The 71087-nt window shown below is 33.1% G+C and overlaps 8 protein-coding genes across 14 annotated transcripts in view; 3 read left to right on the top strand and 5 right to left on the bottom strand.

Moving 5' to 3' along the window:
• Positions 1-1058, top strand: part of LOC122403808 (probable ATP-dependent RNA helicase DDX5) — a 2718-nt gene extending 1660 nt beyond the window's left edge. For both annotated transcript variants that reach the window (XM_043407548.1, XM_043407547.1), the window contains exons 5-7: positions 1-187; positions 420-662; positions 727-1058. The exon at positions 1-187 is cut by the window's left edge and continues 307 nt beyond it. In XM_043407548.1, the coding sequence (XP_043263483.1) occupies positions 1-187; positions 420-662; positions 727-989 (693 nt within the window). In that variant the 3' untranslated portion in view covers positions 990-1058. The remainder of the gene's footprint in view (positions 188-419; positions 663-726) is intronic.
• A 553-nt stretch (positions 1059-1611) lies between these two features.
• Positions 1612-9968, top strand: LOC122403807 (ATP-dependent RNA helicase dbp2-like). Its single transcript, XM_043407546.1, has 7 exons — positions 1612-1735; positions 3224-3973; positions 4180-4613; positions 4814-4873; positions 8827-9057; positions 9139-9288; positions 9421-9968. Exons 1-7 carry the CDS (start codon positions 1728-1730, stop codon positions 9558-9560), a joined length of 1773 nt encoding a protein of 590 aa, XP_043263481.1. The 5' UTR covers positions 1612-1727; the 3' UTR covers positions 9561-9968.
• A 2611-nt stretch (positions 9969-12579) lies between these two features.
• LOC122403794 (ethanolamine-phosphate cytidylyltransferase) lies at positions 12580-17319 on the top strand. Of its 2 annotated transcripts, none has more exons than XM_043407528.1 (6): positions 12580-12784; positions 13802-13939; positions 14985-15164; positions 15300-15726; positions 15795-16015; positions 16162-17319. In XM_043407528.1, the coding sequence occupies exons 1-6, from the start codon at positions 12741-12743 to the stop codon at positions 16247-16249; spliced, it is 1098 nt and encodes a 365-aa protein (XP_043263463.1). In that variant the 5' UTR covers positions 12580-12740; the 3' UTR covers positions 16250-17319. The 2 variants fall into 2 exon arrangements, with proteins under 2 accessions (XP_043263463.1, XP_043263462.1); XM_043407527.1 differs by having other exon boundaries at positions 16144-17319.
• Positions 17320-18305: 986 nt separating this feature from the next.
• On the bottom strand, positions 18306-28738 carry LOC122403799. The gene is made up of 6 exons (XM_043407536.1): positions 28706-28738; positions 24175-24432; positions 22525-22661; positions 21811-22261; positions 18851-19025; positions 18306-18547 (listed from the first exon to the last, which is right to left on the bottom strand). The coding sequence occupies exons 1-6, from the start codon at positions 28736-28738 to the stop codon at positions 18306-18308; spliced, it is 1296 nt and encodes a 431-aa protein (XP_043263471.1).
• An 8973-nt stretch (positions 28739-37711) lies between these two features.
• Positions 37712-46622, bottom strand: LOC122403797 (maternal protein exuperantia). Of its 3 annotated transcripts, none has more exons than XM_043407532.1 (6): positions 46452-46622; positions 41218-41515; positions 40870-41151; positions 40184-40382; positions 39873-40015; positions 37712-38071 (listed from the first exon to the last, which is right to left on the bottom strand). In XM_043407532.1, exons 2-6 carry the CDS (start codon positions 41497-41499, stop codon positions 37793-37795), a joined length of 1185 nt encoding a protein of 394 aa, XP_043263467.1. In that variant the 5' UTR covers positions 41500-41515; positions 46452-46622; the 3' UTR covers positions 37712-37792. The 3 variants fall into 3 exon arrangements, with proteins under 3 accessions (XP_043263467.1, XP_043263468.1, XP_043263466.1); XM_043407533.1 differs by having other exon boundaries at positions 46344-46464; XM_043407531.1 differs by lacking the exon at positions 46452-46622 and adding an exon at positions 43981-44137 and having other exon boundaries at positions 37713-38071.
• Positions 46623-47559: 937 nt separating this feature from the next.
• Positions 47560-49470, bottom strand: LOC122403798 (tubulin polyglutamylase TTLL4-like). Its single transcript, XM_043407534.1, has one exon. It carries the CDS (start codon positions 49274-49276, stop codon positions 47612-47614), a length of 1665 nt encoding a protein of 554 aa, XP_043263469.1. The 5' UTR covers positions 49277-49470; the 3' UTR covers positions 47560-47611.
• Positions 49471-53819: 4349 nt separating this feature from the next.
• Positions 53820-66482, bottom strand: LOC122403791 (tubulin polyglutamylase TTLL4-like). 3 transcript variants are annotated; one of them, XM_043407522.1, is made up of 4 exons: positions 66418-66482; positions 66299-66352; positions 61320-61367; positions 53820-55607 (listed from the first exon to the last, which is right to left on the bottom strand). In XM_043407522.1, exon 4 carries the CDS (start codon positions 55586-55588, stop codon positions 53924-53926), a length of 1665 nt encoding a protein of 554 aa, XP_043263457.1. In that variant the 5' UTR covers positions 55589-55607; positions 61320-61367; positions 66299-66352; positions 66418-66482; the 3' UTR covers positions 53820-53923. The 3 variants fall into 3 exon arrangements, with proteins under 3 accessions (XP_043263457.1, XP_043263458.1, XP_043263456.1); XM_043407523.1 differs by having other exon boundaries at positions 66299-66436; XM_043407521.1 differs by lacking the exons at positions 61320-61367; positions 66299-66352; positions 66418-66482 and adding an exon at positions 58302-58432.
• Positions 63084-63981, bottom strand: LOC122403792 (enhancer of split mbeta protein-like). The gene has a single exon (XM_043407524.1). It carries the CDS (start codon positions 63627-63629, stop codon positions 63084-63086), a length of 546 nt encoding a protein of 181 aa, XP_043263459.1. The 5' UTR covers positions 63630-63981.
• Positions 66483-71087: the final 4605 nt, after the last annotated feature.

The raw sequence follows: 71087 nt of genomic DNA, 5'->3' as shown, positions 1-71087 counted from the left end.
ACCATCATATTTGTGGAGACAAAGAGGAAGGTGGATGATATCACTAGAAATATTAGAAGGGATGGTTGGCAGGCACTGAGTATCCATGGAGACAAAAACCAGCAAGAAAGAGATCACGTGCTGCAGGAGTTCAAGAGCGGAAGAGCTCCGATCTTGGTTGCGACTGACGTTGCTGCCAGGGGATTGGGTTCGTAGGTTTTTTGTTTGATTCAAAAGTTTTTCTTTCTTTTTATATAGGTTCGTAGATCATTTAGAATTAACAATGATAACAATCGAATTGAATTCTAAAATAGAAATTGACAATTATTGTTAGTAAATTAATTGAATTCTAAAATCAGCGAAATTAACAACATATGTTAGCGATTAAGTTGAATTCCAAATTCCAGCGTTTCTTTCATTGTTCTAATAACTATTTGCAGATGTGGATGATGTGAAGTATGTGATAAATTTCGACTATCCCTCATCATCAGAGGACTACATTCACAGGATCGGTCGTACAGGCCGCAGAAGACAGACCGGAACAGCATATGCTTTCTTTACTAGCCACAATATGAAACACGCAGGCGACTTAATTGAAGTTCTAAAAGAAGCTGGCCAAAATATCAATCCACGACTTACAGAAATGGCAGAATTGGCCAAAGCAGGGAACTTTGGTACCAGAAGTAAGATTTTCCATACCTCCGATTCGAATTTTATGGTATTTGTGTATTTTTTTTATGGTGTTAGGTGGGAAACGTTTTGTCGGAAGCGATAGAAACATTGGACGAAGAGGATCTTCAAGAGGAAGAGGTCGTGGGACTTACCAATCGACTGCAAATAACTATTCCGGATCAGATTATGGTAGTTACGGGAATACGAAGCAGATAAATCAGAATGCGGGCTACGGATACACCACACAGAGGTCCTATGCACAGAATAGCGTGACACAAAGCTACGCAGGGGGTGACAATTATGCCAATGCCTATCAATATCGAGGAATAACTTATTGAAATTGTGTTTGCTATCGTTGGAGCGATAAAGTTTGTATTGAATAGTGTCGATAGAGAATTTCTGTTCACCAAAACAACCAAAGAAGTATTATATAGTGTAATTATAGTCTTTTCCAGTGGAATTTGTTGAATTTATTATCGTACGGATATTATTTTTAGTTCTCTGTGTAAATGTTTAAGCAAAAGGAAATTATTGTAATTAAATTGTATTTTGTTAAGCATTAAATAAAAATTCTAATTATAATATTTTATAATTGTCTAAAAAAAAAAAAATTTGAATTCGAATTTTAGAAATTCGATAATTAAATTTTATTTATTAAAATACTAATTATAATATTTTGTACTTGTTTAAAAAGTAAAATTTAAATTATTTTAAGTCGATTTCGATAATCGAATGTGTTATTTTATCGATTCTTTCGATAGTTTGCTTCCGTTTCGAGCTAATACTATCGACTTCCGGTGCCTTATGTTTCTAATTTAATTTTTAATTATTAAGGGAGTTGAAAAGGGAGGAAATAATTTTTAAAAATTATTGTTTAGGTTTTTAAGGGAATATTGTTTTTTTTTTATGTGTTTGGGTTTTTTGAGGCGTCTATAGACGCCATGACAGTTGTTTGACGAAGCCATTTTGGATCGTGAGAGCTGTTCTGGTTTTCTCTCGATTTTTCCTTGGCGAAAAGTTGGTTTTTAAGGAAAATTGACCGAATTTTCACAACCTAAGAAACTTCAGACACTTTAATGAGAATGTAAGTTGATTAATTTTGTATTAATTTTGGGTAATTTTTCTAAATGTTTCGATTATTTCGTGTTGACGTTTAGTGTCTTTCTGTGACTGTCTCTCCTCCATATTGTTTCAAATTAATCGAAGAAGTGATAATAATTACAACGAGTAATGAAAATATTCAAACACTAGAGTATACATAGATTTATATATTTATGGCTTAATTGTTCATGTATAACATCAATTTATTCTTTTTTCATGTAATAAGTCATTTATTAGAGTTATAAAATGTATAAATTCTTTTTTAACAATTTTATAAACATTATATTTTAATCGACAATAACTGAAAAGGTACATCATTATTGGGTCACAAAAATATTCAGATACATTTAAAGAAAATGATGATTTGAATGTTCCGGGTAGCGATATAAATCAACTTAATATTTTGTAGTATGACCCTTTCGCTATTGTGATATGTCTTAAATGTTTTGGTATACTGGAAACTATTTTTGTCAAAAAATCTGGACTACTACATTTCCATTATTTTTGTAATTTTTTTAAGTTCATTTTTGGAGTTTATAAGTGTTATTCTTATTCTACGATGTGATTCATTCCGCAAATTCATGTTGCATCTACTACATCAATGCATTATAATTATAAAATAAAAATTCTTGTACTTATGGTCATTATCCTGATAAAATTTAGAACTGTTTTTAGAATGAATTATCTATAGAAATATACAAATGTCAGAATATTTTTGTAACACAATAATGATATACCTTTTCAGTTATTGTCAATTAAAGTATAATGTTAATAAAATTCTTTAAAAAAATGTATATATATCTAATAAATGACTTATCATATGGAAAAAGAATAAATTGATTTTATTCGCAAACAAATAAGGTATAAATGAATAAATCTATGTATACCCCAGTATCAGAATATTTTTGTTACTCACTGTATTTAAAACTTGTAGCTTATTTTTTATTAATATGAACAATTTTATTTTTTAATTAATACTAGATTTAAATTTGATATTTCGATTAATATTGATTAAATAATTGATGAATAGGTTACTATTGAAAAGAACAGTTTCGATATTTATTATATTAATATTCTGTATTGCAACCAATTTACTTCCAGTTTGTGAAATATTTATTTGCAAAATATGATCGATTATTTTGTTGAGTGTGTTTTTTAAGTAATTGTCTCAAATAAAATATTTTGTACATTGCAACAAGTAAGTTTTTCAATGTTTTGTATTGTAGAACAGGAATTGAGGAAAATTATGTGAGTTGGAAAAGAATACAACTAGAGAAATGTTTTTCAGTTAAATTTCACTAAGTTTGGAGTAATAAAAATATTCCCTTACAATTACATTCCCTTTTTATCCAAAACAAATGAAACTATCCTATTCCAATCAAACTCCTCATCAAGCCTCCCCCCCTCCCAAAAAAAAAGAAAAGAAACAAAAAAAAATAATACCCTTTATAATCTCTTAAAATTCTTTCAGGGCGTACAGAGACCGCGAGCGTGGTGACAGAAGAGGCGGCGGCGGTGGCTCCCGCGGAGGCGCACGATTTTCTCGCGATGGTCGCTTCCCCTCCCGCGACTCGAACCCCTCCTTCTCCAACTTCAAAAACCGTCAACCAGGAGAACGTCTCCGCAAACCGCGCTGGGACATGAGCACCCTCCAGCCCTTCAGAAAAGATTTCTACCAACCTCACCCAAATGTTACAACCAGAAGTCCTCACATAGTAGAAGCTTACCGCTCTGACAAGGAAATAACTGTCAAAGGTACCAACCTCCCGAGCCCAAATATCTTCTTTGAAGAGGGCGGTTTCCCAGACTATGTTTTAAATGAAATTAGAAGACAGGGGTTCGGGGAACCGACTGCTATTCAGGCCCAAGGTTGGCCAATTGCTCTTTCTGGTCGAGATATGGTGGGAATCGCGCAGACGGGGTCAGGAAAGACCCTGGCCTACATCCTGCCAGCTATTGTCCACATAAATAATCAGCCTAGATTAAATAGAAATGATGGGCCTATAGCTCTGATCCTGGCCCCAACGAGGGAACTGGCCCAACAGATTCAGCAGGTTGCTTCAGATTTTGGGGTGTCTTCACAAGTGAGGAATACTTGTATTTTTGGGGGGGCCCCCAAGGGTCCACAAGCTAGGGATTTGGAGCGTGGGGTGGAGATCTGCATTGCTACTCCTGGGAGGCTCATCGACTTCCTTGAAAGGGGAACCACCAACCTACGGAGGTAGTTTTCTTTGGGAATAACTAGATTAAGCAAGTTCAAGTGTGTTGGATTAGTATTGTAGGTAGTTCTCTTTACAAAGAAAAATTTTTGCAAGTTTTCCCTAGATTTCCCAAGCTTCTACAATTGCAATGAATATTCTAGGTAGCTTTCTTTGCGTTTAACTAAAAACTTTGCTTAGCTTCTATCATTGCGATTAATAATTCTAGGTGTACGTATCTGGTTCTGGATGAAGCGGATAGGATGCTGGACATGGGTTTTGAGCCGCAGATCAGAAAAATTGTTGAACAAATTCGACCCGATCGTCAGACTCTTATGTGGTCTGCAACCTGGCCCAAAGAAGTTCGAAACCTAGCTGAAGAATTCCTCACCGACTACATACAAATAAATATTGGATCACTGCAATTGGCTGCAAATCATAATATTCTCCAAATCGTAGATGTCTGCGAGGAGTATGAAAAAGAAGGAAAACTTATGAAACTATTGGAAGAGATTTCTAATGAACCAGAGAACAAGACTATTATTTTTGTGGAAACCAAAAGGAAGGTTGATGATATTACAAGAGCCATTAATAGGTACGGATGGCAAGCAATTGGAATCCATGGTGATAAAAGTCAGCAGGAGAGAGACTACGTATTGAATCGTAAGTTTTTTAAATGTTTACAAAGATTTCTAAGGGGTTCTAAGGGTTTCTAAGGATTAAAGAGACTGCATATTGAATCGTAACTTTCTAACAGTTTTTATGGATTTTGAAGGGTTTTTAGGATTTAAGAAACTACGTATTGAATCATAAGTTTTAGAAAGGTTTACGAAGATTTATGAGCGGGAAATTTGTATGTGCAGAGTTCCGGAACAGCAGGTCAGCAATCTTGGTGGCGACAGATGTAGCAGCGAGGGGCTTAGGTGAGAATCCGCTAGTGATAGAGTGTAAGGGTCAGGCTGCGATGGTTGTTTCATCGAGTTATGTGGCAACGACGGCATGTGCCAGACTGATCGACAGTACTTTGTGAAGGAAACGGAGACTTAATTTGTACACTGGGTGAACTACAGAAGATTATTCTTTTGTAAGTCGAAGGTTTCTTTCATTTCGGTTTGAATTAAAAACTTCAGTTGCCTACGAAGTCATTATTGTATTAATTATGGAGCTTCTGAGGCCAATTTTACAATTTTTTTTCACAATCCTGGTTGGAAAACCTCAGAACAAAATATTCAATTTTAAAAAGTATAACTGGGAATGTTTAGTTGCTTATGCAGTCTTTATTGTACAGTAGAATCTCAATTATCCGAGATAATGTGGACCGAGACTATCTCGGATAATGGAAAACTTGTATAATACGGAAGAATCGATGGAAAAATCATGGAATAAACTCATGAAAAACATTTTGATAGTATAGTATTGTACATCTATTTCGATTTAATTATATAATTATTTAATTCAATGGAAGTTTATTAATCTTTTGAAAAAAACAAAGTTGTAGATTTTTGTTTAATTGCATATCTTCTTTTCTTTGCTGTTACGTTTCATATATGTATGTCTTAAGAGAGGGTACTCTAGTATTACCAAGTGCATTTTTTAAACTTTCTTGAAGAATTTTCTGCAAAAAAACTATGACACCTTTTACAGTCGAATTTACAAGATTTATTTATACATATTTTAGTGACACTGCATACTGTCAAACATAGTCGCTTTAAAAAAAAGGTCGTCTCACGGTATTCATATTTCGGTCATTCTGTTTTTGTTTTAATTAGTATGAATTTGGCTATAGCTAATAGTAGAACAAAAGAAAAAAATCGATAAATAAAAATACGGCAACCCTTTGAAGTTAGACTCAAATGTGACATTGTGATCGATTTTTTCGTTTTTTTAAAAATTTTAAATTTCGGAGAGCTAAAGAAAGATAAAAAAATAAACATTTTGGGTTTATTCTGGTATGGGCTATAGTTACACATGTACTGAACGTGCACCTAACATTTTAAGCCAATTGGTCAATGGATACCGTTCTTCTGATAAACATAGTTTCAAGAAAGACGCTTTTAAAGTTTTGTATCTCTGTAACAATAGTGTTGATCATCACGTCCTTTAAACAGTCATAATTTCGTTAATTTTAGTAGTTCAAGCATAAAGATTTGCAAATATTATTTTCCAAATTATATTCTTTAAGAAAATGTAAAAAAAACGGAAATTGATTTTTTCAAAGGTTCACCACGTTAGAATACCCCCTTAAGAAGGAAATATTTTTACCGTAAAGTTCAAAGCACCACGGGTAATACGGAATCTCGAAGAATTTACTATACTTGACTCCATAGGCTTCTGAGCATAGTTTGAAAGGATAGTGGCAGCGAATTAAATAGTTTAATTCATCCAGTGCGCAATGAATGGCCAGCGAACATGTTCCCACGTGTTCAAGCTTAAATTCCCTGGGAAAGAACATGCCGTTCCAGGAGGAATTAATAATATTCTAATCTTTTCAGCCTGACAATACTAAGAGGACTCAAATGGTAGTTTAATCAGTAACTTAGGTGGATTTTCACTTGCTTTCTTCTCCTCTATCCTTTCCAAAAGCTTCAAAAAAGGTCTTGCAATTTAGCTAAAAATTATTGAATTTGCAGAGTTTATTATTAAAATTGTGAGGTTTCTGCGATTGTATCATTAATATTGTTGAATCAACAGACTTCGACAGTAAAATTATTGAATTAACATACTATATTATTAAAATTGTCAAATCAATAAAGTTTTGAAAAGCAAGTGAAAATATTTCAGGCTTATCCAACCCATGGTAAGTATGTATAGGAATCTAACAGTAGGTTGTTTTATATATACATATATATATATATATATAAAAAAAATAGAAGTTGTGTCAGTCTGGTATTAACGTGCTGTTCTATGTGTTTTCAGAGGCACATGCGACGGAGTTTTATCAATGATAAGAACTCTGGAGAGGTTGCTTATGGAATAATAAATTGAATATGGGGCGTGACTGCTGTTGTCATCAGTCCCCGTGCAACAAGCTAACCACACGCTGTGCCTCGATGTGCCACAAAAAATAGAAACCCTACACTCTCCGCACCTGCCACGGTCCCAAAGTATGGAAACCAGAATGAAAAAAAGCCTAATTCACACATCGGTCGCTGATAAAAAATAAGAAAATCAATTAAGTGTTAATTAAGTTTGTTAATCAACGTGGACGGGAAACGTCCATACTTTGGTAGCAGGGGGAGATTTCGGTGTAAATTCTAAACCGAGAATGAGAACCATCTGAGCTCTGATTCCCTCTACATTTCCAAAATCTATTTTTCCAGCCTTTGGCAACAAACAGGTAATTAACACACTGAAACGTTGCTATTTCTGGTCTACCGGTGGAATTACCAAACTTACAATCCACGCTAGATTTAAGGAACCCCGGTCGATTCGGTTCCATGGTTCCAAAATTCAGTCACAAACATTGTGTACTAGTAACTTACTTGAATTCCATCGATGGAACTAGAATATATATCCTGGATTGAAAGAATATTCCGTTAGAATGTAAACATCAGCCTGCGGAAGAGTTTCCGTAAAGATTAGAGCGTTCAGTGTCTTGGAAATCTAGTGTTGATAATGTGGGGGGGCAATAGAGTTGATGAATGATTGAAAAGTTATAGTATGAACAGACCAATGACACAAAAAGTTGGTCCCCATGGTTCGCTGGTGGAATTACCAAATTCATAATCCACGCCAGATTTAAGGAATCCCAAGTCGATTTGATTCCACAGTTCCAAAATTCAGTTGCAAACATAGATTGCTAACGATTTACTCGAATTCCATCGATGGAATTGGAATATATGTATATTCCACATCGACGGAAAATTGTGTTTTTATGTGTCAGTCTTGTGAAGGGTTTTGACAAAGATCTGAGTGATCGGTGTCTTGGAAATTTAGTGCCGATGATTTGGGAAGCGATAGAATTGATAAATAATTGAAAACTTAGTTGATACAAGGTGAATCGTTTAAATTAATCAAATATCTTGGAAATTATTATCGATAGGAAATAATGTTTGAAAAAACAGTATGGTTTCAAGGAATATATAACTTGATGCAATTAAAATTTTCTTAAATAGATCTGTAAGGACTATGTGGAGGTCCTGTTTGTTTTTTGGCAAAAAATGATTAACGCGGAAGATATTTTAATTTTTATATTACACTTGTAATATAAATAATGACACACAATATTAAAATTGAAATATCTTCTAAACTAGTGGTTTTTCATCACAAGTGGTTCAGTATTTTTGTGCGGGGAATGACAAGTTGCGCTGAATGATGCATTTAAAAATATATCGTTCCATTTTAGAAAACACAGTTAACCTTTGTGTGGCCTCTACACGTCCATTTAGGAAAAACTTAATTGTAATAGATTATGTGGTCCTTGAAATCATACAACTTTTACCTATTGTCGCTATTGTCAATAATTTCGGAAATATTCGCTTGTGAGAGACTATATATTTTAATAAAAAAAAAAACTAAAAATTTAATTTCAATTCAATTGTCACGAAATAAAACGCTAAAAAAAAAAAGAAGATTTTTAACTAAAATAAAGGAAATCGACGTCCTTGAATCTAGTGTTAACAATAGAAATCATATTGAAAAGTGGAAGTTTTAAAACCCCCTCCCCCAAAATTGATTTCTATGAGTAGAGTTGTGGTGGAATTGAAAAGTCCATAATTGTAAAAATTCTTATTAGCAAAATTACACTTTAAATTCAATAATTCGCTAATATAAGCTTAAAATTCCACCGTATCGACTTAAAACGCGATTAGATATTTTCAAATCAAATCTTTAGGGACTTAGGCTCGCGATTATCCTAATTTCTAACGCTGTACAGATGTCGAAGACGTTAAGTTTGTGATTAATTTGGACTACCCGTCGAATTCCGAGGACTACGTGCACCGTATAGGGCGCACAGGACGCTCGCAACGAACCGGAACTGCCTACGCATTTTTCACACCAGGAAATGCTCACAAGGCCAGTGACCTGATTCAGGTGCTCGAAGAAGCGAAACAAGTGGTCAACCCTAAGCTCTACGAACTCTCCAGGAACCCAGGAATCTACAAAAGTACAATTTTCTATTTTTAGATATCGAATTTTATTTCTTTAGAATTTTTTGGTGAATTAATTTTAATTTATTTGTTTTTAGGAGGGCGTTACGGTGGGCGCTCCGGCGGTGGAAGTGGTCGAGGCTCCAGAGGGTCACGCGGAGGGGGGCGGGACGGAGGGGATAGAGGCAGGTTTGAGAGGGGCAGCGGCGGCGGAGACCGGGGGAACAAATGGAATGGAAATAACAGTAGTAAATAATTCCTTTTTACTATTGTGGGATGAAGTTTGCTTATTTATGGGATGAAAAATTTGTTATAGAAGAATATTGAAGAAAAGGGGAAAATTTTCTATCAATCTAATTCTTAATTTTCCTTCGGTTTAGGTAACGTAGGCGGAAGTTATGGCAGTAAACCGTTCTCGCAGAGCAGCTACGGAACCTCGAGCGGCTACAGCCAAAACGGAAGCTGTTATGGGAGTGGAACAGCTGGCGGAAGCAATTATAGACAACAAAACGGCTATTAATTCTTTAATAACTTAATCAAGAATTCTGTAATATAGCGAAACGATGAAATAGAACACGAAAGGTATTAGTGACTACAAGGAAAACAGCAGTGATAGAATTCTTTTTGCGTGGAATGCAAATAGAATATTGCTTGAATTTATTATCGTTCATTCCAGTTTCTTTTGCGTGTTTTCGATTAGAATGCGATAACATTTCAGTTTCTAGAATAATTACATGAATAATTGATTTCATCGGCACGATTTGAATTAGAATTGCAATCATTGCAGATTTTAAAATTATTCCAATATTTTTGTATCGTATAATGTTGTCTAACAAATAATTAAGTATTCCATTCTTCGTTGCACTGACACTGCAAGTGTATTATTAATTATTATTGTGTAATATATGTGTCCTTAGAGTCAAGTAATAATCGTACATTTATGGAATTTAATAAATATATACATATATGCGTAATACTGAATTTCATTTTGAAATTGGAATTTTTTGTTTATAATAATTCGTAATGAAATTCATAATTTGCTAAATGGTTTGAATAAACAAAAATTGGTAAATTTTTGGAACAAATTTTTTTGTTATTTGAATATTAGTAGTAATTTTGTTATAGATAATAAATAATTATTATTGTGTGGATTAAATATTCAATTAAATAGAATTCGAGAACGTATCGAATACAATTGTATAATAGGTTATATAATCAAATAAATTGATAAATAAATACATAAACTAAATTGTTATTTATTCAAATAAATAGTATCACTAATTTGCTAACTAATAAATAATTATTTTACAAACAATTCAACAAAATGTAGTAAATAATTAAATCGTATAATCGATTATATAATCAATTTAGTAATCAAATCAATAAAAAAATAAATGTTATTAATGGTAATAATATATTAAATATAAAAATAATAACTATTCAAAGAAATTATTCGATTGAATAAGAATAATTCGAAAAATGTATATAAAAATCGATTAATAATCGGATGTTCCGATTAATCGAATAGAGGAGTGGGGGAACAGCTGATTAGAAATTGTAAGTAGTGAGACAGAATGATGTGACAGAATTGTTATCAGATAGCAGACCGATGTCATAAGGGAACTGTCCCTCCATTTACACACTCTGATGCTCAGCCGCGTGTACGTGAGCTCCGATGATTCAGCAGCTTCGAGAGCCTTTGAATGCAGTCTTTGCTTCTGACTTTTTAAACATATTAACGGTTTCTCTATCTTTTCTAGAAAAGTAAACATTAAACGAAATGTTATACATTGCATACGTACCTAAATCATATTGTTACGTATCGTCCCACGAGAAGAAAGCACAACATGTTTGCATCCCCACTCTTGCTGCAGTCCGGTGATTGGCTGTCACCGATCTTCGTGACCGTTTTCGACCAACACCTGTGAGTCAGCGAACTGCACAGAAGTGAGGATGTATACACGCTGTGCCTTCATCTCGTCGAAGAATGGTATGTCGCGTTGATCTGACGTGATTGCCAATTTAGATCGCAACGAAATATAAATTTTGTATTTCAGTTTCGGTATTATTTATTCTCGGTATTAGTCAAATCTCGATACGATTCTTATTTCGATATTAGTAGTATCTATCAGTTTCGGTATAATTTTATAGCTGTCGTTTTTGTACAAGTTGTCGTCTTAAATACTATTTAAGAAACGCTTCCCTCTCTATTCCTTTTTTCTGAACTCCTGTTATCTCGATTACCATTCTTCCATACAGCAAGCCGCAACAAGAAAATAAATATTTAGAATTTGTAAACAAATAAAATTTATTAAAATGAGAGTTCACTCTTGGCCAGTACCACCACGCACGCTGTAACACTTCAATAGCAAATATTTGTATAAAACATGATCTGAACAAAGAAACTAATTATATTTAGTAAAAGTAGATTAATAATGATTGTTTTCAATAAGTTTTTCGATAACCGTGTTAATTTTGAAAGAATGACATAATTGTTCACATTTCGAAAAAATAGGGTAGGTCAGTTTCTATTAGACTGCTGTTACAGTGCCACGCATTTTTGTGTTTATGCATTGCGCGACGCCGCAATATGTTCCGCATTGTCACTCCTATGATACTGCATCGTAGGTGCAACAAGGTACATCGTAGTATAACGTAATTGCAATCTCGCGTAATATTTAAAATATTAATTAATAAAATAAAAAAATATGTATTGCATGCAATAATAAATGAAAATAATATTTACAGAAATCAAAAACCATAAACAAGGAATTACGTGAGATAAATCGAACGGCCAGCTATATATTAACGCTATCTAGAAAGAATATACTGGATATAATTAATAAAAGTGCGATACAGTCCAAGTATTTTTGTACAAGGTCACAGTATATTGCACTTAAACGTTGTGTTATCATAGAAATGATACGGCGATTTACATCGCGGCGTCGTGCGATACATAATTTACGCGAAGATGCTTGTACTGTAATTGCAGCGTAACAGAAAACTGCCCTAACATATCCTTTGAAAAAGTAAACAATCATTCTGTTATTTCGATATCTTGTGTGTATATTAATCAAAATTGATGTATCTATGAGATTTTTTACTTTTATTACCTCGAATAACAATTTTTTACATTTCCTTCCTAATGTAAAACTCTATTTTTCCCGTGATTTGTGTTAATAAAAATACGTATGTACGCGCGTACACGGAACATAGAACAAAAATTTCTTCTTTTTTTTTTAATATTTGAAATATGATCAGAGGGTCTTAAAACGTGTATTTTCGTAACAAACATTTTAGACATTTTTGTTTCATTATGATACTTTTCTTGCACCTACATAGGTCAGAAAGTAAAAATCAATCGAGACTCAAAATCGTATGCCAGTTGACACAAGTCAGATTTCAACTATTGTAAGAGTGAGAAGGAAAGGCTCACATTCGTCTTCTTTCTCTATTCCCCGAAGCGCCGGAGCTCACGTACACGTAGCTCTGCATCAGAGTGTGTAAGTGGAGGGGCAGTTCCCTGATGACACCGGCTGACGTCTGGTTACATTGCTCATGACACCGGTCTATTGCCTGATAACACTACGCGCGAGTCTTCGACGAAGACCGATCGTTGAAAGAATTAGTGTATTTAACCTAAAAAAATTTTACTTTAGGAAAAGTTCACATAGTGTTTTAGAAATTTATAGTTTTCACTATGACTGATGAAAAGAAAGAAGTTCGTGTATGGTGCGACGGATGGTGAGTTACCTTGAAATTTAATGACTATAGTATTTTTGTAATGATGCAAGAATAATCGATGCAATACTCCCACGTATACTATTTTCAATTGTTGAGGAATTTTGAATTTGAAGTTTTTAAGTGTTTGCTAATTTTGATATTTTGAGTATTTACGAATTATGAGTTTTGAGTTTAAAATTTTTTAATTTTCAAGAGTTCAGAGTTTTTACATTGTATTATAATAATAATTTTCAATTATTCACAGATTTCGAATCTAGTAATTTTAAATAGCTTACAATTCTCGAATTTCGAAATTTGTATTGTTCATAAATTTCAAATTTTTCAATTGTTCCGAAATTTTGAGTCAAGAATTTTGAAAGTTTTAACCGTTTACAAACTTCAAATTTCCAATTTCTAAATTTAATTTAATTTAAAACTGATGTTTTTGAATTTTTAATTGTTCATAGATTTCGAATTTTGAAATTTTCAATCGTTCACGAGTTTTGAATTTCCAATCTCTGAATTTACAAACTCTGAGTTTTGAATTTCCAGTCTCTAAGTTTACAAATTTCGAGTTTCGGATTATTATTATTATTAGTAGATAAATGCAACCCCATGGCCAAGCATATCCTCTGTTCGTTGTATAGTTTGCATTTGGCTGATACTATGGTTGAATCTCCCATAATACAGTTTTAGTCTATTTAGTTGCTACAATTTTGTGTCAGTCCATTGTATTATTCCAGATGAATATGTCAGGATAGGAACTACATACGTGTTTATAGCTTTTGTTTTGTAGTTTTTAGTATGTTTTGTTTTGTATATTTTATCTTCAGTTGTTTCTTTATGGTAGTATGTTGTACCCCTATTTTCTTTGTGTATCCTATGTATTTATATGTGTCATTTGATCCTATATTTTTTATTATATTAGCATCTTGTGTTATGTAGTTGATTATTAATAAATTTCAAATTTAGAACTCAATGAAAGTCATACTTTTTATAAAATTGTTTGTTTCAAAGACAATTATTTCTTTGACACAGTTATGACATGGTGCACTTTGGTCATGCAAATTCCCTGCGTCAAGCGAAGGCATTAGGCAACTATCTGGTGGTCGGTGTGCACACAGATGCAGAAATCACTAAACACAAAGGTCCACCTGTCTTTACAGAAGAAGAAAGGTATGTTTTTAAAAAAACCTCAATTTCTAATTCCAACATAATATTATTTCAAATATTCGTTACATTATTGAAAATATTCAAGTACAGCAATTCAATGTGCACAGGTTTCAAGGTTTTCGGGTATTCTTATAGAGAAGCTATCTCTACTACGTTCATTAGAGTCGTAGCTCTATAAAGGCACTTGCAGTCATAATTAGCCAATAAACAACAAAACGTTGCATGATTGTGCCAGGTTGCAATACAAAATGTAGAAAAGCATGTGGCTCCAAAATGGGGTTTTGCACCTAACAAAGCTCTAGAAAGACTAATATTCCATTTGCATTGCTTTCTTGCAATTATTTTGTGCTACAAGAATGCCCAAAATAGTCTAACATTACTTTTACAAACTCAACTGCCCAACTCTTATAAACCATCAAAATATCCGACATCTTCCTATTTCATGTTGTTATTTCTATAATTGCTTAAAAGAATTGCTTGAATATGGATGCTTGCACCTGATGTGCAGACTAAACTATATTTTCTAAGAACCGAAGGACTACCCTGGTAGGGGACTAATAACTGACAATGTTTAACAAAATGAACAGATTTAATGAAAACTCAACACCTACACGTCAACTGTTTGTAATTACAAAAATTGTTATATTCTAATGGCTACGTTATAGCGCTTTCGACAATGTTCTGCCCAAAACGTCCGCGACCATTCACCTCGTTATCTCTGTACCAATCCTCCCTCCATCGGGTGTCGTCGTAGCGGGGGTGCCATGGGGCCAGAATTCCTCGAACTTTCCAGCCCTGATGATCCGGCATCCCTGGTGTTTTTCCTGGGGTGAAGGTTTTGGAGGTCTGCCAAATTTTCTATGCGGGCTCGCTAGCTGAAAAGTCGGTAGGCCCTCAGCACGGCTGGCAAGGCCAACGTACTGTCGTCGACGTACTCTAAACTCCAATTTTTCAAATTCTGCTGCTCAAATTTAACTAGTAGAAACTCACCAAATTCTAAAATAAAACAAATATAAATCATTGAACACAATTTATGTGTACTCCCCAGGTACAAAATGGTGCGTGGGATAAAATGGGTGGATGAGGTGGTTGAAGGAGCCCCCTATGTGACCACACTAGACACGTTGGACAAATACAACTGCGACTTCTGTGTCCATGGTGATGACATCACCATAACAGCTGATGGAGTAGATACTTACCACCTAGTAAAAGCAGCTGGTCGCTACAGGTAGAGTTCCCGCACAGACACAATTCTTAGCGAAACTTATTGAAATTGGTTCTTACGTTTAAAACAGAATTCACTCGTTTTAAATTCACAGTGAAAAGAAATCCCAATTGGTGTTAATATTTGTTCTCGTTGTAGAGAAGTGCAACGAACTGCTGGCGTATCAACGACAGACTTGGTCGGACGTATGCTTCTGATGACTCGTCAACATTTCAAACAAGGCGACAGCGAATACACCGTTGACAAAGAACCAAGCAACTTCATGGGGCAGGATCGAACTGCGCGAAGTCCATGGACAGGCTGTTCGCAGTTTCTGCCAACCACACAGAAAATAATTCAATTCAGCGACGGAAAGAGTCCCCAGCCTGGAGACAAAATAGTTTACGTGGCTGGTGCATTTGATCTCTTCCACGTAGGACATTTAGACTTCTTAGAGGTTGCAAAGAAACAAGGTGATTATTTAATTGTGGGACTCCACACAGACCCTGTGGTAAACCGATACAAGTGTGGAAACCACCCAATTATGAATTTACATGAACGAGTACTCAGCGTTCTAGCTTGCAAGGTGAGAGTTCTGATTTTATGAGAAATTGAGGTTTACAGAGTGCGAAAATGTATTTTTTGTGTTCATAGTATGTGAACGAGGTAGTTATTGGTGCCCCATATGAAGTTACGCAGGATCTTATGGAGCATTTCGATGTTTCAATCGTGTGCCATGGTCAGACTCCTATCATGCCTTGTGAAGATGGTTCTGATCCCTATGCAGAACCGAAAAGGAGGAATAAGTTTAAGTTGTTGGATAGTGGGAATGATATGACGACGGAAAAAATTGTACAACGCATTATTCTCCATAGGTATATTAGAATTGTTGCAATTGAATTATGTTTGCGTTTTATTAGATTGCATTTAATATTATTTTTGACAGGTTCCATTAAAATTGTCGCATTTAAATGAAAGCATGTGTTACAATTAATTTCGTTAGATTCATTAATAATTCCAGGTTGGAATTTGAAGATAGGAACCTCCGAAAAGAAAAAAAGGAGCTGGCTGTCCATGAAGCTTTCCGTGAGGCCCAGAAAAGGAAATAGTTCTACTGAAGATGGTTTGTAAATATATATATCACATTAGATATTTATAATTTCAATTTCTTCGGAACCATGTATATTTTTATTGGCGAGTGTAAGTATTACAGATTTTAGTCAATCGAGTAGAATTTTAGATTCGTAGCTGGAAATCTTTATTAAACTCGATCAATCGATCGAGTATTTTTCAATTTGAAGTTTTAAATTAACGGAATTTGGGGAAAATTTTAATTTAACACTCTGTTTCACTTGAAATTTCGATTTTAAAATTCTATTTCAAACATTTGCACGCATTTAACTTATTTAATGAAATAGAATGATTGTGTAATGATAATTAAAATTAATTAATTTTTATGTATGTGGTTTAGAGGGTTTCGGTGAAATAATTACGAGCAAGAAAAAATAATTTAGAAAATTTATTTTGCAATAAATAATAAACCTAAGAAGTCAACGTACATTATTAAAGTACAAGTATAATAAATATTTGAGCGTGTGTATGTTTTCTGTGTATGTACATTGTGTCAAAGTTATGTGTGAATTGTTGAAGAAACCAGCGAACAATAATGAGTATACTTATTGCTACTGAATGAATAAACGCACTGTTTCAGGTCACGTAATAGCACTGCACGCATGAATTTTATTTATAATTAGTTTACACAGAGTGGTGGAGAGATTTGGATGCTAGTGGGAAATTAATTGTGGAAAGTAAAATATTATAATTAACATTCCACAGTGTGGGAGAACAAATTTTATTTGTGAGTAACTCATAAAAATTGTATATTTATTTTAAATAAATTTTGACAAATTTATATTTATTTATAAAAGTTTGTCTGAAATTCAATTCAAAAAATTGAAGTGTAGAAATTAATTTATTATGTTAGTTTATAAATTTCTAATTCATTATTCACGAATGAAATTTGCAAGACTATGGTCTTTTGTGCGGTTAGATTTATGAAACGTGTGATGGGTGGACGAGTTTGATTTTAATTGATGTAAATTTAAATCTCTGTGATTTTTTCAATTATAAATAATGTTACAGTAATGTATGGTGAATTTATTTAATTGTATAAAATTTGTTGAACCGTTAAATATACTATACGTTATATATACTAATTGTTTAAATATTAGATTTACTGGAAATTGTTTCAAAAATATGAAAGAAAATATGTTTTTTTCCATTGAGATTTAAACTTTTTAACTTGAATGAAAATTATATTGTAAATTAAATATTTATAAATAATGAGAAAATATATTTATTTTCTTTTGTTTAAGAAACCACAATTTTCCAGTAAACCCAATAATTATTTATGCGACTGAGTTTGTTCATTATTCGAATAATTATTTATTTGGAATGATTTTTCGAATAAATTTGTTTAATCAAGTATTTTTTAAATATATTCGAATAAATAACGAGATTTATTATTAATAATAATAAAATTCCGCGAAATAATTATTTGTTTTTCATAATAAATTAATGGTATTATTTATTCGAATAAATTTTCATATAAATGCCTATAAAAATAATTTTTCGTTCAAACAAATTCTTATTGTGATAGATATTTATTCATTAACGATGAATAAAATGTTTATTCTTGATTTTCATTCGTTATTCACCATCCAGAATAAAATTTTGCAATTTTTATTTATTCGAACGTGTTATTTGAATAAATAAAAATTGTGTTAATAAATAACGTCTAAAATAAATATATTTTACTGTTCTAGAAATTTCCAAAAATTCTTTTCCAAGTCTCGAATTATTAGAATAAAAATATTCCATTGCAAAGGAAGTTCCAAATTCTAAAAAGTTAATAAAAAATCGTTTTTGTTTATTCATACTTTGTTTTTTAAAAGATCGATTTAAACCACATAATCTCATAAATTTGCGTAGAAAAATTAATAAAGTCTGATTTTGCAATAAAAAATCTTGCTCTCGTAAACCAAATATATTACTATAAATATAATATACTTATTCCTACATCATCTACGACTGCCACACACACATACTATTTATTTACATAGTTCTGTGTGTTTGATCAGTTATATCAACACCCACCACATTTCACTATTGTACTGTGGATCGTCCCGTGTAGCCCTGTGTGGATTCACAATATTTCCTAGCCCGATCTCTAATTAGTTCGTCGATGGATTTGTTTTTCAACGTTGTCGAAGATAAATTATGCAAACGAGACGCCAGATAACACATAATTAGCGCCGATAAAACCAGGAGTACACCTAATCCTGTGGCGACGTACACAAAATTTCCACAGCTGTTCTCCAATCCAGCAGCGACCTTTTGATACAAATCTGCAAAAAAAAATAATTAGACTCGTCAAACCGAAGCCACAAAAGTCTTTAAATTATTTTCTATACAATTCAATATTTGTTTTTTTTTTAGTATAAATAAAAATGTATAGCATGTGTTACTTTAACAAGATTACCATTCATTTATTACAAAATAGTTCTACAAAATTTTTTATTTATTATAAAATAGTGTTTAAAAATTGATCTATTCTATAAGAAATAATGAAAAATTAATCTGTTAATGCAAAATTAATTTTAGAGATTATTAATGCCAAAAAGAGTGTCAGAATTAATTTTTAAACTTACCATTAGGCATCATTACAGTATATTCGATATTTTCTTTGAATTTTGTGAAGGCAGTAGAGTCATTATACTCTTTTATTGAACGTTTGCGTTTGGGAAGAAATTTTTTCGACTCATCAAACGACCTCCTTCTTCTTTTTCCGTGTCCCGATGGTTCGAACAGGTCCAGACAGAAATCCTACGAACAAATGCATAAACATTTTAATAATATATTGTTTGATTATTATGCAAATTCTCCAAGGAAACATTTTAATGGGAGATTCTAGAGGCCGAAATAAAACAAAAGTCAAGAATACCAATTTGTTGATGGAGGCTTCGTTAAAAAGTTATTGACGTTTAAAGTTCCGCCCGTACTGAAATTTTGTCTCGAAAATATCCAAGATTTCGGGGGTATGTGTAATGACCAAAAATGATTGTACTGACCCCCGCAACCGAAAATAATTTTTTTAGAACGATTCGAAAAATTTTTTATTCGCTGAGAAATTTCAACACCTACCCGATTTTTGTTCTCGAAAGTGGATAGGATTTCGGAGGTATGCGTATTCACCAAAAGTGATTGTGATTGACCCCTGCAACTGAAAATAATTTTTTCAGAACGATTTGAAATTTTTGAATTTAATTGTTAATAACTTTTTAACGAAGCCTTCATCAACAAATTGGTATTCTTGATTTTCGTCCTATTTTGGCCTTCAGAATCCCCTATTAAAATTTTTCCCAAGAGTGGTCGAACACCCCGTATACATATAGTATACATATGTATACATATCAAAAATTGGAATATTCGGAGTGATTCACGTAATTTGATCAGTTTAATTTATTCTACTACTAGTGGATCGTTCTTTAATATATTGATAGCGGATATAGAGGAGGAGTTCAGGAAAGGAAGGTGGGGAGGGGTTGAAGTGAGGGGAAGGAGGATTTGCACGCTAGCGTATGCCGATGATCTGGTGTTGTTGGCGAGGGAAGAGGAAGAGATGGAGGGTATGATCAGGCGGTTGGAAGGATATTTGGAAAAAAAGAGGCTGGAGATAAACGTAGGAAAAACAAAAGTGATGAGGTTCAAGAAAGGGGGAGGTGGGGAAAGGAAGATGGATTGGAGATGGAAAGGGAAAAGGATAGAGGAGGTGAAGGAGTTTAGGTATTTGGGATGTGTTTAAGAGGAATGGGGGGCAGGAGGCACAAATTAGGGATAGGGTAAAGAAGGCGGGGGTGGCAATGCGGCAGGTATGGGGGATTGGTAAGAGGAAGTTTGAGAGGGATTGGGGAAGGAGGATGTGGCTGTTTGATACCCTGGTGTGGTCAGTGGCGGGATACGGGGTGGAGATTTGGGGGTGGAAAGAGAGAGAGGATATGGAGAGAATGCAGGAGAGGTACATCAGGTGGTCGCTGGGGGTGGATTGGAGGACACCGGGGTATATGGTGAGAGAGGAGACGAAGAGAATGAAGTTGAGGGCGGGGGCAGGAGAAAGAGCATGGAGTTACGAGGAGAAACTAGGTAGGGGAGAGGGAGGGGTGATGGCCAGGTGGTGCTTGGTGGAGGTGAGGGAAAGGGAAAGGGAAGGGGAGGTGGAACTGTCGGCATGGGAGAGAGAAAGGATGGAGTACAGAAGGGAGAGAGGGATATGGGAAGGAGGGGAGGGGAGAAGAGGGCGAGAGGAGTCGGAGGGATAGGGGGAGCAAGATGGTAGGAGGCAGGAAGAGGAGAGAAGAGCCAGGATAAGGCAGTCCAGGTACAATAAGTGGTACAGGGAGATCGTAGTGGAAGAGGTACCGAAGTATTTGAGGGCAGGGTGGGGAGAGGCGAGGTATAGGCTGGGGAACGAGATGAGGGGGGGGGAGATATTGGGAAGAGGAGGAAGAGAGGAAATGTAGGATGTGCGGGGGGGGGAAGAAGAGACGTGGGAGCACGTCTTGGATCGGTGTGTTGGGGATGAGGCAGAGGAAAAGGGGGTTGGGGAAAAGATAAGGGAAATTTTGGACGAAGAAGGGAAAGGGGAGGGATGGATGAAAAGACTGGAGGAAAAGAGGAGAGAGAGAGAGGAGGAAAGGGGGGAGAGAGTTCAGGAAGGAGGGAGGTAGGAAAGGAGGAAGGAGTGAAAGAAGGAGTGGAATGAAAGTATGGAAATGGAAGTCAAAGGCGGAGGAGGCGGGCGTGGAAAGGCGGAGGCGTAGTGTTAAGGTAATGTTAAGGTAGTTTTAAGGATAGAAAATAGAAGGCGAAACGAGGCAAAGAGAGGCGAAGCGAGCGTATGCGTGGTGAGGCGAGGCGAAGCGAGAATAGCGAGCGGGCAAGGCATGTAGGTTAAGGCTAGGGTAAGAGTAGGTTAAGCGGAGGGAAGGAGAGGGGAGGATGGGGTGAAGATAGAGAATAAGATAGTGTAAGGAGGAATTGTAAGGGAAAGGAGAGGAGATATGTAACCCTAAGGGGAACATTAAATACATACTACTACTACTACTAGTGGATCGTTCGAAAAGATTTCTGTCTTGTATAACATTGTTCAGTGAGAGTTTTTAAATAATTATACTTTTATTTGTAACTGCTTTTTGTCCTGAAGGTTTCAAAGTCACTTTCAGTTTTTTTGTAAAAACGAATATTTCGTACTTTAATTCAAACGATGTTTGAAATGATGTTCCTCGATAAAACCGAAAAAGCAGTTAGTAATATGTAAATTTAGTATAAATCATTTGAAAGCTTTTTCTGGCCATATTATAGGCCCCTAATACGATTTATACGTCCTACACCACTTATTTAACAGAAAACAAAAACTTTTAATTTTCTATCTTCGATCATTCGAATTATGAGACACTTTTAGCTAATTTATGGTGATAAGAGCTCTGAAAAAGTAAAAACAATCGAACCTTCTTTTTAAAACTTACAATAGAACTTCCTATTTAGATTTGAAACCCCCTATTTCTATCTTGGAACTCCCTCTTTTAACCTCTTCCAGAATCATAGAGCTTACCGGTTGACAGTCCTGCGGCTCCATGCAAGCCTTGATTTGCGAATGGATCCACAGAGTAGATCTCTCCCTCATAGAGCTTAGCAGAAATGCTTCAAAGTCCAAAAAGACTTCATTCTTCCTCTCCCTGTACCTAGCGGGCTGGTGAGGGATTATGGAGGCGAAGTCTCGATTCCTGCAGCCGTCTTTTACAAGAACCACGCTTCCTGGGGCGTGTGGCTGGTCAGGATCCGGACTAACAGTAACTTCTAACAATTTCACGTAGCCCCAAGCACTGTCAGGACTGATTCTGGCTCTTAATTGTAGCTTTGTTCCGATAGGGACCGCTTGGTCCACGGTTTGGGATCCTTGAGAGTCTGAAGAGTTGCCCGTGGCCTCTCGATAGAGGGCCACTTCGTATTCTAGACGACCCGGAGTCTCCTCCACTACACCAGACACGCGGGCTCCGTGTGGGCTGGAAAGTATAGTGATCGTGTGGACTGAGAATCACTTGGTAAAGGGAGAATTCAGGTTTTCCGGGATTTAGTGGGTTTTGTGAGATTTTGACTGTTTATTTACGACAGGGAAAATAATTTCTTTGACGAAAGAAGCTTGGAAAATCGAAAAAACGTAAGGCCTAAGAAAACCAATAACTGCCCTCAATAATTTGTCATCTAATTTAGAGAAATTAGTATTAATTATAAATCTATCTTAGTTAAAGTAGAGAAAAAGACTCACAAGGTTCCAGCGAATCCAGCAGCTTTGTGTCGAAGTAACGTAGGTTCCGGTGGTCGACACATAAGGATCAACTCCTGGTCGGCTAACATGACGACTCCAGGGAACGTGGGGAACCATATTCGTAAGTGAATGAAACCCTAAAATCAGTAAAACCATCATTTTCCATACAAAACAACCAAACGAACTCGAATAACTCTTCGATTTCGCATTTTCAATGGAATTTAAAAAAATTACAATATTCCCTAGTAAATTCACTATGAACTCATCTTTTTAAACGAATATTATAATTCTGTTCATTTAAATAAAATTTTACAAAGAGATAGAAAAAATTTGGAGATAGAAATGTATAAAATTGTATTTTTTGACCTTCCGGCCGATTTCAAGTTAATTTCCAATTTATTATGGGCAAAATTTATTCAGAAAAGCCAATCTTTCCAAATAAAACTGAAAAAGTACATTTCAACACGACAAATAGTTTTCGAAATAAAAATTCTTAAGCACAATTCATTTTCACAAAAGTCGTAAATTTCAAAGGCCTATAGTTTTTAAACAAATTCGAAACTTCATATTCAATTGTAAACAAAATCCCAGGAATCGAGGGGGAAAAGTGGTCGATTTGGTGTGAATTGACCCATTATTAGTTCGCTTTAATAATTTTATAAACAATTTGCATTTCTAGTGTCTCACAAAGCAGAGTACTGTTTGGAAGTATTACTAGTGCTGGTGGCAAATGCACACTTTGTTAATTATTAATTGTTTTATTTGTTATATCTTAACTATAAATTACATACGTATACATATACAGGGTGTTCGGCCACCCCTGGGAAAAATTTTAATAGGGGATTCTAGAGGCCAAAATAAGACGAAAATCAAGAATACCAATTTGTTGTTTGAGACTTCGTTAAAAAGTTATTAACAATTAAATTAAAGAATTTCAAATCGTTCTGGAAAAATTATTTTCGGTTGAGGGGGTTAATTACAATCATTTTTGGTGAATAGACATACCCCCGAAATCCTACCCACTTTCTAGAAAAAAATTCGAGAATGTGTGAAATTTTACAACGAAAAAAAAAGTTTCAAATCGTCCAAAAAAAATTATTTTCAGTTGCGGGGATCAATTACAATCATTTTTGGTCAATAGACATACTTTCGAAATTCTACGCATTTTCGAGAAAAAAATTCAGTATGGGTGGAACTTCAAACGTTAATAACTTTTTAATGAAGCCTCCATCAACAAATTGGTATTCTTGATTTTCGTCTTATTTTCGCCTCTAGAATCCCCCATTAAAATTTTTCCCAGGGGTGTCCGAACACTCTGTATGTGCAAATCTCATTTAAAGACTTTGAAGTTTATGAAAAACACGACAACCCATTAATATTTCGATAGGAATAGATAGTATACTGAACTGGTATATACTGTGAAGGATTTCATAAACCGATTTTCAATAACATTCTTTATCGCGATGTTCACATAACCGAACGTTCGAAATATGAAATAGAGTGAGAGAAAGAGTGGAAGAGAGTGAACCTGATAAGAGGGGTATAAGGTTTGAAAAAATTGTGCAAGAATCAGTCTAGAGAGAATTTAACATTTTTGTTGTTACATTTAATCAAACTAATCTCCACACTAGTATCGATGAAAAGACTTACGTTTCTCTTTAGGATGCCACATCTGGTGAAATCGGTGACCTTGAGGAAGTAGTTGTCTTCTTGGGTGTCGCTGGGGTCAGGCCTGATCTGGCAATGGACGTCTGTGAGGGGATTGGCAGCTCTGTCGTCGGCGAATAGCGGCACCCCCCTGAAACTCATCGGTCTTTTGATCTTCGCCGTCAGAAGATCCGCGGCCGATCCTGCACCGCTGCATTGGATCTCAGACACCTCGTAATCCTGAGCAACAGTGGCCGCAACCTGGAAGGACAGCCCAATCATCAAGGGAAGTCTGTCAGTTTGGAAATTAAGCTTCTACGAAACTCCAAATTTTGTAGTCGATTGCGATCAGTGTCCTTTTTTCTGTTCTTTACAGCTTCAAAGAAAGAGGATTCGACTTCTGAGATGCCGTTTGAAAACCTAGAACAGTCTGTTACGCTGTAAATCAAAATTCAAAATTCTTTGAAGCGATAGAAAAGAATTCTAAAAGATAGTGTCTGTGGAATTCCGGTCGTCATGTTGGATAGTTCTGTCTGGAATTTCGTGCTCCGAGCTTGAAAGCTTTTAAATTCGAGATCTCTTAATTGTACAACAATGCTTGGATAACTGCGTTAATTTTCAGTTCCCAGAAGGTAAGAAAAGGACAGTAAATGAAGGATAGACAAGAATAAAACGATGTGAAACATTTTAATTTTATTACTGGGACCTTTATCAATATATTTGCGAGTTTCTTTTTTATTAAAATAAGACCGAACACGATATAATTTGAGCCATATTTACATATTAGTGAGTGATAATATACAATTAATATTAATAGGTAAATATTATCCAAATTATATCGTGCATAGTCCTATTTTAATCTGAAAAAATCTCAGAAATACGTTGGTAAAGTTTTGTTAACCCCTTCCCGTACTTTAACGAGTCTGACTCGTGATGAAGATTTTGGCCCAGACGTGAATATCACAAGTCTGGCCCGCGGACAGCAAACCACGATCGTCATTGAGTTTTAGTTCCTATCGGTACGCCACAAGAATTGGTCACGATTCTTATAATCTCTGTTACAAAGCAGTGTTAGCATCAGTCTGGTCTGTTTACCGCGCGTTGACGCCTCCCGCTTGGGCCCGGATTTCGTCGAGCTAAATGCCACGGGAAGGGGTTAAGCAAAATACAAAAGTGAATGAGCTTCAAAGCCCGTATCGCGTGAGCACAATAGTGACCGACTCACCCTGTATAATTGTGTTATTGATATATTAGCCCGAATCAGGTTACACTACGTCGCGTCGAATTTCTTAGCGTGTCGTGTTGTTGCACATGCAATCAAAATTAATTTAACACTTTGACTGCCACGTCACCCATATATGGGTGACAGGATTTACCATTATGATACCAGAAAAATTAATTCTCGTTGAGGGAAATATATTTGAATAGAATTTGTGAATTTAAACAAGGTTGCGAAAATAAGTACTCAAACAAATTTTAGGTTATGTAGCTTACAATGGTCTAAAATCAAAATTTTACTTATGCAGAATATTATACAGGTTTGATCTGGCAGTGAACGTGTTAAACTACATTTATTTGAACTTTTTTTTCGTGATTGCTCGAATTTTGAGACTTTGGCTGTTGAAACATAAATTTCGCAGCCATTTCGAAACATTAAATTCTTCTTCTAAAGGCCATTTTGTTTTTCAATGATTTTTACTCTCGTTCAAATAAATATTTGTAATTGTTCTGTTATCTTATTCAAATTTTCTCGAGATTTTCGCTTCAAAAATTGAAGGAACGACTCCGTCACCATTTTAGAATTCATTTTGGAAATTTTACCGATGTCATTGATTACCATTAATGATCAAATTGCCATGCCCACAATTTAATTGTGGGTGTACGGTGGTCATTTTGTTTTCTTTCAAAGCAAAAAAATTTAAATACAACAATTCTTCCATAACTGCCAGTCATTTTTTATTGAGTCAGATTTTATTGAAATTTTGCACACTTATAGATCTAGTTATTGCGTTCGGGAATGTATAGTATTATGGGAGCAGATATTCTATGATTAAAATTATATTATATGTTGAAATATAATTATAGCTGCATCATTTTAAAAACTTGTTATAGTGTTGTGTTAGTGATTATATTATGCACTAGAATGCCACGCCATAGGCTGAGGTTCGATTCCCGATTGTGCAACATTTTTTTCCTTTATCTATTCTAATTAATGGATATCATGTATAAAAACTTTCGGTTGAATATTTTTATAATTACAGTATCTTCGTTTAACAAAAATATCTTACATTTATTTGTCATTGTATAGTAAAAACAAAATCTTATTTATTACTATTCACATGAAAGATTTTCTATTTTAGTATTTTTTCTTTATTTGCAAAGCAAGTTGTTTTTGTTTATACGAGGTGGTATAAAAAAAATCGGACTTTCATTACAGGATCTTTATTAATAAATTATTTGAAGTTTGACAATGTTTTTCCCATTATTAAAATGCCTTCTGATAATCATTTTCTCTTGTCACAGTCCCTTGAGTTTTAATTTCATTTTAGGGAATAAAAAGAATTTGTTCTTCTTGAGAAAACGGTAAATGCAAATTTTTATTGTGACGTGCTTCGACGATTACGCGAATACGTTCGTCGAAAGAGGCCAGAATTGTGGCGTGACAACTGGCTCTTGCATCACGAGAGTGCTCCCGCACACATCGTTTACACAAAAGTATTTCTTACATCGAAGAACAGAGCAATATCAATATAAAATATAATAACAAAATCAGTTATTATATTCCAACGTCTAATAAAATTTTAATCATAAATATCGTAATAACCATTGAGTATTTACACACATAATGCCATACATTCGTGAACAAAATGACTAGATCTACGAGTGTGCAAAGTTTCAATAAAATCAGTGACACGAAAGGCCTTGCCCTCTCCTTCTTAGCAGTGGGGGTGACTGCCGTTCATTTACCCAATAAAAAATGACTCGCGGTTATGAAAGAATTGCTGTATTTCAATTTTCTCGCTGTGAAAGAAAACAAAATGGCCACCGTACACCCATAATTAAATTGTGGGCATGACAATTTGATCATTAATGGTAATCAATGACAGCGGTAAAATTTCCAAAATGAATTCTAAAATGATGACGGAGTCGTTCCTTCAATTTTTGAAGCGAAAATCTCGAGAAAATTTGAATAAGATAACAGAACAATTAAAAATATTTATTCGAACGAGAGTAAAAATCATTGAACAACAAAATGGCCTTTAGAAGAAGAATTTAATGTTTCAAAATGGCTGAGAAATTTATTTTTAAACAGCCAAAGTCTCAAAATTCGAGCAATTATGGAAAAAGGTTCAAATAAATGGTTAAAAATATTCCAAAATGGCGGTCACTCCTAGCACTGGTTGCAAAATAATGTAAATCACATTTTTTAATTTATTTTTCCCTTTTTCAGCTTTAAAATAGCAGCTAATTCTCGATTTTTGATCGTAAACTATAAAATTCTCACAAAAATCACAATTTCTCGATTAATAACTAGATGAAATGATAGGTATGTAAGATAGCATTTTTATTTTTTAACCTAGAGGCTTTCAGAACAGTTTAAATTAACAAATTTTGATGGATAAATTTAGAGAATTTTATGTGAAGATGCGTGAGTATCAATATTGTGGACCTTACAAAACTTATGAATTCGGACATCTAAAAAATTGGGTAGTAATATGAAACAGCATTACTTTTATGGGAAATAAGTTCTGAAATTGCGTTAAAGGGTTTATAGAAAAGTTTTAATAACATACAAGTCTAAAATATGGTAATACAATTATATTTTATGCACAATCGTAATGGGTCCATAATTGACAGGACAAACATTCGATCCACAGCTCACCCTTAGTGTTTTCAGACAACTTATTGTTGCAAAATATGCAGACTGCATAATTTGATCCTGATTGAAACTATCCAGGTTCATTAATATCAAATGTCTCATATTGCTACCATCTCCGTATTTTATTTCTTTCTCATTATAATATAATTAAACGCACAATAACTTTAAAACCCCATTAATATTATGAAACTGCGATTATAATAGAATAACATACCTTCCTGTTCTTTTTTTTAAATCACAAAGTAAATAACAGAAATTGCACTTGAACACCTACGCGCAAAAACTTTCAGTTGCATTAGAAATAATAAGGGTTCGTTAGACAATGAATAATGGTACATAACGATGGCTGCGGCTGTATGATGTTACTATGATCTTCGTGCTTCGTTTTCATGTATATGTCAGTACTGAATAGGGCTCAAAATCTTAGTGTCTCATATTTCTACCCTATCTCATAATCCCACCTTTACTTCTGCAGAATATAACGAGCTGAAGTTTAATTAAATACATAGAAACTTTGCAAATGGTGGCGACTTTTCAATGAAAATGGCGGAACAATGTGGGAAATTTTATAAAATTCAAACAAGATCCCTCAGAACATACAATTTTTCAAATTTTCACAGAAAATCGCGCAAAATGTGGGAAATTGGTACAAACCGTGCAAAATCCAGCGATAAGGACAGTGAACATGATTTCTGTAGCTATTCCTCTTCGGTATATTTGCAGTTTGATCGGTGGTGGATGGTTACACACAAAAACACACACTTTCGTGGAGGAAGATGAAATTTTCACGAAGTTTCTCGAGGAACTGAGTCGCGTGCATTGAGAATTCTTCGACGAGCGTCTTTCATGGGGGTAGGGAGGCGGAAATCGAGGGATCAGAGAACCACCGGCCCGTCCAGAGTACTGTTAATGCATGCTCGCTGCCTCCGCTAACAACCATAACTCGCCAGTAGCGAAAGATTCGAACAACTTTCGAGGTTTCTATTTTTAACTTCACCATCAGCTCCGCACACTAAACCTCGATACTTGTACATCCCCAAACGCCACCTATGGACTCCATGGACACCCCTAGGAAACCATAGCCGCATTAAAATATTAAATATCTTCATTTATTAAAATACAGTTTATAAAAATTTACAACTTCTAACTTGGACGAAGAAAATTTTTCTCATAATTTTTTTACGTAATTGTTAGACATAGAAATGAATGGCTTCTATGTCTTGGTGTTTTGAGATGCTTTATTGGAAAGGAAATATTATTTTTTTTAACTGAAAAATTGAATTGTTGGTAGGGAAACTTTGGAATTTTAGAATTGAAACATTTTAGAAACGGTGTGTTTTTAAAAGAAATGTTTGGAATGAAATTTTCTTGATTTTGGAAGGGAAATAAATCCGTAGTATTTAATTTTTATTTACTAAGTGTTTCCAAGGCCATTTTAAAGTCACCTTAGTTTTTTGAAATAGAAACCTATATTTTTCTTTGCAGATTCTTATCTTATAAAAATAAGAATAATTAATTTTATATGAAACATTTTCTCATCAGACTGTGTTTTAAAAAAATATTTACTAACTATTTTGAAAATTTCAAAGTGAAAAATTGAAATATTAAGTTGTAAGAATTGAAAATTTTCTATTTTTTCGATTAATCAAACAATGATAAATTCAGTAAGAAAATTAAGTGGTCGAAAATTGACTAAAAATTGTAATAATATAATTCAGATAAATTAATAAATTTGTCACTTCGTTGAAAACTTATTTAAAAGCAAAGTTTATTGGTTTCTATTATCGTTGGTTGTAGAGTAAAGATGTGAAATAATTTTCTAAAGCGTAAATTTAATTTCCAACGTGGAAAAAGTTTCAAAAGTAGTTAATAAATATTTATTATTAATGTTGAGGTATATTTTTACAGATTCTGTTCTTGTACGAGACTTCATTCTTCATTTTGTTGCGGCATTGACCTAAAAACCAACGCACCGAGAAAGTCAGCAACCGTCTAAGCAATTCGCTTAATCGTTTTGCGATTCCAGAGCTTCCTGGAGTCAAAATCCGAAATCCTACCCACTTTCGAGAAAAAAATTCGGGTAGGTGCTGAAATTTCTCAGCGAAAAAAAATTTTTCAAATCGTAAAAAAATTATTTTTGGTTCCGGGGGTTGATTACAATCATTTCTGGTCATTTCACATACCCCCAAAATCCTACGAGTTTTCGAGATAAAAATTCCTTACCGAAAATCTAATTTCGGGCCAGAAGTGACACTCGAAAATTCGGCGAAAAAAAATTTCAAATTGTTCTAAAAAAAATTATTTTTGGTTGCGAGGGTTAATTACAATCATTTTTGGTGAATAGACATACCCCCGAAATCTTACCCAGTTTCTAGAAAAAAATTCGAGGAGGTGTGAAATTTTTCGACAAAATTAAAAAATTTTAAATCGTTCTAAAAAAATTATTTTTGATTGCTGGGATCAATTATAATCATTTTGGTGAATAAACATACCCCCGAAATGCGGAATGCGCATTTTCGAGAAAAATATTTAGTACGGGCGGAACTTTAAACGTAAATAACTTTTTAACGAAGCCTCCATCAACAAATTCGTATTTTTGATTTTCGTCCTATTTTGGCTTCTAGAATCGCTCATGTAAATCTTTCCCAAGGGTGACCGAACACGCTGTGGTCTGGATTAGGTGTGCAAAGTGGTTCTGAAAATTTTCCCTCGTAAGAAACGCGAAGTTAAGAGGCATAGTGATCGATCCTAAAGCACCGATCCTCCCCCATTATTGTGGTATTGATTTGTAAAAGCCGCAGACCAATTTGTGAAGCATAAAAAAAAAAAACAGAAGAAGAGTCTACGAAAATATTAGAGTCAGAAAACAACGCGTTAGAGGAGGAAAAAAATGAAAATAGACCGTGTAACAATATTCATTGTAAAATTCATAAATACAAAAAACCAAAAACCAAACTTATTTCTCTCGTTTAGATCTGCTAGATGGTGGAGGATTTCTTAATTGTTTAAACAATTAACAAAAATTATAAACGAAAATTAATATTTATTTAATTCTTTAGTTTTCACGTGGAATTACAATGATCTAAATAGTTATAAACTACATAAGTAATATATTGCTGAATTGTATTTGTCGTTAGTCGAAGAATTCTTCTTCGATCTCATTGCAACACTCGTAAGTGTTAGGAGAAGCAATATTTTAATAGGAAACAGTTCGCATCACAGAGTACAGAAATGTCGTAAATTATAATCTTCAGCATTATCTTATCTCATGTATTTGTGATCGGATCGGAATGTGAAAATTCTAATGCCACAATTTCTACCGAAAATGAAGTGTCTTCTTGCGCTTTAATAATTATATGTTTTATTATACCGTGCAACTCCCTCTCTCTTCGATTAATAGAGGTTTCATTATTACTCATATTCAACATTATAGAAACTAGTATCCCTTGCTCCAGTATAACAAAAAAAGGTTAATGCAGTAAGTTATCATGACTGCATTATCTTGTATGTATTTATTTTCGAATGATACAATGAGATCAGAGAAGAGTTCTGCGACTAACAACGAATACAATTCAGCAATGAAATCTTTCATATGTGTTAAAAAAAATATATTACTTATGTAGTTCATAACTATTTGGACCATTAGAATTCCACGTGGAAAATAAAGAATTAAACAAATATTAATTTTAGTTTATAATTTTTTTTTAATTGTTTAAACAATTCAAGAATCCTTCACCATCTAGCAGATCTAAATGACAGAAGCGACTTTTGTTTGAAAACTGTTTTCCTATCTCGTACAGATTGGGAATTATAGCAACACAAAAAAAATTAGCCGAATATTTAAGAGTTAATTTTCACTCCTTAGTACAAAACCGTATAATATTCTGCAAACGTAAAATTTTGATTTTAGACCATTGTAAACTACATAACCTAAAATTTATTTCGGTACTTATTTTCGTAACCTTATTAAAATTCACAAATTCGATCCAAATGTATTTCCCTCAACGTCCTCACTTGAAAATTCATTTTTCTAGTATCGTAATGATAAATCCAGTCACCCATATATGGGTGACGCGGCAGTCAGAGTGTTAAAATGAATTTGAGCATCGAAAAAAAATTGCATAATACATATCTACATATGCACTATACAGGGTGTTCGGCCACCCCTGGGAAAAATTTTAATGTGAGATTCTAGAGGCTAAAATAAGACGAAAATCAAGAATACCAATTTGTTGTTTGAGGCTTCGTTAAAAAGTTATTAACAATTAAATTAAAAAATTTCACATCGTTCTGGAAAAATTATTTTCGGTTGCGGAGGTCAATTACGTCAAAGATAAAATACGATAAAAAAAAAGATCAACTTTGGGAGTGTACTCAAAATGCATTTACTATTATTTCCTATAATATGATCCATCCTATCGCATAGGAAGGAATTTTCGAACGTTTCTTATAACGGCCACAATAAATCATAAATATATTTAAAAGCTTCTATCTTTTCAAAAAAGCAATTTCGGACATAAGTTTGTATGAACTTTTTCCATCTGTTTGACCTTAGTAACACGTAATATAAATTTGGACTCAACCTTTTTGGACACCCTGTATGGGAGGTAGATGATCACGCTAGATAATCATGCCAATGCTAATAAAGTTTTATTATCGATGGATTTATTAGACGATGGGTTATTAAGTGATTTAGTCATTTATTAAATGAATAGAATTCTATATTTTTTATACAAGTGTACAGTGTGTTTTGTCACGAATAATTACTTACTAACTTGTTGCTCGTTGCTGAAGCACTGGTGATGCGGCGACTAAGAGCGAGGACCAATCTCATGCAACGTATACATACTCGGGCGAACGAGACGACTCAGCAAACGTAAACAAACGATTCTGAATATGAGTCGCAAGGCCGGGGACACAGGAGCGTCGAGGCGACGTGCATTTCTATGTTCTTCCCTTGTCTTGCAATTAAAAACAACGAAGACAGACAAGATCGGCGTTCCTATGTCTTTTCAATTGCAAGACAAGGAAGAACATAGATCGTCGCTTCGACGCTTTTGTGTGCCCTCGGCCAAAATGTCCTTTGATATCACACGAACTCTTTGTTTTTCTTCGATGACTCGTCTCGTTCACTCGAGTATATGTATACCCTGCGGGTAGCGGTACTGTTCTAATCCTAATATGGTAAAAATCCGAGAGTTTATACGGGGTGTTCCACGGATAATGGGGAAAGCTATATCTCTAAAACGGTTACAAATACAGAAAAATGTTGTAAGGCAAAAGTAAACGGCATCGAATGATGTACAAGCTGAATGTAATTTTATTCATTTTGATGCATTTATGTATCCAAAAACTGCAACTGTATTCCTTTTCTGAATGGAATCGTACAATTTTTATCGAACTATTCGATGCAGTCTTTAAATCTTTATAAAAAAAGTATTAATGTACTTATTTTGGCGTACTTTACAGACGTTATGCGACACTCACGACACAATAAATGTTCAAACGGTCTTCTATTACTGTCTAAACGAATACGTTGTTGAACGTCTTGAACACTAATAGCCAAGGGTTGAAAACAGTTACGGTATCGATTTTGATTCTTGAAACAGTCATAAGAATCGGAAAAATATTACAACTGTTATGGATATATCGATTTCGTTACGGTTCTTAGCCCTTATTGAGTTTGTGAAGATGTTAATATGTTTTATTTTGAATTGAAAGAATTAACAACTCTGACACCAGATTCGCCAGAAGAATCAGTACTAACTGTAAACTCATTAGTCTGTGACCTTTATTTTCTGCCTAATGGACCAGGAGCATCAATTATACTTCTGACTGTTGAAGTGGTTTCTATCTTTTTAAATTGAAGCATGTTGTCTGTTTCTTATTCGCTATTAATTAGTTCTAACAGTGTATCACGTGAGAACTTTGATGGTACTTCACCCGTAGCAAACTCCTATATTATCGTGTTCCTATCTTTCGAAGGATTCTTGTTCTTGGCCATATAGTTACAATATTAATATGGCAATTGGTAATTAGTTACAATATTAGCTAATATAGAACCGATATATAATAATTTAATATTATGATATAATTATGACATTTGTTTGCATACAGTTGTATGGGACACTGTGTAGACCCAAAATATGAGGTGGGGTATATTGCAATTTCCATATAATGTTTTGACGGTTTAGTTGCGCCATCTGGGTGTTGGTTTCTATCCAGTTGGTCAGTATCAACGTCCCCTTTGTTACTTGGAAGATAACGGAAAGAGTTAGAGTTAGGAAAGAGGTAAATAATTTATAGAGCGTCTTTGTTATCAGATTCGAAGTTGAAACTATTTAAAAGGAGAAAATATTTTTCCTACGTAACGAGAGAATTTATTTCAATAAATAATTAAATCCAGAAGAAATTGTTTTTATTGGGAATAGAATGTTTTAAAATTAATTTCACCAAGAATTGCTGATTTGACGATCATTTTTAAATTTATTATAACACTTAATATAGAAGTAAAAAATAATTGTTATATAATTACTAAAAGAAGAAACGAATGTTATATTAGTTAGACACAATTTGTCACAAAATTTAATACTTAAAGCTTCCATTGCAAGATAATGCACTATAGAGATTGCAAACTTACAGTTTGATGTTATTACTTAACCCAAACCTGACTCGAATAAATCAGAATTAGCGTTTATGGTTACAAAGTTGAAATATTGTAGAGAAAACCGAAGTTTCAGTTTTGTTGAATTTCCTTTTTCGTTCTTTTCAACGCAGATGCTTCCATAAAAAGCGAGATGGCGTCGTTCGAAGCGATTTATGGCAGCTGTCAGTCGGAAGAGTACCTAACAGAGCATAGTGCTATGTCACGCATTCATACGCGTCGAAATTCTACGGGAAAATTGCTCGTCCGTTAGGATTCCATCTGAGGCTGGCAAAACGACTTCCATTTTGGATTGCATTTGTATCGTTCTGCACTTTGGGCAATTATTTACGTGTTTTGGAACCTCGATTTCATAATTTTCTTGGTAATTATTGGCTTTAAATTGGCCCATTTTCCAAGAACATAACCTCTTTTTCCCTTGGAAAAAAAATTACGATTTAATTTCTCAAAGACTGTAATATACTATATTATAAATTGCAAGATAGATCAGAGTTAATTCATATTGGAATTTTGTAGAAAGTTGTACGCACAAAAGTATTATTTATAAAGATTTTACAAGAATTGGCCTATTTTATACTATTTCAATTACTAATTTCTAATTTCGATCAAATTTCCAAACAATGGAAGTCTTTTTCTCTCAAAAGCAAAATTATGTTATAAATTAATTTGTCACATTTTTTCTCGTTAGTTTATAACAAATAGCCAATGGCCATAATTATTCTACTGAAGTAATTAAATACTGTAAAATCTTTGATAGAATTTAAACAAATTTTTTAAAATGGCTGACGAAGGTTTTACGAATGAAATGATTTCTTCCTTTATTGTGGCACGAAATTATGGCAATGGCGGCGCTCATGCTCACCCTAACGGGTACATTTTCTGCCTTGAAGCGTGACAAACGATAACGGTCGACTATTATTACTGAAACTGCTTGAAGCAAGCCATAGTAGCATAATTTCGAAGACTATAATCGAAATGTTCCTTCCGTTGATGATTATAAACCATATTTAATAATTATGGATAAACAAACTTAACAATTTTAAACAATTATATTTTCTTCGTATCATTTAAACAATTGCACTGAAAGATTGTTATATGACATTTTAAATGTTGAATTTATTTAAAATTCAGAAACTATTTTAATTTAGGCTTAGAACATAATATGTAGTGAGAGGCAAACAACTTTTTTTTGGGACGAAATGGAAGTCGTGGGTGGTGAAACTTAAAAGATTGCCAAAATACTGTTATAGATATTGACATAATCTTTGTTAACACAATGAGGAAATATGAAACACGTAAAAAATTTAAAAATTCTAAGATTTTGTAGTAATTGTTTAATTCTAAACAGTCCACAAATGGAAATCCTTTGTTTTATCACAATTTGTTGTAAATTATATTACGATCTTCTTTTATGAAAAAAAAAGAATTGCATCCTTAAAAAATTGGACCCTTTAAAAAGCTTGAAAATTTTTTATAAACATTTTTATATTTTTTTTTCATTTCAGTTTTGAATTGTTCAATTTTTGTTTATCATAAATCCTTATTTTATTTAAAATAAAGATTTTATAAAACAAATTTAATTAGCGGTTTTCCAGGAATGTATAGAAAGCATAATTTTTACGCCAAATTGATTACTTCATTTCCTTTTGTTTCGGATGTAATTTACGAGTTCTTCGAGCGAATCTTCTTTAATTGCATAGCTTTTATCATACGGTTTGAAAAATTAATTAGTTTCGGTTTTGCTGGAAGATTCTAATTAAAAAGTATCATGATAATTAATAATATACTGAAATAATCTTCTATATTTTGAATTGGTACTATGTTGAGAATTAATATAGTAAATATTATTTATTATTTAGGATAATTTTTAAATAGAAATTTCTATAGAAAGAAATCAATGAACGACGCTTTTGTGTTTTAATTCCTAGTTTAGGAATGAGAAAACCATTTTGCCACAGAAATTTTGTAAATAAATTGAAAAAAATCGCAATTTTGTAGAATCTACAATTTTTATAGGTAGTTCGAGAACTAGAAACCATACGTCTTTACGAAACAAGCATAAACTGAACAAATCCTGTTTCTGAGATTTAAAAATACCAGTTTATTCTAAAAATTCATTTAATCGTCGGAACTTTCTAACCTCACTATTTCTGTATTCTGAGGTTAAATCATGCTTAATAATATTTACGAAATAAAATTGTACCTAATACATTAAAATTTTCTTCCTCGTCAAACTATAATAATTTCAGTATAAAACTTATACTAAATAACAAATTTCAACGATTTATACCGCTGAAAAAGAAGTAAAAAAATTCCCTTTTAAAGAAAACTCCGTGAATCACTAAAAAATTTGCTTAATCCCGTATAATCCATCCTCAAATTTTTCTCAAACTCAGTTATCGCTTATGCTACGCACTATGTATACTCTTTACGGTTCGCGTCGTTCGGCACGCTCTATGAAAAGCCATAAGCGGAAACAACGGTCCACTGCATAGACATTCACATATGAAATCAGTTAACAAATTACCAGAAACTCTCAATTTTTTTCCTATTATAAACTAATTTTCCTAATTAATCAATTATAACATTTGCAAAAAAAATTTCTAACAAATACAAAACATAAAACCATATAATTACCACGATTTTCTATAAAAAATAGAGACTAAATACATGCAAAACCTATAATCTTCAACAAAAATAAAAGCGAAAACACAAAATCTTCCATAAAAAATGGAGACCAAACACATTTTAATTTTCAAGTTTTTATTCAATTATTTAAGTGAAATTTCGTAAAAAATATACATTTTTCATTACAAAAAAGAAAGGAATAACCTATTATATTAGGCAAAAAAAAAAATAATATTTTGCATAATTAATTAAACTTATTGTTATAAAAATAATTAACGTGTTATTTGTACATTTGTTAAATAAACTCTATACTTAAAACAAAACAAAAATAAAACTTAGAATACTTGCAACAAATAACACTTTTCATTGTAAAAATAAACGGAATGACTTTTCTTTGTTTAATTAGTTTGGATCTAATTAATTAAAAGGTACTGGAGGGATTAATCACATCATTTTTCGGCTATCATTGCACTAATTTTGGCCTCTGCTTTTCTTTTTAAAGTAGAATCTCGACTTTCTTGGTCAGAATCGTAATTGTTATTGTTTTCCTTGTCGTCAATAATTCTCGAATTATTCGAATCTTGGGATAAACTTGACCTTGGTTTTTTGTCGGAATCAAAGTGACCTTCAAGTACTATAAGCAAATCCTCCATTTTCTTATCTTCTGTTATTAGTTTCTCTTTGAGCAATTTTTCTAGGCCTTCTCTCTTTCCATTGATCCAAGCTTCCTAGAAATTAATAATTTTTATTTAGTATTTAATAACGTTTTCAGCAATTTAATAATTTATTTTTGAGGGTTTGCAAAATTTAATAAGAAAAAAATGTTTTTATTGAGGGTTTGTAATTTATAGCAATAAAAATTGAAATTTCTTTTCAAAACTGAAGATTGTGGATAAACAAATTGATAGGTTAAGTTTTTTCAACGTTATTAATAAATAATTGAAGGATTTTGGTGAAATGAAATTGATTTGAAGCATCTCCATATACATATAATGAGAATTAAGGTTTCTAAGATTGTTTTTATAGTTTGTAACATTTCAATCTTTATATATTTTACAATAATTCAATCTTATTAAGAACATTTTTTAATTTATGGTATATAAAATTAGAATTTTTTGGGGTACGTATTGTTCAGATACTATTGGCGATGAATTATTAATAATAAATTGTTTTGTACTAATTTAAAATAATTTATTTCCGCATTCTTTCAAAATTAAAGATTATGGGTAAACCATTTTAATTAGTTATTTATCATTTTTTAGTGAATTAATAGTTTATTTTTGGAAATCCGCAGAGTTTAATGGCATTAAAAGTATTATTTTATGAAATGAACAATTGTTTTTTGTTAACAAAGTTTTTTAATTTGCAGTTTTATATTAAATTTTAAAAATATTGATTAATTGTGAAAGTGCATAAATTAAATGATTTTGATGGAAAGAAATGAATTGATGATGCGGTACATCATTATTTACTTAAATTTCAAAAGGCAAGAGACAAAGATTTTCTACATATTATTTTACAAGAAAAAATTTTGTATTAAATTGTAGAAAAATTATATAAGACCTACATATACCTCCGAATATTTTATATTGGATTTCCAATCATTATTTTATCAACTAATACACAAAATATAACATTTTTTGCAAATATTGTCTGTTAGAAAATTTACAATTAGTAGTATAAAATTCTAAATAAATTCTCCTAAAGCCCCACACCTAGACAAATTTTCTGCAACCAATGTTCAATCACATTAAAAAAAGAAAATACTAATTTAGTATCCTAGTATCCAAATCTCTTCTTCGATTTAATTTCTGTAGAGCTTGCAGTTAAATAATTGCGAAGACAAATACATATGTAAATTTCTGATCACAATAAAATATTATAAGAATTTCTCATTATATTAAAAAAAGTACTAATTTAATATTTTACTATCCTCTAAAATAGTCGTGTGAAACTCGTATGTGAACACGAGCCAACAAATACAGTTTCGGGGAATCTGTTAGTCTCAGTCAAAAAAAGGTCTCTTAAAATTTGTTATTCATTTTTAAACAAATTTATTTAAATTTCATTTAAATTTTACTTCTTTTTTCTTTCTGTTTACATTTACACAAACTATGAAGTTATGCATGAAAAAATACATTGGTTATAGGTATTACTATCAAATGTCATAACAAGGTTAGAAATTAGAGAAAGTAGGAAAATTAATATTTTTCATTTACTAATAACTTGGTATCTTTTGACAGAAATTAATTAATACAGATGTTAAATGCTCACTTGTTAATCTCGCTCTGTACAAAGTGTTATTAGTCTTTAAAAGAGAAAATAATTATTTGCATATGTATGAATTACCGAATATAAAAGTTTCAATAAAATCAATTTTAAGCTTCTGGCCGAGGGCCGCATTTTAAGATCTGACGGGCCGTGTGTTTGATACCACTGCTCTAAACCTTTTCTTTAATTTAATTTCTGTAAAGATTGCGATTAAATATCAATAGAAGAGAATTATTACTTATTATAAATTATACTAACTTGCAATTGGGAATATTCAATTCCTGCTTCGGCCAGTAGTCTTCTTAAAGGACTAGCATGTTGACGTTCCCGTCGATTTAATCGAAATAGGACTCCGAAAATGGGCCTCAAATTATTCTGCCTTTCAAATACTATTTTCAATTCTAAAACAAATCCAACATATTTAAAATTACCAATCTTTAAATATTATTTTAGAATAAAAAAAAATTGTATTAATGTTATAGAAAAATTATACAAGGACTAAACGAATCTCAAAATATTGTACATTTCATTTTTAAATCATTTAATTAATAATAATATAATTTATTTACCTGCATATTCTTGTTCTTCGATTTCTACTGGTTGAACAAATTCACTAATAAATTCTATTATAGTACTTTTTGTGCCACTGTCGCCACCATCGCCACTTCCGTTTCCGTCGCTTCCAGTCACAGTTTCCAAAGAATTTAAATGATGAATTATTTCCAAAGCCAAACAGGCTCTGTCTTTTGCATTATCTAGTTCCTTTTCCTTTTAAACAATCCCCAAATAAATTAACTTTCCTTGCAAATATATAGTTTCTCGAAGAAAATTTTCACTCTTAAATTGGAAAATTTTTTATATTTAAATAGAAATATTATTAAAAATAAATTTTCTAGATGTCAAATTATAAAGTTTGCAGTTTTGTCGATTAAAGAAGCATTTAAAATAATTATGAAATTAATCCAAAAAATTGAAATTTAACTTATTTTGTATTAAATTGATAAATGGACTTCATACTAATTTAATAAACAATTTTAACGGGGTTTCACAAATATTCCACGATATTATTTTCATTTAAAAGTTTTTCAATTTTCCAAGTAATTTCAAATTCAAAACACGAATTGAAAACGAAGAAATTACATTGAAAATCTTAATAAAAGTTAATTTTCCCGGGAAAAATAAAGTTTGCAATTTCCTTGGACAAGAAATATTTCGCACTGACTAGCACATTATAGTTAAAATTGAAAGTTCTTACTTGATTCAGTAAAACACGAGACAAAGTCCTCAAAGAAAATGCTCTAATCGAATTTTCGCATTTTATTTTGGCAACATTGAATCCATTGACGAATCCTTTTACGGTGTGTTTAAATCTTTCCAGAAGATTATATTTTTTCAAGGATTCTATCAGCATTGCCGGAATAACTTTCCTCGGTTCGTGATAAATTAAAATAATTCCATTTTTTTCGTCATTTTTAATTGATTCCAGCCAGTTTAAAAATTCTGTCAAAGAGGAAATCTCGCTTTTCGTCTTCAAAACCTGAAAATTAACCATAATTTAGTATTGGAAATATTTAATTTTAGTTGGAATTAATTTGTTAATGACCTTGTTGGTTTTCATGTCCTTCAAAACTCGAAATTTCCCGATAGTTACGACTTTCATGTTGTGTCTTTTCATAGCTGGTGGATTTAGGTTCTTGTACGGCATTACGTATCGGGAATAGGATGAATTAGGCGTGTAGCCGGCTATCTGACAGATTTCATCTATTACTTTTTTGCCGGTTGTGTCCATATCCCAACCTACTAGTTGGTAGTCACCTGGAGTTAGAGGAAAGGAGGGTTTGGGTTTTGGGGCTTGTGCAACCTCTGTCACCGTTGAAGACACCATTTTAGATGGTTGAAATCTGGAAATAATAAGGCGAATATTTTTAGCGAGGAAGTTTTGTTTATTTCGGGATAATTAATATTGACGATTACGATCGCATAAATTAAAAAATGTTTAATCTATACAGGGTGTTCGGCCACACCTGGGAAAAATTTTAATGGGGCATTCCACAGGCCAGAATACGACAAAAATCAAGAAAACCAATTTGTTGATGGAGGCTTCGTTAAAAAGTTATTAATGTTTAAAGTTCCACCCGTACTGAATTTTTTTCTCGAAAATGCGCAGGATTTCGGGGTTATGTCTACTCACCAAAAATGATTGTAATTGACCCCCGCAACCGAAAATAATTTTACCAGAACGATTTGAAAATTTTTTTTCGTCGTCAAATTTCACACCTCGAATTTTTTTCTAGAAAGTGGTTAGGATTTCGGGGGTATGTCTATTCACCAAAAGTAATTGTAATTGACTCTCGCAACCGGAAATAATTTTTCAAAAACGATTTGAAATTTTTTTTGTCGAAAAATTTAGGCACCTAATTAGATTTTCGGTAAGGAATTTTTTTTCTCGAAAGTGCCTAGGATTTCGGGGGTATGTGTAATGACCAAAAATGATTGTAATTGACCCCCCAAACGAAAATAATTTTTCCAGAACGATTTGAAATTTTTTAATTTAATTTGTTAATAACTTTTTAACGAAGCCTCCATCAACAAATTGGTATTCTTGATTTTCGTCTTATTTTGGCCTCTAGAATCTCCCATTAAAGTTTTTCCCAGGGGTGGCCGAACACCCTGTACATTTTATAAACGTTGGTAGTCGTACATTCCAAAAAATTTAAATATAAATACTCTATCAAATGATTCTACGATCAATTATCGTTGTGTAAATTCCAAAACTTCGAATCTAAATATTCGAAATGAATCTATACATGGCTGTAGTCACATAAATTTCAAATCTTCAAATCTATTTTTACGAATGATTATTCTGTAATCCATTATAGTAACCTAAATTTCGAAGTTTTGAATTTAAATGTAACACAATTTACAATGTAACTATGATCGATTATGGTCACGTAAATTCCGAAGTTTCGAATCTCAATGTAAATATACTAAGCCAATCATTCTATAAATCAGCGTTTCTCAACGTATGGTTCGCGTTAAATTTGTAATGGTCCGCAAACACAAAAAATTTTTTTAAGAGGGTTCGTGGTAGACAAAACGTTAAGAACCGCTGTTATAAACGATTACAATTATCCAAGTTCCTAAAGCAAACATTCCACAAATTTTTCATAAATTAAATAAAATTATTATAACCAACAATTTTGAAATTAAATTAACGAAATAATTATGGTCACGTAAATTCAAAAAATTCAAATGTAAATATTCTATAAACGATTGTAGTCGCGTCAATTCCAAAGAATCTAAATATAAGTATCGAATGATTGAAAGAGCGATTATAGTTCCATAAATTCCGAAACTTGTAATCTAAATATTCCAAATAATTCTATAAACGATTATGGTCGTATAAATGTCAAAGAGTCTTAATATAAATATTCCATCGAGTGATCTTGATTGCGTAAATTCTGAAACTTCGAATGTAAATATTCTATGAACAATTGTGGTCGAATCTAAATATTGTACTGAATATCTTACGAATTATCGCGTGAATTCCATGTTTCGAATTTAAATATTCCAAAACAACTTTAAATTTAATAAACGATTAAGATCGCATGAATTTCAAAGCATCGAATTTAAACATTCTATAAACGATTATGATTGTTCTATAATTTTAAATGTAAACGTGCCACATAATTTTATACAGGATTATATTGGCGTAAATATCGAAGAATTTAAATATAAATATTTTATTAAACAATTCTATAAACGATTACAATCCCGTAAATTCCAAAGCATCGAATTTAAATATTCTAGAAACGATTATAATATACATAAATTCCAAACTTCTAAACCCAAAACATTCAGCCCAATATTTGTAACGAACTTTTTGTTCAAGGGCAAGATATTTCGGTACGCCCGGTAGAGATTACGTTTGCGCCGCAGCAAGGTCGGCCTTGAATTCAATACAAAACAATCTTCAAACAAAGAAACGTCTGCAAGCCGTATCTAATAATATCGCCTATCTCACCACAATTACCCACACAATTATTCACACACAGTTCCCAACATTATAAAAACTTAATAAAATAAAAATCAAATTCACAACGTATATAAACCAAATTAAACAACATTAAACACACGAAAAACAATACCAAATCTCAAAAAACGTAAATTTCTCATTTATCGGATCAACAAGGACAAATAATAAACCTAATCTACCAATTATCTGTAATTATGTGAGGTAAATCGACCAATAAGAAGCGACAGATCGAACCGTGTCACGTATGCAAATCAGATCATCCCACGTGGTTTTTCAAGCCTAATTTCTCATAATTAGGTTATTAATTATTGTTTTATGAAGATTACTTACAGATATCCGTGGATCTAGAGTTTATTTTTCACTGAATTGTTGGTAGAATTGGGGAAATAGAGGATGGAAGGTTGAAGGATACTTGGAAACTGCTGGAACACGATTCATTTGAACACACGTGTGAGATTGGCAGTAGACTGCCCGCTAAGAGGAGCTGCGCATGCGCGTTTCGAGGTTAGAGGTCACGTGGGATGCAGCGCGTGCGCGGTTGAGGGTTAAGGTCATGTGAATGGTGGGGAATGGTTAGTAGAAGGGACGATGACAGTCAAGGGTCTACGTTTGAGGAAACAAAGTAAGGTGAACCAAAAGTGATTAGTGGATTGTTGATATTGGTTATTAATTATTGTTTTTAGATGATTTTTGAGGTATTTTAAGAGTGTATTTATTATTTTAAAATGTTCTTAATGATGTCGATTAAGACGTTTACCTTAGGGTTTAATTTAGCATCAAAGATTTTGTCGTAGGAATGAATACTACATATATCGAGAAGTGGAGATCGATGTTATTAATTATTATTTCATTTTCTACCATTCGATACTACAATGAATGTCTTAAAAAATTTTTTTGGTTATAGAAACGAATATTTTCCAATAGTTGACCATCGATTAATTGTTAATTCATCTTCCAGTCGATACTTTAATGAAATACCTATTATTTTATAGTAGAATTAATGTTTATTGATTAAGAAAATTCATAAATACTCGGGTTTGATTTATGTAAGGATTTTTATGAAAGATTTTAAGTTTAATGTTTCGTTTGAACGAATGACGTACCAATTACTGGTTATTGATATTATTGTTGTTATAAACTTTTCCTATATTTTAGGAGTATATTTATTATTTTAGAATATCCTTAATGACGTTGATTAAAAAACTTAACCTTAGTTATTATTAAAAACATTTAGGAATAATTATATTGAAGTATTAAAGCACCGAATGGGAAAAATAATTTGTAGTTGATATTGTAATCGATGGCCAAGTATTGATATTATTAATTTAAAAATAAAATAAATACCCAGTATCGAATAGGAAAATATAGAAAATTTATTCGTAGATGCAAAAGAAGAAAATTAATAATTAATTATTCCCAAGAAATTTCCTCGAATCAGCTCGTTAGAAAACCGGTTTCTAAACTGCATTAGATCGTTTTTATTTATGGCAACTTTTATGGCGCATCCGCATAAACTTCCATTTTGCACGTTGCACTCTGGAAAATTGCCGTCGATGGCGATATAAATTAGCTGCGAACCTTATCTCTTTCCTTATCATTGTTTATTCTTGTTTAGAGTGCTATACGCTGATAAATCAAATGGGTCATTCCGTTTGCCATAATTTCCTCGTCTCGAATTTATCAACTATATATTTATTATATTTACCAACAATTTTTATTATTTGATAAAACAAGTTGTTCCCTATTTTATCATTGTTTATTCTTGTTTAGAGCGCTATACGCTGATAAATCAAATGGGTCATTCCGTTTGCCATAATTTCCTCGTCTCGAATTTATCAACTATATATTTACTATATTTACCAACAATTTTTATTATTTGATAAAACAAGTTTTTCCCTATTTTAGAATAAAACAAAAAAATTTCCACTATTATAATTTGAAAAATATAATTTTTCCCGAAGTTTAGATTAGGAAAACATTGTTTAGAACAATTAGGTTCTTTTTTTTTTATACTATTTTTCTTATCATAGTTGGTAATTTTATCACTCGCTGACAATACTAATTAAAACTTCTGCGTTTACGATAAATATGTGATAATTCATATAGCGGTTTCTCTTTTCCTGGTATCGTAGTTCCTATTTTATTAATAACGTTTCTATTTTACAATCTGCTTACGCCTTTCTTTATAATTCTAGATAAATTAATTGGCGAATATTTATCAAATTATTTCAGTATTATTGCTTTTTAAATTTTATAAAAAATGGCGTCGTCGACAAAGTAACTGTTTCAAAAAATTAAAGCAGAAAAGAACACGCCGTAACAATTCTATCAACATTTTAGCAGCAACTATAATAAATCCCCACGTGTCTATTAGAAAATTAGCTAAAAATAATGGTATTAATAGAGTTTGTCTATGAATTAATGACATTTCTTATTGAAAAATTAATGACATTTTCTCAGATAGCTTCCCATGGTTTGGTTAAACGTGGAAAAAATGGGAAGAAAAGGAGACAGCTGGACCCCTCCCAAGGTCACTGAAAAATATCCAATTTCTGGAAATTGTCTCACAGTTGGAATACCATTGAAAATTTTGTAAAACCAAGATTGAAAATTTAATTGTAAAAAAATTGAAAAGACATTGAAAAAATTGGGAGTTCCACGCGAAGGAAGGCCGAAATGATGGAAAAACTTACGGGCCAAAATCTTCGAAGGAGTATAGCACCAGCCTTGATTTCCCAATCACGATTATTCTCGCGCAGGATTAGTAGAGTAAAAACGATTATGTTGACTGGAAAAAGTACCTCGACTTTAGTGGACGCCCGTGAAACGCAGCCAGGAAAATATGGTGGCTTCGACAGTCCGTTGTCTTTTGTTTGTTTCCGGTTTTTTAACCTTCGCTCTTATGTTTCTTTCCCTTGTCTTTGCTGCCCGACAGAGGCCACCGTCAGCCATCGTCGACTTGGTTCGTCGATACAATAAAATGCGATACAGATAATCTAAGATTACTAGCGTCAAGTGTCTTGATATCCCAGAGATAATGCAACCGGACGATAACACTGCAATTCGATCACTTGCTATAGTAATTCTCTACCTTTGTTCCAAGGTCGAATCAAAATCGAGGAGGAGTTAGAAAATAGTTTGGATCGAGTCGCCTAGTCGTGCATTGAATATTTCAATTTAAATTTTTTCAAGAGTAAACGTGGTTGGAACCAAAATGCACCGTTCAGAGGGTAGATTATTTAGTTACGGTCGTAGAATCATTATGATGTACGATTTTTAACAATAGTCTCCAATATTTACAATAAAATGCTCACTCTGAATTATTAAATAGTGTTTTTAATCAATTTTTCAAATTCTTCGTTCTTTAAATGATCATAATAATCGCAATCACATAATCGTAATTTTCACGAATTTATTATATCGTATAAATATTAAAAAGATTGAGATAAAGCGATTTCGAATAATGAGTTATCTCGTTATTTCTTTATTTCAAATTGGCTAAAATAAATAATCCTGAAAATAATTGTGGCGTCGCCTTCCATGCTCGCCAACAGAGGGGTCGTGCTCTCACAAGCGCTCGACCCACACCTCGGTTGCTATACAGGGTGTTCGGCCACCCCTGAGAAAGATTTACATGAGTGATTCTAGATGCCAAAATAAAACGAAAATCAAAAATACAAATTTGTTGATGGAAGCTTCGTTAAAAAGTTGTTAACAATTAAATTCAAAAATTTCAAATCAACTCCCCAATATTTCAAAAAATATGTATTCTAATTTATTATAATATACACGTTTTACAATATTTTATTATGTACATATATTCTTGAGTATTAAACAGTGTTTGAATTGAGATTTGTAACTTATTATTAAATCTCAATTCTACGAATCTGAAAATTACAATTCATCAACTATTCCAAAAAATTCACAACCGACTCGAAAACTTCACGTCGTATTCAATCTTTTAAGGCAAATGATATTTTCTTTTACAAAGTTTCTTCAATCTTTCAATTCCTCTCTTTCTCTCTTCGCCGTATTCATTTTCCCAAGCATCCAATAACAAATTATAATACCTAACCTCTTCAAAAAACTCGAAATACCTAAAACTATCTTTCGTAGGAAATATTATTTCAAATCTCCCGGTCCTTGTTAATTCATCTTCGTGTCGAATCAAAACTTTAGCATCAGCTGGCGTCAGCCTCTTCAAAATCTCCTTTAAATATAATTCTCTAATGGCCATCTTTCTAAATTTGTATTGTTTCTTCCCATCCTCCCACGTAAGCCCCCAGGAATAAATTTGCCCCTGAAAACAAATATTCTTTTCTTCATAAATCCCATTTAAAACCCTTAATTCCTCTTCACTTAAAAGATCAGGCACGTGATATCCGACCAAATTTAAAAAATCCTCCACCAACTGCCCTTTTACAATCCCACACAGTGTTGTATCGGTCTCCATCGAGGGAAACACATTAACCTCCAACAACCATGGTCGAAATTCCCCATCCAAAATAACATCGAATCCCAAAAGTTGATAAAAATTATACGAATTCCAATTCTTCAAATTTTTCACCAGAATTGATTCCATACTAATCACAGTTTTAACCGCAATTTCCTTGATCCTATCCCAGATCCATACAGTGTCCACGTCACACTCAGACCCCAAATACTTCCACAGATAAGTCATGGACCACATACTCCCCTTGTTTTCGTTCAAATTAACGTTTTTTATGAAATTTGGGCTATTTTTATTCACGCTTGTATTCGTCAAGTGCATAAATCTGTTTTGGAATGTCGTTGGATTGTTTAAATATTTGACAGTTGCAAACCTGACGAGGCCATTTTCATAAAGGTAAATCCTTAAAGGATCGATACTGGTCACCAAAACGTACAATCGAATGTCGAATTTGACGCCATTAATTAATTTAGGTATAGAAATGTAAAATTGACAAATTAAAGGTTTTTTTGGAATTTTTTTTAAATCACTGATTATGGATATTCCCTCGCCCGCGCAAGAGTTTGGAGGCTTTAGTATCCAACATCCGCCATTTTGTCTTGTATATTGTCTCAAAGAATCCAATTCCTTTGGCAAGACGAAAGACAGAGGCATGAAATCGAAATTTTTAAAACCGTGTTTTCTTTGCATTTTTTTAATACGTTTCCAAAGTTGGATTTTGTTACCAAAATGGCTGCCACTGGGGAAATGGTTGACTTTTGAGAACGGTTTTGTGTGTTGTACAAGGGTTTCCTTCCACCAGGTCCCGCACCAATTAGAATTGAGCTTCTTTGTCGGGGAAAATCCGGATTTTTTTACGACGGAGAAAATTAACTCCAACGAATTTTTGGAAACCAACCAAAAAAGATGTCTTGTGATTTCTGGGGGAAGTTGTTGTGAGGCTTCTTTCCTCTGGAAGGTTATAAAGGGTGGTACGTGAGCAAAGAGACTCCTACGTAATGGTAATGACGAGATTTCGAGGTTTGAAGTGGACAAGATTCGAAATTTTGGTTTCTGGGAGATTAAATATTCTGTGATCTCGGTATACACATATGTTTCGTCGTCCTGATAGTAGTTTGGAGTTTGTTTGCTGTAACTGGTACCTGTACTTGCATTCTGTCGTAATTGAATCTTCATTTTGTAAAATTGTAGACGGTTTATGGAGTTTTAATGGATTTTATTCTTGTCTCGAGGTTTTAATTACTGGGGAATTTTGAATTGTGTCAAATTTGTGGTTGGTTAGGGAGGTTCGGTGAAAAGTATGTAATTTCTTTTTTATTTCAAAAGTTACTCATTTCAGAATGGTTGATTTTTCGAAGTTTCGTGTGACGGTCACAACTTTTTACAGTTAATGGGGTTTAATTTTATTTTGGTGAGTTCTGTATTTTTTGAATTGTAAAAAATTATTTAAAGATGTTTTAATATTTTGAAAAATTTTTATTTTATTTATAAGAATATTTTTAACTTTATTGCCATATCCTCGACATTTGTTTGAATCGTTGCCTTGAGAATGGAAATATTCAATACTTAAATACTATAACTTAATTTATAGCATTCGTGATGGTAATCGCAATCGTCTTGCCAGAAGGTGGTACAGCAAGGTCTTTCCATATGTATAAAAATTCTCTTCTATTCGCGTGAAATTTGAATTTAAATAAAATATTCAATTCTACATAAAAAAAAGTATTATACTAGAGTTTGAGAAAAATAGTTACTAAGATACTAGTCAAAATAAATTATCTCGTATTAGGAAATTTCACGTTGATCAACATGACTGTTAGCACAACATAGTGAAGCAACTTTGTTTATGGCTGTCGCTCATATTGGTAAACACAGTTCTTATTAAATGCTAGGTATCATCGACCAACTAAGAATAAGCTTAGTAAAGGAAAAGACCTACACGAGAAAGGTTTTACTTTTGAGTTGTTCAGTAATAGTGACAAATACGACATAATAATCGTTTATCTCTAGTATCTCGGTAATTACTTGTTTCAGACCTTATTTAATATAATACCTGTTACGTAGAATTTAATGCTTTATCTAAATGTGGGGAAGAACTGTTAACCATTCTATCTAAAAAACTGAAAGTAATCTTGATAAAAAAAACAAAATGACTATGTGTCCCCTAGAAACCATGCAACATTTATCTGAAACATTTTTTTGTACAATAATAATACATGAGTTATTTTAAGTCCTCATACTATGAGATTTATCCTGTATATCGCATTGTTTCAGATTAGAGAGACATCAAAAGTATCTACAAGTTTATCTGTCAAAAATTTGTTTCGTTGAGTATTTTTTAAAATAGTATGTTAAAAAAAACGACTGCATTCCTCAAAGTCTTTATCATATTCGACGAAGCCTTCTCGTGCACGTGGTCCTTTGGCGGCCGGCAACAAAGCGTCGGGCTCCCTGACGTCACGCCGAAATCACAACATACGCGATACTTGGAATCGCAGACGCACCGGCGTATCGCCACTTGAGCTGCTATCGAACCTAAACCGCGATGACAAGATTCTTAGGAAAAGGCCTATGACGTTCGATACTTTTGAGAACAGAGTTCGAAGGATAGGTGTATGCATGTTTGAGGTTAGGTTTGAGTAAATATGGAACGCATGTTGCGTGTAGAGTACTGTACGTAGCATAGAAAGTTAAATATAATAAATCGTTATAATTGAGACAAGTGTATTTATTATGTTGACCCTTTCCGTGCCTTCTTCTCGTGGAAGGACATGTAAGCCAAATTCAACGCAGTAGTATCAATAGGAATTTGTCAAATACTTGTTTAATATGTCGAGTTCTATAACATAATATGAAAATCATCGAAATCGGTCAAGTTTCTCCTATTCTGAATAAATACCGCGACAAATTCTTGAAATGCGGAATTCCGCATAATTTTGTTTGAATTCGCGGATATTTTGTTATGTATGATTATTTAAATAATTGATAAGTTTGTTGCCACGAAAATGAAGTATTGCTTAGGTGTAGAACACTCGCTTTAAAAATAAGAAAAAGTATAAAATCATCAGTAATAAAAATTCTTATGTTCATTTATATGAAAACCTTTTATATGTATATATTCATATTATACAGAAATAAGTTGAAATTTAAACTTACAAACCGGTTAGTTTTGCGTATACATTACTTTGTTGAAAAATTTTACGAACATTTATGAAACGAATGTTGAAACAACGAGAAATAAAACTTATACTTATATTTATTTATCAATTTTAATTTTTCCTTTTCTTTCTCCTAATAAGAAAATTATGTTAACATTGCTTTTAGACCATATTATAAGATAATACATACAGTCTATACAGTCTAAGGACGTAATTCGTGAAAAGTGAAAAGAACGGTCCCTATCAATCAAACGCGATCACAAAGAATCACGAATCATTGTGAAAAATCACCATGATTGGGAATGAACGTGATCGAATCACGAGTGATTCAAAAGTAGCAGTTCACGCCATCTCTAGTGACGATTCGTCGAATCAGTTATTCGCTTAGATCCATCACTTGTGTCATTGCCTATTGCTTGACCCCGCGGAGTAGCCTCCTTTTCGTTTTCGTAAGAAACGGATCAACCTTTCGAACTGCATTTTCCTTTAAGCTGACAAACCGTTTTTATAACGTAAAAATGATAAACAAACTTTTATGTTTCACATTTGTGACTGAAGGCACATAGATTTTTTTAAAAATCTGGAAAAAATATAATCGGAAAATATAAAGAAATTTATTAAATATATTTAGCGGTAGTAGCAATGTCGAAATACGATGACGACAAAAAGGAACCGTTTACCCTTCGAAAATGATAATACTCCAGTTCATAGATAACAAATAATGCAATTTGTTATTTCATGTCTGCAAATTATTTGCGTAAAACATAAACATTCAGGCATCTATCGTCCTTCCACGAGAAGAAGGCACAGCGTGTTTGCATCTCCACTCTTGCTGCAGTCCGCTGATTGGCTGTCACCGATCTTCGTCACCGTTATCAACCAATACCTGTGAGTCAGCGAACTGCGACAGGAGTGGGGATGTGAACACGCTGTGCCTTCTTCTCGTGGAAGAATGGTATTTACACATTAGACATAAATAATGACACGTAATAGAATACGGATATAATAATACAAGTGGAAGCGTATATTTCGATAGATGAAAATCAGTACACGGATACATGTATATTATATGTGCATTTCGATACACGTGCACCTGTGTATTAAGAAATACACAGATTAAAATACGAATATATTAACTACGCGTGTATCTTAAATACACGTTCAAAACCAGAACCTCTAACAATCATGAATGTCAAATATGTAAATAAATCATATTTGGTCAAATCTATGGTAAATGAGTACACGAAATATGTAGCATAAAAGGTACACTAAATTTTTTTTGCTTGTCATGACATACATTTTTAAGATATTTTTTGTTCATTTTTTTTCAAGTTTTTCTTATAGAAAGGATTATCTTTGTTATACATATTGAAATGTGATATTAACCAAAGATGTAAAAATGATTTATATAATTTAAGATTAATATACAATAATATTATATATACTTACAATGAATAAAAGAAACGAAATTTAATAAGATTAATACTACTATTACATAAGTTTGTTGTACTCTGTCCCATTCAATACAACCAATTGATGAAAGGGATAAAATAAACTTTTTTTTTTTTTTAATTAAAAATAAAGCAGATAAACGTAGGAGAATCTTATTAATATTATGCATTCATATAGCATCTTATAGCATCTTTTAAATGTTTCAAACTAGACAGGTTTAGTTTCTCTGTTATTTTGTCTTAAATAAAAGTGTCCCATTCATGGCTGTGTTTCTCTATACGATTGATTAATTTGCGTCGGTTTAAAAACAGAACATTTGAAATAAATAAAAGGATTAGCAATGGGACTTTTAGAAATAAGTCGCCATGGACTCGATTTATTTTGCGGTTTTATGAATTTGTGCCAAGGATTGTCCTCAGTACATATTATGGTTGCTTGGAAAATATAGTATGCTTCTTCAACTATACATGTACAACTGTATCACATCAAAAGCAATCAACAGTCTTAACGACGGTTTTCAATGGCCTCCCATAAGTCTTCAGTCTTCATTTGTGCATCCGAACATGAGTTCACGCAATCGTTACTGGTACAAGTAGAATTTGTTTTGTATAGATGGTCAGGCGCAAAAACCTATCGCTGAGGTAGTTAATATCGTCTTTAACGGTTTGGAACTGGTCAGCAGGACATATAACTTGAAATTAAACTTGGTCCCGTTGTTCAGTTTCGGATAATTATTTAGAATATTATAAATAGGATTTTCATTTGGGGACGGTTTCATACTTGTTATAAAATAGTGGACGAAGGTGACCGGTATTTCAAATTTCTTATAAAGTGGCGGTATTTCAAACAAAATTTTACAAAACCGTCATTGCATAACAAATTTGAAGTTTGAAACGTCGACCACCGGGTAAACACCAATGCCCAATCAATTTTTTAATATAAATTCAAGACAATCTCGACTGAAATTTAGATTTCATAAACCTTCTTACCATCATATTGTTTCTATTTCAAGATTTCATAAAATGAAACTCGGAATCGACTCAAAAACATTTTTGAACTGTAAAATGATTTATTCAGACAAGATTTTACATTAAAATAAGTTTTCGGTCATGTAAAAGTCACATGAGTCACATATAACAAGGTATTGTATAGCATGTATATAAAAACCTCGAAACTGGTCTCGAGTTTTCCAAAATTTCAATATCCCAACTTTTTAAAACTCCAATTGTTGTTCCAAATGATATTTTTTTCGACAAAGTTTTTGCAGTCTAGATATACCTTTTGCTCTATCATCTCCGTACTTAACCTCCCACGCATCGAACAACATATTATAATACCTCGGAACTTCAAAAAACTGAAGATACTCGTGACTTTCGCTTGTAGGAAAGATCTTCTCAAATTTATCAATTTGCGTTAACTCGTCCTCATAAATCACAAAATGTCTAACATCATCGGGCGTGAGATCTTCGATAATTTCCTCAAGATACTCATCCCTGTCCCTTAGGTTGGCATACAAATCCTGCTTCCTGATCTCTTTGGAGCTCAAATTAGTAGTATGTAGCCTAAAATCCTGACACACAACATCCAATCTATACATTTCCGCCAGCCTCTCTTCTTCCTCCGACGTCAAGGTATCCGGAAGTTGGTATCCCGCCATATTGAATACATTTTTAATCAAAGGCCCCTTAATAGCGATATCCAATGGCGACGATGACTGCAGGGACGGTGATATATTAACCTCCAACAACCAAGGTTTTAAGTTCTCATCCAGAAGAATATCGACGCCAAAAAGCTCGTAACAACAATACCTAGAAGACCTGTTAGCCTTCGAGAGACTATTAATAGAAGACTCCCCAGCGATCATAGTCTTAACGACGATGTCCTTCATGGCCTCCCACAATCTCTTCACGTTCACGTGCTCCCTCTCCAAATACGCCCACAAAGTCTTGAGTGTCCATTTGTGCCCTGAACAAGAGTCAACGCAATCGTTGCTGGTATAAGTAGAATTCGTTTTGTTGATACTGTAGTTGGTCAGGTGCATGAATCTGTCGCTGAGGTAGTTAATGTCGTCGCTATACTTGACCGAGGCGAATCTTACTAAACCATCCGGGTAAATGTATATTCTCAATGGATTGAAACTAGTCACCAGGACGTATAATCTCAAATCAAACTTTGCACCGCTGATCAGTTTCGGCCTGGACAAATATTGTTGCACCACTACAGCTCGTTTCTTTGGTATCTGCGACCAGCGGTGCACGACCTTGATACCTGTTCCCCTGGCCGATGCAGGCGGCTTTACGATCCACTTCTCCCTGCTCCCGCACTTCTCCCACACCTGCTTGAAACACCGAAGATCCTGAGGCAGAACATAAGTCTTTGGAACGAAACTGAACTCCTTTTTGCCGTATTTCGCCATCATTCTGCTTAAATTGCGCCAGAGCCGGTCCTTGCGACCTATTTGGAAGGTGCCTGGGAAATGGTTGATCTTCTGTGACTCTTTAAGGGCTCGGAAGCCGACGGATTTCATGTGTTTGCCCCAGGTCCCGCACCATTCCTGAGACTTTTTCATTAAACGGAAACCGGAGTTTACTAGCGTTCGACGTACGATCAGAGGAGTTATGGTACTCAGACGCCATTTTAAGTGTTTCGTTATTTCACCGGGGACCATCGGGCCCTCGCAGTCGAACGATTGAAAGGCGATGTAGGGGCCCACGTGTGGGAATAGACTTCTTCTAAAGGGCATTTCGGGCGGAAGATTGATCGGTGGGCTGTGGGTGATGTATTGGAGAGTGTCCACCTCTTCCTCGAAGTGTTCCAACGTGTCACCTCCATCGATGCTGCTCGCGGTGCTTGACTCGCGACCGTTGCACATCTCCATCTTGGACAGTCTGGAACATCTGAAAAAAATTTTCTTTTAGCGGGGAACCACAGATTTGGTTTCTGTGTTATATCGACGGTTTCGTGAAAGATGGTTTCGGTGATTCATGCTAGAGTTTTAAAGGACTTGTAAATTGTAAATGACCTTAGGTTATGGAGTTATTGATAAGTGTCCAGGTATCAAAGTATCGAGGTTTCGAGATTGATAAACTCCGATCGTGTAATCGTAAACTGTTTCCTAACTAACAGTTTTTAAACTATCTATACATTTTCGTAGATTTATGAAAAGGTTTGTTATATCGATGATCTCGACATTTTTTCTAATTAACTAAATAGACGCGTGAAGGTCACGTGAATGTCCTTTTTTTTAAATAGAATCCTATAAAAAGTCTCCAATTTTAGTCTATAAATGAGAATTACTCATAAACTAACTTTTATAACAATTAATTCAGACAAAAATTGATTAGTTTCGAAAACACAATCTTTCTTAATGAATTCTCCTGTAAATAACATCCGTATTTTTAGAATCACGTAATTGTTAATTCATCAATGAATGCAAATCATTTTTCACAAAAGATATTATAATTAGTTATTTCCAAAAATTTTCTAAAGATTTTTTTATCGCAATACTGTAAAATATATCTAGTTAACAAGTCGTAAGTTTTGTCTAAAAAAGGTCAAAATGTCCATCAAGGTCAACCGTGTGTTTATTTACACGAAAAGTTCATTTGAAAGCTTTGAATCTAAATATCTCGAAAATAACACATCTTTGGAAATAATTTTAAATACAAAAGTTATTCGATTTCAAGGTCTTTGAATGATAATCTTGTTTTTTAAATGGATTTTTGTTTTCACTTACAGATTCTTATTCTACAAAAAAAAAAAAAAAAAATTGTATAAAATATTTTGTTATCAAATTTTGTCTTACAAGGATATTTAATAAAATAACAAATTTATTTACTTCTGACTTATTTATTTTTTTTATGACTGAATGTTGATAAACTGATAACAATTATACCTTTTCATTTTTTTACTATACATATACAGAATCATAGTAGTCATGTACATCCCCAAAAGATAAACGGAATTTTGAAATGGATTATCGTTCATAAATTACGAAAAAAGCACAGTGCTTCTATCTTGATAACATGTTTTCAAAATCGTCTTCATTTTGTGCAATAGTACAATCTGTTGTAAAATTTACTTTTCATGTATGATTGTTATTAATTTGTCACCATTCAGTCATCAAAAAAATAAAGAACTTTCATGAGTAAACAAATTTTGTATTTTGTTAAATATCCTTGTAAGATAAAATCTGATAAAACATGTTTCGTGCAAAAATTTTGTTACGCATTTAATTTATTTACAAATTTTTTTAAACCGAACAAAATATATTTCAACGCGTTGATATAATTTTGCAATGTAATTCTTTTTTATTATTTTGTAAATGTTTCCAAAATTATACCATCAAATTCAAAATTTTTCTGGTTTATTAAATCATACTAGTGTGAATTTTATTTACAATTATTACAATATTAAAAAATTTTGTTTCTTTCGAAGAATGTATGTTTTTTTAACCTTCAATTGTACTTGTATTGTTCTATTGTACGTGGATATCGTGCCTGGTAATGTCATTTTCCGATATAGCTGTCTAAATCGATTTTCTTTAAGAGATTTAGTAACATTTGTGGAACAAAAATAGAAACTACATATCGCGTTGACGCGAGTAATTAAGGGTTAGGGGTTAATCATAATAATTTTGCAATATTTTAGCAAATCATGTGACTATAAATTTTATTTATAATTATTACTATGTTTCACAATTCTTTTCTTTCCGAAGAATGGTTTTTTAATAATTTTGACATCCGATTCAAAATTGTTGTGTTTGTTTTATGAAATCTAAATTATACGTATAATTGTTAATAAAATTGAATTTATATTTAAATGTATAAATTCGAAATTAAATTTCGAACAACAATGGATACTATTAAGATTTTTATTCTCCCGAAAATATCCGTATAATTCATTATTTAGAAAAATTATAAAACTATTTTAAACCAAGTCAAAGGTAAATGAATCAAATAAATAATTCCTGAAATTAAGAAAGACAAAATTACTATTATTCTATTTAAATAATTTTCTATTGACTCTAGAACGAAAGAAAGAAGAAATCAAACTATATTTATCCAAAAGCTTACAATTTGTTTGGTAAAAGAAGAATTGTTAATATACGTTATATAATTACTGATAAAATTTATATATTCGCGATTACATTTCAGGAAATATTGATTCTTGAACAACAATGGCCACCTTTTATCATTTTTACACTTTTGTTACTTATAAAAATTCCAGAAAATATTTTAAACAAACTTCCAAAAGTAAACGTATAAAATAAGCAATTCTCATTTTTGTTCCATCTAATTAAGAAATTATTTAACCAATTTCCTATTGCCTACGAAATTAAATAAATATATTAAATAATTTTTGCAACATAGGTTCGGCTATTTCCTAACAAACTGTACATTTGTTTAACCGTATCTCTCTTAAATATTTTAATAGTCCATTTTTAATCCACTTTGAAAAGTGATTTAAGTTTAACTAAGAAGAGAAACGTAAATAAATACATTGTTGATCTAAAAAGAAGAGGTTATGGTTGGCGGTGGGAAGTTTGGAATGTACATAATCATAAAAAAAATAGAAATTGTTGTTCCTACCTTGGTCGAAGAAAGTTATTAACTAAAACATTGGCGTGGCGACGATAGAAATTCCAATTTTTACTTGAAAACACGAAACTCGAATCGTAAAACGTGCTAACACTCAAGTTATAGCAGCACCACGTGGTTAAGTTGTACGGTTGACGCGTGTCCGGCAGAAATGGCGACCGTCACGTGTCTCGAAATGCTTAAAATGGCGCGGAATTCACAAATATACACGATTTGCATTACGAACTTTTGTTTATTTATTGAGAATTTCCAGTTTTAAGAAGAAAAATTTGCCAAAAATGGTCGAAACATGCAATACTGAATCTATCCACTATTTGTTAAGGTTTCCACGTGGGATTTAAAGGGAATTTTCATTTTAAATCATTGAAATTTGGGGTAAAATATTTTTTATATTTACAATATGACGTTCTGAATGTCCATTAACCTGAAATAAAATGTTCTAAAACGATTTTTCATGGAATGTTGTACAAGTTTCAAATTCTTTAAACGGTTAGAAAAAACTATAACATATACTAACTTAATTTTGGCACACATGATAGAAGACCATCCACTTTATGTATAAAAGAAGTTCGAAGAGAATTCGTAGTTTCACTTTCTAAATATGACATCCATTAATGGAAATTAAATATTGTAATAAAATTAACAATAATTTGAATAATTGGAAATTATTGTTAACAATAGCCTCGAGAATTGTACTGTGTTGTCTTGAAAAATGATCAGAGGTACGTTAAAGGTAGGTTAAATTTTTTAAATTATTCCAAGCAACAATTTTTATTTAAGTTTATAAAGTTACACAATTTCTCATGTTTTTTTTACTTTTTTTTAAATCAAAATATGGATTTTCGAGCAAATTAAAATTAGACGTCTGAAAGTAGAGAGTTCTACCTTTAAAATGAGCCAAGACGATCATTCTACGACCTTTTTACACAAAGTTATAATAATTAAAAATCGAGATCACTTTCCTGTGAGTATTAGAGGTCAAATATGAGTTTTTTCATAATTTCGTGTAATTTATATTGACATCATTTTTTAGAGAGTTTCCTAAAAAATAGTAATAACTATAAAACTCTCTGATTATTAATTAGTCAAATAATTTTCATTGAAAAAATTAGCTTAAATAATTATTATATCAAAATATCAGATTAAAATAAAAGTTTTTTAATAACTTTTAAGGCTTTAGTATCTTGTTTAATAAATAATTATTGACTAAATTAGTGTCAGAGCCTGGGTAATGGTTCATAGCGACACTAGACGTTTAATTATTATACTAAATATTTATCTCTTCTGATAATAGACCTTTCTGTATCATCGATTGGATATGAAATCTAATTTATCGACGTCGATTCGTTGGTACTGTAGGAGGACTGTTTTAGTTATGGATTACTTATTAACATCGAAAATAAATTTATGTTTCATGTAATGGACAAAGAAATGCGAGGGAAATAAACTGTATCAGTGTGCAAGGATTCAGTACCCAGTGGTAAGCATAATTCTAGATTATGTGTATGTATGCCTTATTGTGCCGATTATTCGGAATGTCCGATTAACGTTTATTCCTTTAATTCCTAGTCTTGAGATACACTCTTTCAAAGTGGAACAAAATGTGAAGAAGATCGTGCATCAAATTGTAAGAGAATCCTTGTAAGAAAGCTTTTATCTTCGACTTCGTGATGTTAGGATTATGATCACAGATGATCAACAATGAGATTGACATCAAGGTCAGCAATCCAGTGAAGACCAAGGAAATGCCAAGAGGCAGGACCAAATACATTCACTATTACAGGAGTTATGGTCGTTTGAAAATTGGACCATTTTTATGGAGTTTTTAGCACTTTACGGGGTTAAAGGACAACTTTTCCAACATTCTTAGAATTTGTAAATATTCTTCTCCGAAATACGCGTTGTTTGCACATTGAAACATTAAAATCCGTCAATCCGTTCAAAAATTATGATGTTTCATATACATATACGCATGCGGAGAAACATTTCTTGGCTGCACATTATATTTTCGGTAAAGAAGTTTTTTCTCGAAAATGGTTAGTATTTCGAGGTTACGTCTGTTGACCAAAAATGATTGTAATTGACCCCTGCAACTAAAAATAATTTTTTCAGAACGATTTGAAATTTTTTTTTTATCGAAATATTTAAGCACCTACTCCCTGTCGATTTTTCTTAAAAATTCGTTTTTGATTTTGAGTAATTTTATTTGACGCCCTATGGAAAAGTTGTCTTATACTTTTTTGTAGGTATCCATGAGTTCTACTTCAGAAAATAGTTTCATCGAAATATATTCACTATTCTAGGAGTTATGGCTGTTTGAAAATTGGACCATTTTTATGAGGTTTTTGGCAGTTTACGAGGTTAAAGAACAACTTTTTTAATTGTCTTACAATTTGAAAATGTTCTTCACCGAAATACGCGTTGTTTGCATTTAGAAATATTAAAATCCTCCAATTCATTTGAGAGTTATGATTTTTTTATCTATACACATGAAATTATTTGATATTTAACATTTTAGGTCGAATTCTAACACACAGATGACCACAATTTTCGATACTTAAAAAAAATGAACTTTCTCACTGTCAATAATTGTAACTAATTATTTTCATGAGAAAAGGTCAAATAATGTTATGAAACACTTGGATTTTATAAATAAATTGTAACAACGCATAAATTAATGCAGAAAAGTTAGGTTATTTAGTAAAAAACCATACAAAATTTGTTTAAATTTTATAATTTGTATTATCTAATTGTTATTACAAATTAATTTCCCTCGAAGTCAGTCAGACGTGGATAAAATTATTATTTACATGCAAATGTAGATTGTTCATTGTATTTTGTGATGATTATACGACAAAATACTTTATAACAAAGATAATAATTTTATTTTTGGATCGAATAAATTATAAATAAATTGTTATATATTGATTTTATTTTTACCATTGAATTATCAAACATGGACAAATAGTTTGTTACGGTTTAAAATTAATTTGTTTCGATAATACATACAGGGTGTCCACTTAGTACTGGCACTCTTCCAAAATGGCGATTTCCAAGCTAAAAGACAATAAAAATCGAGAATGAAATAACGATTCAATTAGTTTTGAGGATTTATAATTTCTTATTAGCTACTCAAATTGAAAGTATCGTAATCAACTTTAGGGAAAATTGTTTACATGGGAAAAGCGGTTCAAAATCATCATTTATTTATTAATTAGGATTATTATGTTAATTAGAACAATTATTGATTATACATAATCAATACATTTCATTGTATGTGATTATACATATTCAATAATAGTTTTCATCGTAATGAAAAACATGTGAATTTTAATAAAACTTGAAAATTAAGTTTTTGTATTTTTAAAAGTTCAAGTTTTAGGAAAATTGGATATGGATCATTATTATTAATTCTAGAAATCTCTCGTTTTTTTCTGAAATATATATTTAATTTATAAACAATTGGAAAGATGTTTTAAATAAATCTTAAAAATCTAAAATATAAGAAATCTAAAATCTTTTCACTAAATCCTCCAATTTTAGACTGAAAATATGAAAGGTCTTTCATATAAAAACAAATATTTAAGTTAATGTTGTGAAATATTCGTATTTTCGTTTCAAAATCTAAATTAAAAAAAAGATTGATCCTTGTAGAACTTTTTTTTTTTAAATATATTTCTGTTTTATGAATGCTTGAAAATCTGTTTCAAATCAATTAAAAAAAGAATAAAGGGAAAAAAAATTAGTAAAATTTTTATAATTCTGTGTATTTACAGTAATTAATAATTAACCCAAATTTTCTAATTTTATTTCATAAAATGATCCTCCATATAAAATCAGTGACATCAATCTATAATTATAGAATTAAAAAATGATCATTTAATTTCAATTATTTATAACAAAAATATATTTATTAAAATATTCAACACCTACTATCACAGAAAAAAGAATTCGAGGGATTTAGGTAAAGGAGTACATAAAAAAGTCAACATGTTCGACAAAAAATATTTATTAACATCTTGGACAACGACTCCTTTCGAGCCAAGAACGTATTGTCAAAAAAACTTAATTCCTAAACGCAACAAATCTAAAATCTATAATAATAATAATAATAATAATAATAATAATAATAATAATAATAATAATAATAATTATAATAAAAATCATAATATTCATTCTACTTTGCAATCAAAAAATGGAAAAATAGTTATTTCAGGTACAATATCGAACCCTATCACAGTCGTCACTTAAAGCTTCATCACCAATGTACAATAAAGAAAACAAACTATATACTATTAAAATAATTGAAATCTCGCTTCTTGTTCAAGTTCCATTTACATGGAAGACTAAGTTATTCATCCTCCATAGCCTTAGCAAAGTCTTTTTCATCAAATAACGTTCGAAGTTATCAATTTTTGGTCTCTAGGGTCGGTAAAACGTCATTGTGACAGTTTGAGAGACATGGTTAGAGGACGATGACAAAATTATCTCGACCCCTCGTTACGTTCTTAAGAAACATTTTTCACGAAATAATGTTGAAAGTCTTCAGTTTTTGGTCTTCAGGGTCTCCAAATGCTATTGTGACACTTGAAGAGACCGGTATCCTCAGTGTCCACCATATCCCTAAGATGATATTTTCTCCCAAATACCGCTCAAAGTTACTAGGTTTCTCGATCACTAAGAATTTCCAGACACATTTTGACACTTTGAAAGACATGGTCAAAGGTGCTCGCACTGACAGCGTTTCTCCCAGCAAAAGTTCCGAGATCCGGATCACCAAGGTCTCCAAACCCCATGCGACACTTCGAGGGACTCACCCAGCGGGCTCTCGACACTGACAGGGCTCTGTGGGGGTGTGTAAACATTGTGTGCGACACTGTCGATCACAGGACTCCCTACCGAATCAGGTCCCTCGAGTTTTCGAAGACAGCCGCCTAAGTGTCGCATCAGTTGAGCGCCAGCTAGTGGGTGGACGTTGGCTGCGAGCGGCGTGGCGAGAAACGATGACACTTCCTGGGCGCAGTGGGTGAACCCGTCTCTGAACCTGTCAGCGTAACTATTCTCGGGTGTCAACGTCAGCCTCCTGGCGGCTCTGAGTGTGTGCAAATGGCGGACGGTCAGCTCCAAGATGTCCGCCTTCTCCAGTTTCGCCACATTCTCCCCCTCTGCCTGTAAAGCTGTCACCATGAGATCCTTTAACTCGTCTAAGCAACGATTAATACGCGCTCTTCGTTTCCTTTCCAGCATCGGTTTCATCACTTTCCGGTACTGGTACGTCCTCGACACTGGTTCCTCGCATTCCACACTGTGCGGCGCCATTTGGCGATCGTGTTCCACCAACTTGTCTCTCAAGTTATCGCTAGTCGCTCAACTCGGCCGAGCGCGTTGGGAAGCTCGATACGGTCTCCAGGATACTTCTAAACGATCTGAGGCCTCCTTACACGTTCCACTGTTTTGTCTCGCAAGTTGTCACTCGGCGTGGCATTCGTCCGAGCGCGTCGAGAAGCTCGATACCGTCTTCACCGAGGTTTCGACGAATCTGAGGCCCGTTTTTATGTTTCACCAGCTTGCCTCTCAAGTTGTCACTCGCCGAATCCCCAAATCCTCTCACTCGCCTGAACTTGCTAGAAAGCTTGGCACAGTCTGCACGACACTTTTGTGCAATCCGATGGTTATCTTTATGTTTCACCAGCTTGACTCTCAAGTTATCACTTCCGTTAGTGCGTGGGAAGGTTATGAGCAATCTGATGTTCGTTTACACGTATCACTGGCTTGTCTTTTAAGTTGTCACTCGGTGTTTCACTCGACTGACTCGTGTAGGACGCGTTGTGTGGAGCTCGGTGCAGTATCCACGACGCTTTTGAGCGTTCGAACGCCCGTGACGCGCGTTTATACGTTCCAGCACCCCTCCCCTAAAGTTGTCACGTGGCCGTGGAACTCGCCCGAGCTGCCGGAGCGGCTGGAGCGTATCGTGGGAAGCTCGCGGGCCGAACAGTTCCCACAGATCGGGACAGGTTGCCGTGTGGGGGTGTGCGTGCGTGTGTGGAGACCGTGTCGCCGCACACCTGCGTGCCAAGGGGAGACTGCGAACCCGTCTGACTGTGCGAGAGGGGGGCAGTGTGGGAGAAAAAAGTGGCGAGCACACGCCGTGTCGCGCGACCAGCACGAGCATCCTTCCGTTTCACTCTGTACGTAGATCAAATCGAGAACGTTGAACTCTGATTTGACGGATTTTTCTTTGATCAGGGACATTTCATGTTTCCACTAGTAACCTGGTGTTTCTTTCTTAATCTACAAAGTTCGAATAGAGGTTTCGTAACCGTGAATCGAGTGATTTTGTAAAAGATCAGTGGTTTTTTTAAATTTCAAACATTTCCATTTCTCCGTGGTATTAGACGCTTGCTAGATATTTACAATTTAGACCTTTTTTAAAAAGTAATTTCTTTTTCGAATGATAGTCAGGAAATGTAACAATAGTATAGTGGCTATTGATGGACTCAGAACTAACTTTTCATTTATGAATATTTAAAAAGAAACAGGTGTGATAATAAAATTTGCATTGATCGATTGGTTAGTTCCAACGAAGAATTTTATATTTGCATTTTTCATGACGGTGTTTAATAAAGCGTTGATTTAAAAAAAAAAATTCCAGACAAAATTTTTGTTGGAATGAAAATTAGAAAATGTGAATAACAAACTATTGGATAACTAATTTAGGCTTGGAAATTTAGATACATAGTGACAGTTAGTAGATCCAGAAGAGAACTTTTTATTATAATGTAGAGAAATTAATAATTTATTTTTCTAAGTAATAATTGAAATTTGCATTAAACTTAGTAGAAAATCTTATATTTGCTAGAATTATAATATTTCTTAAAACTTCAAGTTATAAAAATACCTTCAAATCACATTTTTGCAAAAAATAATTTCCTTTTCTAATGATAATTAAAAAATGTAAGTAAGTAACTGTTGGAAAAATAATTAGTATTTTACCAAGGTTTTGAACAAAAAGAAGATTTTCTGTCGTCAGTATAAAATGTCTTTCTGCTGTAACATATTTCTAGGTCACAGAAATGGGTAAAATCAAATTTGTTGCATTAATTTTATCAAATTATTAGCAAAAACTATACTATAAATAACAAATATGTATAAATAACTATCAAATTTTGTAAACAAGTAATGAACGTCACTTGTTCATGAAAATTTTATGTCACAATCATTAATAAACGTTGAAAACGTTAAATGAACACCAGACATTTGCAATTTATCCAGAAAACAAACTCGAACAATTTTTTACAACTTTCACAAAAACACTTTCGCCAAAAGTTAATTATAAGATAAAAAAGTTTTATATTAGCGTAATGTATCGATCACTTCGATTCTCGATGGATAAACACTCTCGATTGAAGAATTAATAACTTCTGAAACTGTACACCGAATATAAATTATTTTGTCAATTTCGATACGCCGACTAATTCAAGATGGATAATGAAAAAAGATCGTATACTAACTTTTCAAAATCGGAAAGTGGGGATTTCAATCAAGTTCATCGTAGTTTCAGTTTAAAAAAAATTTGTTGATATTTTAGAGAAAGCCCCATTTCACAAAAATCTTCATTTTTTCACTTTTTTCCCCAGATTTAAAGAGACATCGCAGAAAATTGAATTTAACATCGGAAAAGTATAGACCTCTGCCTTTAAAATGACGCCTCAAGCGTTGTGGTTATATTTTTCAGACAGCAATTAAAGAAATTTTAGCGCTGTCAATTGTAAAAAACAATCGTATACTACGTTTTAAGCAGATTATCAGTTTATTTGCAACTGTATATTCAGAACACAAAATGTCAGTTTTATTTTATATTTTCTCTTTCAAAAGTAACATAAATTGCCCCAAAACTTATTAATTACAAATAAATATTGTTTACAATTATCATTATCGTAAAAAAATCATAGGGAATTAAAAAATTGAGTGATTATGATTTTAATTACCTTTCACGAATTTTCCACAAGAATTTGCATCGTTGAAATGATCATCGAATGACACTAAAACGTCACAAAAAATTATAAACAATTTCTGCAATTTTTAAGAGACGCATACAAATACACACCGCACACTGTTTGTTATAGCCTGTTGAAATGATTGCGCTCTATTATCCATGACACTCGGTGTCTTCGATACAATTGTGTCGTAGCAGTCCACAATATATTTTCGCGTTCGTTTTGGCATTGTGCCTGGCTTCTCAGTTACGCGAAAATAATTTCGTCAGCTGGCCGCCGGTGTGTCATCCACTTATTATTAATGCATGTCAATGGTCAGATTGTTCAGCGTTCGATATATAAATTTATATTTAGTTAATCGCCAACAATCTATCGTGGCATCTTAATTTCTTAATCATTGAGTCATCCCACAATTTCTAGAACACGAGCCAACGCAACGTTCCAAACATGCCACAGCATTCTATGAAAACCAACAAAACCGTTCTAGTTCACATTTTCAAATACTTTGTTTGCTAGAAAGTATTAGAATTCACAGGAAAAAAAATGTATATACAATAGGAATCCACCGATTATATCCACTATTTTGGATTTTCTGGTTGGTATTAACGAATAGAATTATTTTTATATAATATATTAATTCTTTGCGAAAAAACAAATCGAAAAGTCCTTAACCGTTCTTCAATCGAAAGTTCCGTTTTCGAGGTACAAACAGTCGAAGTTTGTCGATCTGTGTTCGACGAGCGCCACTTTATCTGACAGCTGATCACGCGATACGCGCAAACTTTAATTGCTCGTATCTCGAGAACGGAGCCTCGTATCGCGAAACAGTACAAGACTTTTCGATTTGTTTTACAACGGAAATTGCATTTGTTTGGTTAAAAATATTATTATAACTACGGTAGATTTTTCCCGAAGTGTATATTAAAAATATTGATTTTCGCTACTTCGATGCCGAAAATCTTGGCTCGTGCTGGCGAGGAACGTGAGAAGATTCTCAGGAAACTGTTTTTCCACCACGCGCTGACGGCCCACATACACACACACGCACACACTCGAATTTATGTGGGAATTGCCGCGTGTCGTGCGCATGATACGAGGCTATTGTACCGAGCACGGGTCATATTGTTCACTGCGTCCTCGGTTGGCACGCCACCGGCAACCATAATCACCCCCGCCATCTTTCGTCTTCTTCTTTCTCCGCGCCAGAACTCACGATCTAGCTCTCGTGCCACTCTTTTTCACTCTTCGATGTCTTTGATCGCGATTCGATGCATTTGACCCGTTTTTTCCCGTGGAAGTGACTGGAAATTTCTGTTTTTTTTTTTTCAGTCCGCAGACTATGGGAACAAACACCTTCAGTCACGGAAATAGTACGAAGTATTCTTGGAAACGTGTGTACCTTGTTCGACCTTGGCCTCCAAAGTAGCGAGCTTCTTTTGTGACACATTATTTACTTTGCACAAGATTTGGAGATATTTTATTATACCTATGATTGTCACATTTTTAAAAACTGTTGTCTAGATATCTAAATATCAGTTGATCGTGTTTGCATTTCATTTTGTCTCTTAGAAGGAACAAATGAAACGGAAATAAAGTGTTATAAAAATTTGGTTTTTCAATATTTTTAATCAATTTTTGTACCGATCATAGCCGAATTCGTACGGAATAGAATGGTGCACACTTGGTTTATTTATTTTGGATAAGTAGAATTATCAAAATTGTAAAGACATGTTAAAAAAAAGAAAGGGGGCTCGACTAAAACAACTTACTCTTGATAATTCTTAATATTTTTACATTAATGAATTGTATATATAGTTGTAAAAATTTAAAGGAAAATGTTTGAGCAGAGGTCCAGTAAACAACTGAGATAGTATGATAGTTTAGTTTAAATGAAATTCGAAACGTCAGGCATGAAGAGCTCAGCACGAGCGATTTCCTTTCGACAGGCAAATCAAAGCCGCGGACACGTCCTCCAAATGACCTCGAGAAAACAACACATGCCTTCACACTGTGGGTTCCCATAGCTCCACGGTGTCCACGAACCAGCAGCTCGTGCCTCGCCTTTCCTTTTGTATCTCCGCTTCGATCACGTCGCCGTTCTCTTCCGCTTTGTCCCCTCTCCCTCCCTTCTCGTCATTACGCCTCCAGTTTTCCTTCTTTGTCTTTTCCTCTACCTTCCTCTTGCTCCCACCTTTTTCTCCTCCGCGGTTCTTACACGTATACCAACCACACGACTACCGATGTTCCGTGAATTACAAGCAGTTCGTTTCGTTTCAGGCTCCTGAATGATTTATGGCAATATATGGACGATACCTTTTTTCCTACAGCCATTCAATTTTAACGCCCTCTTTATGCGCGTCTAAACTACAGCCACTCGTCGAACTCGTCAATCAAAAATTATTTGTTAAAGTGTACAAAGTGAGCATTTTTTTTATCCTGAATACACCGAGAAAATAATTGGGTTTAAACAGTTCAACAGAAATATTTTTCGTCGGAGTATACAAAGTGGACGTTTCCTTGTATTCAACATATACGTAGTCATCAGGATTATTTTGATAATTTGATCCGTGGATTTCATAAACTGTCGACTGTCAATTCAACACAAGACTTATATCAGGAAATACAGAGTGGCCCATTTGAATCGATTCACTCGAATATCATCGAAACTGTGGATGATACCAAAAAGTGTTTCGGATAAAAATTGAATGGTTTCGGGAACCACGTAATCTGACGGGAGTAAGTTTGTTCTAAGTGAATGCATAGAGAGCATACAAGGTCAACTTTGTTTTCTTAAATAGAATCACATATTTTTTAATACATCATTTGGTGCAACTCGTAATTTCCTACGCAAATTAGTTTAGAAAATATTTTAATTGTAATATTGTGGTGGCATTACAAGTACAGCATTAATAGTATAGTAAAATGAAAATACTTTCAAAACTGATCATTATTCGTCATAAATAGTTTAGTAGTTTTGTTTCGGGAATGACGAGTTGCACCAAATGATGTATTAAAAAATATACAATTCCATTTAAGAAAACAAAATTGACCTTCGTATGCCCTTTACCCGTCCACATAGGAAAAACTTACTCAGATCAGATTATGTGGCTCTCGAAACCTTTCGATTTTCACGTAAAACATTTTTTTATATCATCAACAGTTTTGAAAATATTCAGGTGGTTCGACGTAAATGAATCATCCTATATATCTATATGTATTATAAGTAATAATAAATAAATAAATTACGTCCAAAATTATTGATTCTTGTTATGTGAAAATTTAATTTTATTTTTATTGTGAAACACCCTGTAGGCGTCGTTTAATCAATATTGTATCAGTATAATGCAGAAACGCAGCCATTGTGGGCGTTTCTAGATACAAAACCACCCACGCTCTAATAGGGCGAGGAACTTAAAATAAAGTTCGCGAAGCGTTGCGACGCTTGAAACCTCTTTTCGATTCATGTTCCCCTGTTCTGACTGTTCGTCGTAGCGACGCCCGTCGGGACGCTTTGTAAGAGATGACGACGATTCTTCTGACACCTGTTGCTCCCCTAAGTTTAAAGAACGTCGCAACCCTGGCTCTAATCAACGTTTCAGTGCTCAATATAGAACTAACACCGATCTAACCGAGATCTGGAATTTTATCGCGTTGTTAATATTTAAACAATTTCGAACTTTTAATGTGGCTGGGGATTTTGGTCATTAACGTTTCGATGGTTAATTTTAAAAAGGTATTATTAGGTTTTGTTAGGTTTACCAGGGTCTGGTGATCCAAAATAACCCAGTCTTAACCCAAACTTCTAATTATATCTTAAATATTAGTGGACGATGAGTTTGTTATCGAGATTTCAACGCGTAGGTTAAAAAAAAAACATTGGGTTTGATAAGTCAGACTGTTTTTCATTCTGCCATCCATTTCACAACTCCACCCCGGAACTGCGTTAGCATTGCTTCAGGGGTGGAGACCGGTTCCAATTTGACTACCGGGACAGTGAGCCACCAATCGTAAGGTTATCTCTATAGGAATTAGGGTTCTAGTTCTAATTTTAACTGTAAAGTGGAACCACCTGTTCAACATACTGAATCTATGTTGATGATTCACAACACACTTTAAGGTACATGTTTTTTTTGTTTTTTCATTACATCACTAAATTTACAATCAATTCCATTGGGGAATTTTTAGCAAATATGTTGACTAAGTAAGACAATGAATAGCATACTGGTGAATACATAGGTTGAGATATTAAATAATGAGGGTGAAAGAAACAAGGTACGTGTAAAGCTTAAATAAAACAAAGAAGACAAAAATTCAAAATTGATATACTAGCCTTAATTCTGCTGGAATGGTCATAGTTTTGGAATATTTCACTGTGATGATTAATTTCTATCATTTAATTGTATCTGATTTATTTTTACATTATTAGCATACTATTTGATTAGGAACAATGGTATTTTGATGTACTGTCAAGGGAACATAAATATATTCGTGATAGTTTTAATATATATTTTTGATAAGAATACAAATTGTTACAATGACAGAAATGTCTCGATGACTGCAGCAGGGTCAACTCAGGTCTAACCTAAACTTGGATTGTTGTAAATATCAGGTTGACCACTAACATTTCAACGCGTAGCTTAAAACAGAGATCGTTAGGTTATGTTAGTCACCAGGAGCTGTCTATATAAAGTAATCCAAATTTACAATATGGTACGTAAATATTAAGGCAATAAATAATAGGTAATTGTCCAGAAATCGTTAGGTTATGTTAGAGTCATGT

Source organism: Colletes gigas, unplaced genomic scaffold, assembly GCF_013123115.1.
Source record: "Colletes gigas isolate AHSC1104 unplaced genomic scaffold, ASM1312311v1 Colletes_gigas_Sc00075, whole genome shotgun sequence".
Classification (NCBI taxonomy): Eukaryota; Metazoa; Arthropoda; class Insecta; order Hymenoptera; family Colletidae; genus Colletes; species Colletes gigas.
This window is presented reverse-complemented; position numbering and strand designations above follow the sequence as displayed.

What these genes read in the sequence shown, in the direction of transcription:
- LOC122403791 (XM_043407522.1), bottom strand. Translation starts at nt 55,588, where the DNA reads ATGGAGATGTGCAACGGTCGCGAGTCAAGCACCGCGAGCAGCATCGAT.
- LOC122403798 (XM_043407534.1), bottom strand. Translation starts at nt 49,276, where the DNA reads ATGAAGATTCAATTACGACAGAATGCAAGTACAGGTACCAGTTACAGC.
- LOC122403807 (XM_043407546.1), top strand. An exon ending in GAACCCAGGAATCTACAAAA is followed by an intron (nt 9,058 to 9,138) that starts GTACAATTTTCT and finishes ATTTGTTTTTAG; the next exon opens with GAGGGCGTTACGGTGGGCGC. An exon ending in ATGGAATGGAAATAACAGTA is followed by an intron (nt 9,289 to 9,420) that starts GTAAATAATTCC and finishes CCTTCGGTTTAG; the next exon opens with GTAACGTAGGCGGAAGTTAT.
- LOC122403799 (XM_043407536.1), bottom strand. Translation starts at nt 28,738, where the DNA reads ATGTTCACTGTCCTTATCGCTGGATTTTGCACG. An exon ending in GCTGGATTCGCTGGAACCTT is followed by an intron (nt 22,262 to 22,524) that starts GTGAGTCTTTTT and finishes TATACTTTCCAG; the next exon opens with CCCACACGGAGCCCGCGTGT. An exon ending in TACTGTAATGATGCCTAATG is followed by an intron (nt 18,548 to 18,850) that starts GTAAGTTTAAAA and finishes TTTTTTTTGCAG; the next exon opens with ATTTGTATCAAAAGGTCGCT.
- LOC122403794 (XM_043407527.1), top strand. Translation starts at nt 12,741, where the DNA reads ATGACTGATGAAAAGAAAGAAGTTCGTGTATGGTGCGACGGATG. An exon ending in GTCTTTACAGAAGAAGAAAG is followed by an intron (nt 13,940 to 14,984) that starts GTATGTTTTTAA and finishes TGTACTCCCCAG; the next exon opens with GTACAAAATGGTGCGTGGGA. An exon ending in TCAGCGTTCTAGCTTGCAAG is followed by an intron (nt 15,727 to 15,794) that starts GTGAGAGTTCTG and finishes TTGTGTTCATAG; the next exon opens with TATGTGAACGAGGTAGTTAT.
- LOC122403792 (XM_043407524.1), bottom strand. Translation starts at nt 63,629, where the DNA reads ATGGCGCCGCACAGTGTGGAATGCGAGGAACCAGTGTCGAGGACGTAC.
- LOC122403797 (XM_043407532.1), bottom strand. Translation starts at nt 41,499, where the DNA reads ATGGTGTCTTCAACGGTGACAGAGGTTGCACAAGCCCCAAAACCCAAA. An exon ending in CTCGTGTTTTACTGAATCAA is followed by an intron (nt 40,383 to 40,869) that starts GTAAGAACTTTC and finishes ATTGTTTAAAAG; the next exon opens with GAAAAGGAACTAGATAATGC. An exon ending in TTGAATATTCCCAATTGCAA is followed by an intron (nt 38,072 to 39,872) that starts GTTAGTATAATT and finishes ATTAATTTCTAG; the next exon opens with GAAGCTTGGATCAATGGAAA.